This window comes from Herpailurus yagouaroundi, unplaced genomic scaffold (assembly GCF_014898765.1).
Source record: "Herpailurus yagouaroundi ecotype Mexico unplaced genomic scaffold, PumYag 28, whole genome shotgun sequence".
Lineage (NCBI taxonomy): Eukaryota > Metazoa > Chordata > Mammalia > Carnivora > Felidae > Herpailurus > Herpailurus yagouaroundi.
This window is the reverse complement of record NW_024412376.1, coordinates 140,420,861-140,492,949: the sequence shown is the minus strand read 5'-3', so window position 1 is coordinate 140,492,949 and position 72,089 is coordinate 140,420,861. Positions and strand designations below refer to the sequence as shown.

The 72,089-nt window shown below is 35.1% G+C and overlaps 1 long non-coding RNA gene across 1 annotated transcript; it reads left to right on the top strand.

Annotated features, from left to right (window-relative positions):
- Window positions 1-31,979: 31,979 nt before the first annotated feature.
- Window positions 31,980-54,940, top strand: LOC121033114 (uncharacterized). The gene is made up of 3 exons (XR_005791718.1): window positions 31,980-31,990; window positions 43,061-43,064; window positions 54,821-54,940. It is a non-coding gene; the product is annotated as an uncharacterized LOC121033114 (long non-coding RNA).
- Window positions 54,941-72,089: the final 17,149 nt, after the last annotated feature.

The window sequence follows — 72,089 nt, the reverse complement described above, 5'->3', positions numbered from 1 at the left end:
GAGTTTAATTCTGAGCTCTCAATTCTGTTATATTGGTCTGTGCATTTGTTTATATGCCAGTACCATGCTACTGTGTGATTTACCCTAGCTCCATAATATAATTTGAAATCAATGTGATTCATCCGGTTTTGTGCATCTCACTCAAGATGACTATTTGGGGTCTTTTGTAGTTCCATATGAATGTTGGGGTGTTTTTTCTATTTCTGTAAAAAATACCATTATAATTTCAGTAGAGGGGTGCCTGGGTGGCTCAGTGGGTTAAGTGTATGACTTTGGCTCAGGTCATGACCTCACAGTTCGTGGGTACAAGTCCTGCGTTGGGCTCTGTGCTGACAGTGCAGAGCCTAGAGCCTGCTTCAGATTTTGTGTCTTCCTTTCTCTCTGCCCCTCTCCTGCTCGGACTCTGTTTTTTCTCTCTCTCTCTCAAAAATAAATAAACATTTAAAAAAAAATTTCAATAGAGGTCATTTGAATCTGTAAATCACTTTGGTGTTCTCAACATATGAATACTTTAATAACAACATTAATGCATGAACACAGGATAACTTTCCAGTTATCTGTGCCTTCTTTAATTTTCATCATCAGTGCTTTATACTTTTCCATGTATGGATCTTTCACCTCTTTGGTAAAATTTATTTCTTAGTGTTTTTTAATTTTTGATAATATTGTGATAAATGGAATTATTTTCTTAATTTTTTCTTTGGGTAGTTTGTTGTTAGTGTGTAGAAATGCCATCGATTTCTGAATATTAATTTTGTATTAATTTTGTATTTACTGAATTCATTTATTAGTTCTAACAGTTTTTGGTACAGTGCTTACTTGGTATTTTGTATATATATAAAATATCATCTGCAGAGACAATTTTACTTCTTTTCAAATTTGGTTGCCTTTTATTTCTTTTTCTTGCCTAATTGCTCTGATGAACACTTCCAGTGTTAAAATGAAATTGTGAGAGTGTATATCCTTGTCTTGTTCCTGATCTTAGGGGAAAAGCTTTTAGCGTTTCACCATTAGTATGTTATCTGTGACCTTGACATATATGGCCTTTACTGTGTTGAGGTAAAGTCTTTCCATATCCAATTTATTGAGAGTGTTTTTTTTAACATGAAAATATGTTGAAATTCCTCAAATGCAATTTCTATATCTATTGAGATGATCATGATTTTTGTCTTACATTTTGTTAATGTAATTTATCACATTGATTGATTGGTATATGTTGAACCATCCTTGCATCTTAGGGAAAAATCCTACTTGGTCATGGTGTATGACCTTTTATTGTGCTATAGAATTTGATTTGTTAGTATTTTATTGATGATTTTTATATCTATGTTTTCCGGAGATATTAGTCTGCAATTTTTTTTTTTCTTGTAGTGTCCTTATTTGGCTTAGGTATTGGGTAATGCTCCTCTTGTAAATTAGTTTAGAAGTATTCCCTTCTCTTCAATTTTTTAAGAGTTTGAGAAGGATGGTGATAACTCTTCTATAACTGTTTGGGGGTAACCTGGGTGGCTCAGTCGGTTAAGCATCTGACTTCATTTCAGGTAATGATCTCACTGCTCATGAGTTCCAGCCCCACGTCGGTTTTTATGCTGATAGCTCGGAGCCTGAAGCCTGCATCAGATTCTGTCTCTGTCCCTCCCCTGCTCTCTGTCTCTCTCAAATATAAAATAAAACATTAAAAAAAACCTCTAAATGTTTGGAAAATTCACCTGTGAAGCCAACTGGTCCTGGGATTTGTTGTTGTTGTTGTTGTTGCTGTTGTTTTTAGGAAATTTTTAACTATTGATTCAATCTTACTTACTCATTCTCAGTCTATTCAATTTTTTTTTCTTTATTAGTAAGTCTTGGTAAGTTGTATGTTTATGGGAATTTATTTATTTATTTTGGGTTTTCCAATTTATTGACATAAATTTGCATAATAGTCTTTTATGAACCTTTGTATTTCTAAATATCAGTTGTAATGTCTCTTCTTTCATTCATTATTTTATTATTTTAGTCTCTCTCTTTTCTTAGTCTAGCTAAGGTTTCATTAATTTTGTGTATCTTATCAAAAATTGATTTTTAGTTCTGTTTTTTTTTCTAGTTTAAATTTTATTTTATTTCTTCTCTGATCTTTGGTATTTCCTTTCTTCTGCTAATTTGGGGCTTAATTTGTTCTTTTTCTAGTTGTTTGAGGAATCGTGCGAGGTTTTTTGTGACCTTTCCTTTTTATAAAGTAAGCATTTATCTCTATAAACTTCCTTAATAGAACAGTTTACTGCGTACCATAAGTTTTGATATGTTGTGTTTACAGTTTCATTTGTCTCAAGATATTTTGTGATTTCTCTTTTGATGTTTTTGACTCATTGGTTTTTTTCGGAGCATGTTTTTAATATCCATATGCTTTGAGTTTTCCTCCTGTTATTGCTTTTGAGTCATTGTGATCAGAAAAAACTACTTGATATTAACAAATTATTCTAGCTATAGTTATTTTTAATATTTTTTAACACTATACTTATAAAGGTCAATTGTCATCAATTTAACAGTCAATTTTATGCTAGAGTTATATTGGTCAATAGTGATAAAAACTTAACTTTGGGATCTCTGGTTTCTGGTGTTGAATGTAAGGAGCTTGGAAGTTGCCACTCTGACCTAACAAGGCATACAACACTGAACAGACCTGAAAGTATGCAATTCTTCTTAGATCCTTAGAATAGGGAAGACCCAGGGAAAACCACTGCCTGCAAGATTGAAGAAACAAGTGAATACAGAAAGTTGAGGCTTACTGGAGCAGAGACTCATGAGTAGAAACTGCCAGGAGAATAAGTGCCAGGGTAAGAAAATCTGGATTGCAATTGACAGATTGCTAGAGACTCAGTGAGAACAAATCTGAAAGTTAGAAACTCCAAGGGCAGGGCGACTGGGTGGCTCAGTCAGTTAAGTGTCTGACTCTTGATTTTGGCTCAAGTTATGACATCATGGTTGTGCGATCCAACCCTACCTTGAGCTCTGTGCTGGGCTGTGCTAGGCGTGGAGGCTACTTGAGATTCTCTCTCCCTCTTTCTCTGTCCCCTCCCCCACTTGTGCACATACAGCACAAACAAACCAAAAGAAGAGGAAAACTCCAAGGGGATTTGATCATATGAGGTGACTTTTGTGTGATTTACTTCCAGGAGGTCATGCAATTTCTCACAGTAAAATCAGAGGAAAATCTCCCTTGCTTCTGGTAGGAAGAAGAAAAGGAGACATTTTGAACTAAGTCAGAGCACTCTGTTCTTCTTAACAAGGAATGCCCTCAGGAAAAACTAGTTAACCAGAATTTAACTTGCTGGAGTGTTTTCAGAAACTAACTGAGTTGGGGAAGGGAAGTACCCAACTCCAACCAGCTCTAGTCATCCTCTTCCACCGAAGGGGAAAAGAAAAAAAAAAAAAAAAAAAAAAGTAAGAAGCTAGAGATTCTGGGATAATCTCAAACCTTTCCTATGGATATGCCTACCCCACAACTCTTGCTCCTTATTGGGAGACAAGTCATTGGATTGTGTCTATTTTCAATCCTGCAAAGCCAGGCTGGATACTGAGAGAGTGCGACTTACTTTTCCTAGGGCAGTGCCCACAAGTGTCTATGGTTCCATGCTTTCTCCCATTCCAACAGACCTGAGCCTGATGCTGCTACCCATGTGCTTTCTGTGGGAGCTCTGGTGCACTGGCTGTGGAAGCCTGTGTGACCAACTGCAGGGGAGTGTGAGACACTAAGTGAGAAGGTGCAGAGTAGTGGTGTTGGGAGAGGTCATCAAAAAGACATGGCTGACCCTTGAGCAAGACTCAGACATTTGGAAGCCTCTCACCTTCCCTTGGCTTTGGAATGTATGTTCCACTTGTTTCCCAGAAGCTGCCCAAAGGATTCATCTCAGAGATAAGAATGAGGGGTTCAGACCATCTGAATGGTGTATGTGACTGAATCCGGGTCAGGCCTCCACATAAACTTTTAAGATTCTGGTGGGCAGGTGTGGAAATTTACTCTTCTTGTGGCCACCCAAGACAAGACACTTTAAGTCAGTTCTCTTGCTGATTAAAATTGCCACCTACTAATCTGGAGTGGTCTGCCCTTTTCTTTGGTCTCTCCTTGACCTCCACATACAAGGCCCAAGTTCAAATTACACCTGAGAAGCTCCTGAAGAGCTTGTGAACCAACAACTCTAGGTACACATGAGCTAGTAGAGGGGGTGAGCAGTTGAGGCACCCTTAGGGATTCATGGATGGGACTCTTGGTGAAACCTGGAGACAGTTAGTACGGTTTGCAGTCAGTGACTGAGATCCATGCCCCTTTGCTGTGAGCACCTGCTGCTTTTCCCTGCTTCTGGCTGTAGCCAGGCTATTCATTTCTGCCAATGCCCACAGTGTCTGGAATCGGGCAAGACACAATTGGGCCTCTAGGGCAGCATTCTGCAAGTCTCAGGAAGGTGGGAGGTCACTTTGCTCTCCCTTTCCTCCCTAGAAGAAATTGTGTGCTGAGGCATTTCTTTTGGACTAGGCTATGTGCCACCTGGGGAGATAAATAATGCAGGTCAAAACGACACGCTTGTTTTACCTTCTTCAGTGTGTCTATTCTTGGATTTGTGTTTCTACCGGCGTGCTGGAACCTCTCATCTGGACTCTTGTGACTCCTGTAAAAGTGTTCTCTTCTGTGGGTGGTTGTTAAAATTGGTGTCTGTTAGGGTATAAGTGCTGGACCTTCACATGACCCCATCTTGTTGACATCACTCCTCCTAAACTTCCTTTTATTGATTCCACATATACATCAGATGATTTTCTGGCAAGAATTTGGGTCCTCATGTAGCTTTGTCTATATAGAGAGAACACTTTTGTCAATTTCAAGTGACTATTTCAGGTTTCTATGGCAATTATCTTTGTTGAACAGGTTTAAATATCAATCTCAGTGTTAGTTAATGTTAATTTGCCCCCCCCCCCCCAAAACCTAACTGATGCTCAGGTATTTGGGCAGGAAAATCTGACATTCAGGATCCACTACAAGTAAAATAACTAAGAAAATGATTCCCTGGGTTTCTTGATAGTCAGGCATTCAGAGCTTCTGTTCTCCTAAGCATAATCCTAGCTTCCAAGATTTGGAGCAGTGCATCACCATTAAAAGGCTACATTTATGTGCACAAACATTAAATATAAAATATCAACATTTCCAGTCTTTATGTCATGATCACATTTATAGTAAAATGGTATTTACAAATATGAGTGCACACAGTAAAAGCAAATATTTTTTAAAAAGCTAAATTTTCACTCACAGCGTGCTTTCTTTTCATCAAATTAATCTCATGTCATATAACTTTTATTTAAGGTATGTAGTGTTTCTTTGCATTCATCGCATCATCACTCAAGACGTTAATTACTATGGTGGACATTTGTGTCATTAGAATGTCTATGGTTTAACAAATTGTTATAAAATTGGATCTTATCCTTAAGCTCCAATGTCTGTATGGCCCTGATAATTTTGAAAATGCAGTCACCATTGTACCTAACCTGAGGAAATGAATAAATGGCTATCTGCACTTCTGGCTTCACTTGTGCTATTATATTTCTGAGGGCATGGCTTCAGTATAGTTCACAGAATATGTCAAAAACTAATTGTGAAATATTTGGCCGGAAAGTGATTTGGATGTCCCTGATTAAACAGCATTTGCATGTTAGATAAGCAACTATTTTCAATTATAATTTTGTCTAAAAATCCTCATTATTTAGGATTAATTTTTGATGGGAACTATGTCTTTGTGCCGGTGTGATATTATTTTGAGTTATTCTCTTATATTTATTCTGCACATTAGAAAAGGATATTAATTAATTTCAAGTCATTGGGTTTTTTGCATATTTTAAATTTTAAAGAAGTTTACTATGAAATTTTACCTATAAATATGCTAGATAGTTATTACTCAACTTTTAAAGTGTGATACTCTTTCATTTTATTTATGTCTAAAGAGTGGTAAAGATCATTCAGGTATAGATATTTCCTATAAAGTAGCAACACATAGTCATTGAAATGAAATACTTTGGATAAAATTTCAGTGAAAAGCCATACATACATGACTGTATGATTCTGTATATAGACAAGTTTTTTTGTCTTTTCAGAGTAGAGCTGTAGGTGACATGAAGGGATGTCTGCCTTGCTCATCAAAGTCTGCCCTTGAAAATATTACATCTTTGATATCTTCTCATTGGGGAGTTACTCCTTGCTCATTCTACACTGGAGATGCTGATGTCAGAAGATTCTAGTATCTGCCACTATGCGCAGCAATTTCTTATCCAAGTAATGTATCCATGATCTGAGGATAGTCAATCAAAGTGCATCTCTTAGATTTTTTTTCAAAGGAGTTGGAGAGTGTTTAGTTCTGATGATAAAATGAGAAGAATGAGTCCATATCTGTATGAGCCACAGAAATCAACTGGAATGAGGTTGACATGGATTCTTAGGCAAGAGATGGGAGATAAAGATACTATCAACTGCCTTCAAGTACTTGTTTCAGATTTTTCCTGAGGACAAATCTCCAAATGTCTTCTCTGCTATGTGATTTTCTGTACTGATAAAACCTGTCTTTTTTGCTTAGTATAAATTAAGCCTCAGAACTCTCACCTGAAATAAAAGCTACAAAAAATGCTAATCATCAATCAATTAATATAATTAAATATATTGAAAATTCAAAAGTATCTGCTTATCCTCTCAGTTATATTGCTCTGAAGCTAGATTGATATTCATTCATTCATTCACTCATTCTTGATTAGTATTTAGAATACCCCAAGTTGACCCAAAATCATAACCCCTTTACCCATAGCTCCTTTTCTATTATTTCTTCTTGGCTTTTACAAAGAGGGAAAACATTCACAATGGAGATGTTACCTTTTCAAAAAAATTTCAGTGTTGGGCACCTGGGTGGCTCAGTCGGTTAAGTGGCTGACTTCAGCTCAGGTCATGACCTCACAGTTTGTGAGTTCAAGCCCTGCATTGGGCTCTGTGCTGACAGCTCAGAGCCTGAACCTGCTTCGGATTCTGTGTTTCCCTCTCTCTCTGGCCCTCCCCCGCTCACACTCTGTGTCTCTATCTCAAAAATAAGTAAACATTAAAAAATTAAAAAAAAATAAAAAAAATTTTCAGTGTTTCAAATTGACAATTTAATGATATTCTTTGTGTATCCTACATATTAATCTCTTTGTCAGACATTTTTAATAATTTTTCTTAATCTGTTCATTAATTTTGCTTAACCTATCTTCTGTTGAAAATCTATTGTTTGTCTTAAACATTTTATTTTTTATTTTATTTTATTTTTTTCAACGTTTATTTATTTTTGGGACAGAGAGAGACAGAGCATGAACGGGGGAGGGGCAGAGAGAGAGGGAGACACAGAATCAGAAACAGGCTCCAGGCTCTGAGCCATCAGCCCAGAGCCCGACGCGGGGCTCGAACTCCCAGACCGCGAGATCGTGACCTGGCTGAAGTCGGACGCTTAACCGACTGCGCCACCCAGGCGCCCCTGTCTTAAACATTTTAAATAACCTTCCCAGTCTTTCATTGTATCTTTTTTTTGTATTTATGTTATGCTATGTTATTTATTTATTTATTTATTTATTTATTTATTTATTTACAATTTTATTTAGCCAACATACAGTGAATGTTGGTTTCAGGAGTAGAATTCAGTGATTCATCACTTATGTACAATACCCAGTGCCCATCTAGACAAGTGCCCTCCTTAATACCCATCACCCATCTGGAAAGATGTTACCTCTTTAGATTGCTTTTATTCTTGATAGATATCTGGGCTGGGGAGTGAGGAGGAAAGACATTTTGGAAAAACTAACAGTAGTATGGTTCTAGAAAAGTACTTTAATATTTTGAGGGCTAACCTCAGCGTAACCATAATAAACAACAATGAATTGCATTATTTAAGATTACAACAATGACTTAAGAATCACTGCACCAATTACAAAGAGTAGAAAAATTGAGAGGCTTTTTAAGGCCCCATGGAGTTAACTCTCATTAGTGTATAATAAAGGTAAAGTAACATGGTGCAACAAGAAAACCTATAGGAAATCATTGAGGGTTCAACTCTTGCAGGCCCAGCACTACCTTCCCTCCAGGATTTCAGTCTCGCAAGAATTCACAGAACTTTATCTTCAGTTTATTGAACTGGTGAGATTTTAGCCAGATATCATAATTTCAAGAAAGCATAGGCAGGTACATACAGCAAGGTATTTAACACATAGCTCGTCACATAACTCAATTCAAACTGTGCAAACCATCAAATTGAACATCTCCAACAATGTAGAACAAGCTGTCATGAAACTTTAAACACCATATTATGAATCACATGTGACTCTTATTTTGCTCGGGGGGAAGTACATTTGGTCCGGTATATCTCTAGAGATAAGCATTGAACTTTCCAGTCTGGTTATCTGATAACTCTTTTTTCTACAGTCATTAATTTAAAATATGAGAATATTAGATGTGTGGAGGAGGAAATTTAAAATAAATGAGAAATCCATGTAATTTGAGACAGAAATAAGAGAGGACCAGACTATGCTTGATTCCATCATAGACAATTTTCATGGATTGACATTATTTTTCCCTCACTTTACTTTTTCTCTTGACTCTTTCTCTGCATCCAACAGTTTTAATCAGTATTAATAAGTGATAATTTGCATAGAACAAATCTACACATTTTAAATACACAGTTTGATGAAATTTTTTCCGATTCAGTAGTTTTTTTTAATTGAATATGTTTGACATATAACATGTTAGTTTAAGGTAAACAAGTTAATTTATACTTTTATATATTGCAGTATGACTGCCCTTGTAAACTTAGCTAACGCCTCTATGACATCAAATAATTATCAGTTCTTTTTTGTGGTGAGAAAAATTCAGATCTAGTCTCTTAGCATATTTCATGTTTTTAATACAGTATTGGTGTCTATAATCACTATGCTGTGCATTAAAGATCCAGGACTTATTCATATTAGTTGCAAGTTTGCCCCTAAGCGACACCTGTGCCATTTTCCCCACTCTCAACCTCTGGTAACCAGCATTCTACTCTCTGATTTTATGAGCTTAGCTTTTTTTTTTTTTTTTTTTAGCTTTCACATATAAGTGATATCATATAAGATCTGTCTTTCTCTGACTGATTTCACTTAGAATAATGTCCTGAAGGCCCATCTATGTTGTAAATGTCAGGATTTCCTTCTTTTCCCATGCCTGAATAATATTCTATTGTGTCCATTCTTTCATTGACAGGCACTTAGGTTGTTTCTATATCTTGGCTATTGTAAATAATGCTGCAACAAACATGGAAGTGCATATATGCCTTCAATATTCTGTTTTCATTTCCTTTGTATGTATACCCAGAAGTGGAATTGCCGGTGGTCATATGGTAGCTCTATTTTTACATCTTTGAGGAACCGCCATACTGTCTTCCATGGTGGTTTCAACAATTTACATTTCCACCAACAGTGTATAATGGTCTCCTTTTCTTCACATCCTTGCTCCTGTTACCTCTTCTCTTTTTGAGAGTAGTGATTCTAAGACATGTGAGGTGATATCACATTGTGGTTTGGGCTTGTATTTCCATGACTAATGATGGTGAACATATTTTCATGTACCTGTTGGCCATTTCGATGTTTCTTTAAAAAAGTGTCTGTTTATTCCCTGTGGTCATTTTTAATTGGATTTTTCTTGTTGCTGTTGTTGTTATTGAGTTGTATGAGTTTTTAAATATATTTTAGATTTTTAAATCCTTATCAGATATATAATTTGAAAATATTTTCTTCCAAGGTAGGTGGCCTTTCGTTTGGTTGATTATTTTGCTGTACAGAAGCTGTAAGTTTGAGGTAGTCTCATTTGCTGATTTTTGTTTTTATTATTTATGCTTTTGATGTCATATAAAAAAATGTAGCTTCAACCAATGCCAAGGAACTTCTTCCCTGTTTTGTTCTAGGAGTCTTATGTAGGTATTATGCTTAAGTCTTTGATCTATTTTAAGTTAATTAACGTGAGTGGTGTAAAATAGGGTCCAATTTCATTTTTTTGCATGTTGTTATCCAGTTTTCCCATCACCATTTGTTGAAGAGACTATCCTTTCCCCATTAGGTGTTCTTGACTCCCTTGTCAAATATTAGTTGATTGTATATGCAGGAAGTTAATTCTGGGTCCTCTGTTCTATTTCATTGTTCTGTGTGTCTGTTTTTATGTAAGTACCATAATGCTTTGAATGCAATAACTTTGTAGTATAGTTTGAAATCAGGAATTGTAAAGCTTTTGGTTTTTTATCTTCTTTCTTATGATTATTCTGGCTATTTATGGTCTTTTGTAGTTCCATACATATTTTAGGATTGGTTTTCTGTTTCAATGGAAAATGCCATAGGAATTTTGATAGGGGCTGTGTTAAATCTGTAGATGGGCTGGGGTAGTATGGACACGTTAACATCAGTTCTTTCTATCTATACACACAGACATCTTCACATTTGTTTGTGTCTTCTGAAATTTCTTTCAACAAATTTTTGTAGTTTTTGTTATATAAATCTTGTACTTCCTTAGTGAAATTTATTCCAAAGCATTTAATTGTTTTTGATACTATTGAGAATGGGTTAGTTTTCTTAATATTTTTTTCAAATTGTTAGTGTGAAATTGTTGGTATAGAGAAATATAACTGATTTCTGTACATTGATCTTATATCCTGCAACTGTATTGAATTTGTTGATTAATTTCAAAAGCTTTTTGGTTGAATCTTCAGGATTTTCTAAACATAAGATTATATCATCTGCAAATAATGACAATTTTACGTCTTCTTAATGAAGTACTTGACTGCCTTTTATTTCTTCATGTTGCCTAATTGCTCTAGCTTGGACTTTCAGTACCTGTATTGAATAACAGTAGTGAGAGTGTACAACTTTGTCTTCTTCCTGATCTTAGAATAAAAGCTGTAAATTTATCACCATTGAGTTAGCTGTGGGTTTGTCATATCTGGTCTTTATTATGTTCAGGTATATTTCTTCCATACCCAATGTATTGAGGGTTTTTATCATGAAAGAGTGGTGTATTTTGTCAAAGCATTTGTCAAATTCTTTTTCTGTGTGTATTCAGATGATTGTGATTTTTTGTTTTTCTTTTTGTTAATGTGATGTATCCCATTTATGGATTTGCATATGTTGAACCATTCTTGCATCCCAGGGATAAATTTGACTTTTTCATCGTGTATAGCCCTTTCCATAGGTTTGAATCCAATACACTAGTATTTTGTTGAGGATTTTCCATCAGCATTCATAAAAAAATATTGGTCTGTGGGTCTTCTTCTAGTAGTATCTCCTTCTGATTTTGGTATTAGGATTTTCTAACCAATAGAATGAGTTTTGAAGAGTTCACTCTTTGATTTTTTTTGTAAAGTTTGAGAAGGATTGATGTTAGTTTCTCTTTAAATGTTGCATAGAATTCCCAGTGATACCATTAGGTCCAGGACTTTTTATTGTCAGGAGATTTTTGGTTACAGATTAAATTTGCTCACTAGTTATGTATGTATTCAGATTTTCTATTTATTCATGATTCAGTGCTAGTAGGGTTGTGTTTCTAGGAATTTGTCCATTTCATCTTAGTTATCCAATTTCTTGGTATACAATTGTTTATAATAACCTTTTATAATCCTTTTATTTCTATAAAATCAGTGGTTATGTCTCTGTTTTTATTTATGATTGTAGTAATTTAAGTCATCTCTCTGTTTTTTTTAATTCATCTAAATAAAGTTAAAAATGAAGGTAAATAATAACTGTGTTATTACTTTTGAAGACCCAAGTTTTGGTTTTTGGATCCAAGCTTTGGTTTTGTTCATTTTCTCTATTGTTTATCTGTTCTTTACTTTGTTTATTCCTGCTCTATATTTTTGATTTCCACTTATCTGCTAGATTTGGGTTTAGTTTGTTCTTTTTTCTAGTTCCTTAAGTAGTAAAGTCAGGTTTTTGATTTCAATTTTTTCTTGCTTGTTAATGTAAGTATTTATAGCTATAAATTACCTTCTTACCACAACACACACACACACACACACACACACACACACACACACATGCTTACATACACCTTACCAACATTAGTCACAGAATAACAATGTTTAATTTAATAAAAAAGATGTGAATTTTATAATAAAAGCAGGTGATTTTTAAATGTAGTAATGTATAATAGTTTATGTTCATCTTTGCCTGATTTCAAGGTCAAATATTTTAAGAAACCTCTGCAACATTTTATTTTATATATACAATTTTACATTTAAAGTTTTAAATCTATAGGGAATTTACTTAAAAAATATAGAAACCAATATTATTTTGCTTCAGATAGATAGCCAATTGTGTCATTTTCATTACTGCATAGCAAATAATACCACAATCTGAGACATCAAATACAAAGGAAAATGGAAGTCTACAAATACCAAAATGGTTGAATGAATCATCTGTTGATATGCTATAATGTAAAATGACAGGCACCCATGAACTATGTTGACTTGGGGAAGTTGCAAAACATAAGAATAAAATATCTGGGGCACCTGGATGGATCAGTCAGTAAAGCGTCCGAAACTCGATTTTGGCTCAGGTCATGATCTCTTAGTTCGTGGGTTCAAGTCCTGCATTAGGCTCTGCTGACAGCGTGGATCCTACTTGGGATTCTCTCTCTCTCTCTGCCCCTCTCCCCTCCTCTCAAAATAAATAAATAAATTTTAAAGAAATAAAATATGTAACATTATCCAATTTTTCTTATATAAGCAATAGCAATTCTCCCATTCCATACTTGTATTTGCATAAGTATTTTATATGATTTTGTAAGTGTCATGAGTATTATTGGATAAATTGAAGTAATGAATGGATACAATTATATATGGTATACTGGTTAAGATCATTAATATTGACAGCTGTGTCAGTGGGGAAGAAAGAAGGAAAACCATGTATAACCTGACTTTATTGGAGTAAATTTGTATGTGTCTGCATGCATGTATTTGTGCATAATGAAATACATGAACTATACTCATTGAAAACTTATTGTTTGTACTATGGAGTGGGATTTTAAGTCACTTCCACTTTCTTTGTATATATTTTTGGTATATATATATATATTTAGATATTTTTAAAGTTCTTCAATAAATCTATTTATATGATTTTAAAAAACCCGCTGTCATTGGGTAAAAGGAAAGTCAAAATATCACTTACTGACTAGATATAGAAATACAAATCTGGTAAACTATTGCAATAGACAATTCTAAAAAGAGACGAGTTTCTTATTACTTCTATTTCCCTTCATGCACATCAGTAACAACTACTTTACTACTTTCAGCCATCAAGAAATCACACAGAATTTTTAATGTCTAATTGATTTTAATTTTAAAACTTTCAAGATGTAGTATCAACAAGTGTATGAACACATTTGAGGTTGTAAGTCAAATGAGAAAATTATTGGTTAGAATGATTGACAAAACAACAGCCACATAAATCTCCTTATATATGGTCATATCTTTTTCTGAACTGCCCATCAGCAAGAGAATTAGAGACAGAGAGAGAGCTCCCTTGGGTACCATATTATCAAATGAGTAGATTGATTCATTTCCATATATTGTCTCATGTGTTTTTATTGCCTTGGGGTACTGGCATTACTAATGAAACTGTGATGTAAGTACATCTTCAGAACCATCATAAGGCAGTATAGAAAGGTACACATGACATCATAAAATTTTCTGCAGTATATATAATTATTTTTTTCATGAAATACCCAATTATACATGGCACAGTGATTAAGAAATTAAGTTTGCCTATGACGTTGTATAATTTATTCTTTGTCTGGTTGGCCCTTTAAGAAACAAGAAAACAACATATGAAAATAATTGATGGGATACTTTCAGACACTTCATGGAAAATTTCATATATATCGGGAATACAGCAAAAACTGGTTATCAATAATTGTAATTGGAGATCCATGGCCTATTTGCACATAGTCAATGAAAATTTATATTTCCAGTGTCCTATGTAATTTGGAAAAATCAATAATCAGAAATGATTATATATTCCACATTTATGCTAAATTTAAGTAGAATGGCTTAGATGAACTATTAGAGTATAAAATGATGAGTCAAATTTTGTAACTATTTTTCAGTAAATAGATTCTGAATAACCCTTCTATTAACAATAACCTTCATTTTGTAGGTATCTCAAGAACATATCTCCCTTAAAAAAATAAAGCAGTTTTATAAACATGTTTAAAAGCAACTATAGGGGCTCCTAGGTGGCTCGGTCGGTTGAGCGGCTGACTTTGGCTCAGGTCATGGTCTCGCGGTCAGTGAGTTTGAGCCCCGCGTCTGGCTCTGTGCTGACAGCTCGGAGCCTGGAGCCTGTTTCAGATTCTGTGTCTCCCTCTCTCTGACCCTCCCCCATTCATGCTCTGTCTCTCTCTGTCTCAAAAATAAATAAACGTTAAAAAAAATTTAAAAAAATAAAAGCAACTATAAAATTAGGAAGTAATAGCTTCTCCTAACTGATAATGGTTTTCAGTTTATACATGATGGTGCATACTAATATTATTTTCAGATATATTTAACACAATTTATATCAACATTTTAGGAAAGAGCAAATTGGCTCTTATAAGATAATCATAATATGAATAAAATGAATAATTAATAACATATATGTAAAATAAATCTATTATTACTTTATTAAATCAGGAAAATAAACAATTACTAAAGTTATTAAGCATATTAATATATAAGCAATTATAATTAATCTTAGCACCATTAGGGGTTAGGTGCTATTAACCACCCCAATTTGTAGATGAAGAGATAATCATCCAAAATCACACAGTTAAAATTCAAACCTAGGTTCAGTATGACAGGAAAGTTTATTCTTTTACACATGCTGCACTATTTTTTCTTCAATGTTTATTTATTTTTGAGAGAGAGAGAGAGACAGAGAGCACACAGGTTAGAGAGAGAAGACAGAGGATCCAATGAGGGCTCTGTGCTGACAGCAGAGAGCCTGGTGTGGGGCTCAAACTCAGGAACCCGGAGATCATGACCTGAGCCCAAGTAGGATGCTTAACTGACTGATCCACCCAGGTGTCCCATTCTTAGGAGGTTCCTAATGACAAAATAAACAAGTCAAATTGTTGCATATCTCCCTCTGGAATACTCACAATAACCATTAACATATTAGTGTTCTGAGAAGTCCTTGGACAAATTTGGTTCAATCCAGTGTTTCCCATACCCAAGTTGAATACAGCACAACCTCCTTCTCTTTCACACAATGGGGATTTAATAAGTATAATGCAAAGATTTCCAGCAAAAAATATTTCATGTACTAGTCATATTTGTTTATCATCATAAGTAACATAAATGACTCATAGCTGAGTGAATAATGATCTGTCTTCCACACCTTTGTTTACCTTGGACAAAAATGCCACATTTTTTTCATTCTAAATTATAGGACTAGATATTATTGGTGGAAAGTTTTTAAGAAGTCTTAGTCATATCATCAGTGATGGTCTTCTCAAGTACTGAATTGGAAAATGCATTTGTATATGTATTTGTCAATTGATACTCAAAGCAAATTTAACAATTATCTTTGAAATTTAAGCTTTTAAACTTTCTGCCTTACTTTAAGTACTCATTAGAATGTGGGGAGTTGAAAAAATAAGAAAATCTCTGATGTGCTCTCATGTTTATTTATTTTTTGTTTCTTAATAAATTGTACTGAGTCCTATTGTGGAATTAGGACATGCTGAAATGTTTTCTGGCGACTAACACTGATAGACACATTTGCCTCCTTACTGTCTAGCAACAGGTTCTGCAGCCCACATAGCTCCTTATGAAAGTGGTTTTACCTCTGAAATTAATTTAGAGGCAGAACTTTGATATTAGAATTTTGTCAACAGTGCAACTTGTTTTTGAGGCTTGAATAGTAACATTTTTTTTTAACCAGTGAATGGTTTTCTTTTCATTTTAAATTCTCGTTGTTAAAAAAAATTGTTAATGTCTTCTAAACATCTTCATTAGACATGTATGTCTGTATGAAAAGGAACTATTGCACAGTCATGTTTATCAAGAAAATGTGAAAGAGAGAAGCATTGGTGGTCACTGTCTGGTTTTTTCCCCCTAACATTGTTTAGAAGAAATACTGCTTCAAGTTAGCTTTTTCATTTGCACACTTTTCTCTATTTTCTCTATCTTCATAAGCCTTTTAAAACCACTCTCTGATCTATAATGGCAGTTGTAAAGAACACTTATCTGATGTGGACTTAGCATTCAAATCCTTACAAGGTCATTGTTGTTAGGGAATAAGATAAAACTGAACCAATGTGAACAGTTTTTTTTTTTTTTTCTATAGAATCAGTGATGTATTTTCCTTAATCTGTTCATCACCTCTCTTCCAATATTGTACATGGCAAAGGGTGGTATCTTCTGTTGCGCTGGTCAGAGAGAAAGTGTGCAGCTCTCACTGGTAGAAAACCTAAGTCTGTCCCCACTGGTGCCCCCAGCCACCATCGGCTGAGCTATCCAGTCATAATATGCTTCTGTGAACTAGCAGGTGTTTTCAGCTTCTAATTCCTAACTAGATCTAAATTCACTTCAACAATTCCACTACCAAATGTGCTAATTTAATGTCATCCTCTGTCATAAAGGCATCCAAGACATTCCTTTGTTAACTTTATGATCGGTGAATAAATTTTTAAAAAATATTTTGCCAATATCTAACTTAAAGGCATAGTCAATATAATTCGCCCAAAAAATCTTATACTGTGAAATTATTCTTCTTTCCTATTCTTTAAGACTTCAACAAGTTTGATGAGCCAGTATTTATGGAACACCTAATTTTACCCCGACTTGGCTGATCACAGGAGCTTAGGTCATTCTGGTAAAGACAGGAAAGTGAAACAAAGTTTAAAATCAAAGCTGATAGGTCATAATAAAAGTACAAAAGAGTGTAGAAAAATGTTGACTCTACACAGGAATGGGTCAAAACAGGGACGAAGAGGTTTTCAAAATATGATAATACTTTAGCACAGTGTTGAAGGATAATTCTTATTTTTAGGGGGAAGGGTGGAGGCAGGGGGAGCCAGGATTTTCCGCTGAGGTGAATATTCCAGGCTCAAAGAGACAGAAATAGTTGTTAGCTGGATGTTGTTAGATGATAGAGGGACAGAGAAGCAAAGAGATTAAACTAGAGAGGCAAGCTGGGGCAAGAACATGGACATATTGAAGAATTTGAGATTTTTATTTTGGAAAAACAATAATGTTTTTATTTTGGAAAACAATATTTTTTTCATCAATAGAGAACATGAGAAAAGGTCATTCCAAGGGTCTTGAGGAATTACCTGGAACCAGTACAACACAGGAAACGGTGCAAGCATCAACTTCAGGTACAAGAACAGAAGTCACATTAGCATTTACTCTTTGCTCTCAGGAATTAACCCTGGGCCATCAGATTTTTCCATTTTATTTGTTTTGTCTGTGTTTTGTTTGTTTGTTTGTTTGTTTTTGAAAGAAAAAAACACACTGTAACAGCAGAGCCATCCCCAGAGTACTTGAATGATAGCACTCACTGTACAGATTCTCGGTATGTGATTATGCCACGTCAATGACGCATGGCAAGAAATTTTCTTAATAACACCTTCCATGTATTGAGTACTAGCCAGCAGCTAGAACCTCCTGCAAGTGCTTTTATTATGTCAGTGAATTTGAAAAGATATGATATGAATTCTGAAAAAAGAGATATGAATTCTGAAAAAATATGAGAAGGCAGATATTATATCTATGCTTTACAGATGAGGAAACTGAAGCCTAAAACTAAGGATTAAATAACTTGTTCACATTCACAAACTAGTAAGTACATAAATGTGTCAGGATTTAATAGGTCGGCTTTTAACCACTATACACGCTACTTTCCAAATATTCTATTCCACCTAGAGACTTGGTTAAAATCACAGAAACTGGTTCCTTTCAAACTGTGAGGCAGGGACATTCTTTTCCACCTTTGCAAAAACAACCTGTTCACTTTGCATGGCTCAAATCAAGAGCCATCTCTCCTAGGAAGTTTCTTTGACACTGTGTTCTAGAAATCACGATTAATGTCTACTTTATTTCTAGATCACAGTGCTTTCCTTTATTTAATTATGTTTATTTGCTTTGTTGTTCATTGCATGATGATGTTACTTATTTATTAAATAGTCGTTTTCAGCCACTTTTATACATGTATTACTATGGTAGGTTCTAGCATTTGTGGAAGAACTACAATTAGCACTAAATGGGATGTTGGTCTTTTTCTGCCATGAAAATGTGCGTCCCATATTTTACTTTATAATCCTTTAAGTAAGAGAAAATTTTGCGGGGCGCCTGGGTGGCTCAGTTGGTTGAGCGTCGACTTCAGCTCAAGTCACGATCTCACGGTCCTGAGTTCGAGCCCCGCGTCGGGCTCTGGGCTGATGGCTCAGAGCCTGGAGCCTGTTTCCGATTCTGTGTCTCCCTCTCTCTCTGTCCCTCCCCCGTTCATGCTCTGTCTCTCTCTGTCCCAAAAATAAATAAACGTTAAAAAAATTATTTAAAAAAAGGAGAAAATTTTGCATGGTAATAAATATGTATACAACAAATTTTATTGAATAAATAAGTCATTAAAATCTCTTACCCAATGACCTGGTGAAGGAAGATAACCTTAAGATGGCCTTCGATAGACTTGTAATAGGGTGGTGTTGCATCCCCCTCCCAGACTTTTATAGGAGAAACACACAGTAGAGAATTGTAACTACTTGGCTATGTCAACATTCTTATAAAACAGTAATTTGTTTCCTAATTCAATTCCTATTTTATCGATAATATGTATGTACAGGCCTTCAGTCTGTACATATTTCTTCAGTTCCCTTTCATGTGATGGTGAATAATGAGTTACTATCTTGTATCAATACCATGTCCAACAGAAATTTTAAAGCAGGGCCAGGCGTATATGCTCTACAGTTTCCAACCATTGCATCATACTACTATGAGACTATTTAAATTGCTGGAATTTAATATAAAATTTTAGTAGGTCTTCTCTCCTCAAGAAAGCTTGAAGAATATAGAGAAACAACACACGTAAGGTTTGTCTTATTTCTAGTTCCCCACAGGGAAAGTTACCTGGTTAATTTTTCTAATGTGTAAAATTACCACGTTAACTCTACTTGTATGTTGACTCTCAAAGACTAATAGCTTGGAATAATAATCAGATGAGGAGAGTAATTTATTTGACCTAACAATTTTCAATAGTTGGTGAATCAGTCTTGTGAACATTGTGGGGTGAGGAGAAAGAGGTGAACAACTTTATGCTAGTGAAAAGTTTGTCACAGCTGCATTAAAGATTAGGACTATTAATAAAAGAAGTATAAAAATGCCAAGCAGTTTGAAGTCCCAGCTGTTACAAATACCAAATACCCGTGATCTATCCACTGCATGCAATTCATCACACTCTTCTAGTTAAAGACTAGTCGGTCATAAAGATGCCAACTTTCTCTTTCTACTAGGTGTGCTAGGTAAAACAAGAATAGCATCTGGACTTTTATGGTGAAATCAATCTGAAGGAAATAAGGAGGAAAGGAAGTTTGATGCATTGTGATAAAGGATCATAGTCAATGGCTTCATCACAAACAAAAGGAAAAAATATAAGTACACTAAGGTGCTCATGACTATTATTTATTCATCATGAATTTTAAGCAACTGCAATATTATCAAATACTCTGATAAGTCTTGTGATATATAATAAAATAAGACATGGTCATGAAATAATGGAGTGCTTTTATTAGAAGAGAGGTAATATTAATGACTGGGAGTCAGAGCTGAAAGGAATAAATTTTAATCTTCCATTAAATTTTTAAGTCACAATATGTGAGACTTAGATGAGTAGTTACTTGTACATCTTTCAGGAAATATTCCTTGTGTGTTATTCATCCACTTGTTATGCATTTTAAGCATCTTTAATATTACTGAAAAATACTGTGATGGGTTTTGTTGATATATAAATTGTAAAAGTTTGAAGGAGGTAGTGAATTATTTACACTGGAAGAGATGTAAAAAATTCAAGAAGTAGGGCATTTCAGCTCAGCCTTGAAAGATGAGCCTTGAAAGTTCAAGCCGTGTTCAGTGTGATGGAATCAGAGGCTATATGAATGAAAGTAGCTGTAGATGATATTGGAAAAGAAGTCTGGGCCCAAATCATGGAAGGCTTTGTATGACATGGAAATAATTTTGAACTTAATTCTGTAGATAAAAGTAAGCCTAATAAGATTTTCTTGAAATCAATGTAATATTTATTATGTACTTTCTGTGGACCAAGGCAGATAAGGTTAACAAATAAATATAAGGACAGATACCATTGCAAATTATAATAGCCTCGGGAAATTGGTTGTGGTACTATGGGATGCTGTCCTAAATTTCTGTACAAATATGGCAGGCAAGCCTTTCATAGACCTGAATACAACCAAACAAAATACCATGACTTGTTACAGTGGTTGGAAAGCTTTTACATATAAGGGGTCAGTTAGTGTGTATTTTAAGCTTTGAGAACCACAAATCCTCTTAGTTACTACTCTTGTTATTATAGTGCAAAACAACTGTAGTCAATATGTAAATGAACGGGTGTGGTTTGTGTCAATAAGATTTATCAACAAAACAATCAAAAGGTCTTATTTGTCCTGTAGGTCATAATCTTCTGATACATGATTTAGTCCAATGAGATAATCCTCTGGAATTTTTCTTCACCAGATGCTACACAAAGTGTCCATATATTTCAGGAAATCCCCAAAATCACTCTCACTTCTGAAACTACTGCAAGTTTGGGGGTTCCGAAGACCACCCTCTGGTTCAAAAGCTCACTAATAAGATAAACAGAACTCACTAGAAGCTATTCTACTCACATTACATTTTTTTTACAGCAAAATGATGTAGACTTATATCAACTAATAAAAGAGGCAGAGTCCAGAAAAGTCCCAAGTATAAAACTTCCTGTTATTCCCAGTAGAATCATAGCACCAACTCTTCCCAGACCTAATGTTTGATAATATGCATAGGGTATCCCCAATACTTTTAGGAAAGCTCATCTGAATCTTAATACCCAGAGTTTTTACTGGGGAAAAGTAAGTTAACTTAGACATGATTGACTAGTCATATAGCTGATTTTCGTTTCCAGGACTTCCAGAGGTTGAGCTGATATTATAGTCCTCAAATAAATCACATTGCTGGCATAAATTAGCTGGCCATGAGCGAAGTCCCCTAAGTAAATAAAGATACTTTTTATCAGGTAGGATGTTTCAGGAGTTTAGAGATCACTTTCCAGGAGTTGAGAGAATAGGACAGACCTCTCCTTGGACAAGGTTATCTCTTTACTATGCATTACCTTTATTAGCTTTCTAGGGTTACCATAACAAAGTGGTACCATAAATTGGGTGGCTTAGAGCAACAGAAGTTTATTTTTATACAGTTCTGGAGGACAGTTCTGGAGTCTGAGATTATGATGTTGGCAGGGCCATTCTCCCTCTGAAGATACTACAGGAGGACTGGTTATATGTCTCTTTCCTAGATTCTAGCAGCCTCAAGCACCCTCTGGTTTGTAGATGGCTGTGTTCCCCCAGGGTCTCCTCATTTCATTTTCCCTATGTTCATGTCGCTGTGTCCAAATTTGCCCTGTATAAGAACACCAGGTATGTTGGGCTAAGGCCCACCCTGATGACTTCATTTTATCTTGGTAGGCTCTATAAAGACCTTATTTTCAAATAAAATTATACATGGAGGTATTGGGTATAGGGATATCAACATATCTTTTTGAGGGAACACAATTCAACCCACAACAACCTCATAGGTTTGTTGTCAGGATTACATGAATTAGTACACATAGAATGCAGAGCAGAATACCTGGAAAATAGAAAGTAATTTATAATTGAAATCTTAATATTATAACAAATCCAAGAGTACTTAAGGCCTTATATGCTGGTTTGTCAGAGAACTGAGCAGAACACAGATGAGGATAATAGTCTTTGGTATTGGTGTACCTAGCCACTGAGCAGAAAGTCATGATTGATGAAGTAAATTATAAGTGCTTTAATCTTTGAACATAGTATAAGTGCCCTGGAAATCTGTGGATAGTAATAAGGACAAGGACAGTATATCACAGATGGCAGTGACTTAAAAAAAAAAAAAAAGCCAGGGTGTTTTTACTGGGCTCTTACTTATTCAGTTCTATGAATATCTATCCCATTTTGTTGCAATGCTATATTGTTTGTTTACCCAGGATAAACTGCATCTTCATAAGCATCAGGAACCAGGTCTATCTGAGCAAGTGAGGTACCCCCAATGCCTGGCACATGGTTGTCACTCAATCTTCTTTTGTTTTTTTTTTTTGTTTTTTTTTTTTTTTAATTTTTTTTTCCAACGTTTATTTATTTTTGGGACAGAGAGAGACAGAGCATGAACGGGCGAGGGGCAGAGAGAGAGGGAGACACAGAATCGGAAACAGGCTCCAGGCTCTGAGCCATCAGCCCAGAGCCCGACGCGGGGCTCGAACTCCCGGACCGCGAGATCGTGACCTGGCTGAAGTCGGACGCTTAACCGACTGCGCCACCCAGGCGCCCCAACTCAATCTTCTTTTGAATGACTGTTTGAATAAATGATAGTCACCAAGCCAGGGATATGACAGACAACAAAAACGTTAAAAGGTAGTAAATGCTGTAGAAAAAAGTGTTAAACTGTATAAAGTCAAACAGGCTTTAGTAACACATGGAGATAGGCAGATCTTTTGTAGAAAATGTCAGAAAATTGTGAGACATACAAAGAAAAATAATTTTGTCTGTCAGCCAGGTCAAGTTTCAAAATTTTCATGGATGTTGAAATTTAAAAGAGAAAACTTAAAGAATTTTCTCATATGTATGCAACTAGTTGTAGTTCCTAGGATTCTCTGCTTAATTTCAGACAAAAAAAAATATAAATGAGAAAAATGCATGCCCAAATAATTTATTTTTGTTTTGCGGTATCTACCTCCTATTTAATCTTGACCATATGCTTTGTTTACATGGATCATAGTCATCATTTTCATTGAGTAGCTTGCAGCAAGCTTTTCCCACTAACAATTGTCTTTCAGCCTATAATTTTAAATCAAGATCGCTAAAACAAGTTATTCAATATTTATTAAGTGTTGATTATTTGCAAACCAATTATACTAAGCTATTTGTGAGATAATCGGAGGGAAAAATAACTAATCCTCCACTTAAAGAAATTTAAATACAGTTATAAATATCAAATATACCCAAAACAATTTGGCCAGTGTTAATCTAGACAGAATGAACTAGAAAGCAATCATATACTTTGAATGTGTTCCAATGTGCCTGAAGACCTTCCTCTACCATCACGAATGATACAAGGCAAATTTTCAAAACCTAAGTTTGAGAGCCTACAAGCCCTGGCATCTCTGTCTCAGTCTGTGATTACCCACTGGATATTTGAAAAATGAAAAAATGGTTCTACAGAAAAAAAGCAATATGCAAATGATAAAGTCAGATGAGGAGGGTTTCAAGAAGAAAACAACACAAGAACGAGTTTTGCAGGCTGTAAAGGGACACGCAATTTTTGGTGCAGGTAATTCATTGATATTCAGCCTTATTTTCTTACCTAAAAATAGAGGAGTCTGATTACATACTGTCCCAAGCAAGTCTTCAAAGTCAAACTGGGGCGTATATACCCCCGTGAATACTTAGAGTCTCTCTAGGAGATACACAAGCATATATAATTTTGAGGAAATCGTTTTCAGATACCAACTTCCTACCTCAAAAAACCTGGGGTCTCTTGGCTCTCTTTTCCAATATTTCTTTTTACAATCGCCCGTCTGCTCTCATTTCACAACACTAAGGCAAATTTTCCATATTGAATCCCATTACAGAGCCATCCTAGCGATGGAAAAACCTTGAAGAATGAAGAAAAAAAGCACAATTTGAGAGTGTCTTGCATATGATTGAAGGTCTAGGAAGAGCAAACAAGACATATAGCAGGGGTCAGTGCCTTATTTCACCCCAAAAATTATCTCAGCAAATTTCCCCATCAAACCTCTGTAATATTCTATTATAAAAATTCATTCAGAAGATGTGAGATGGTTGTCATGGGAGCATGCATTAATAGGTTCTTTAGAAATAAAAAAAATCAAGTCAGACTTTTTTTTTCTGATATGGCTGATTGACCTTAAGAATTGATTTTTCTAATGAGGTTAGAGTGGTCACTGTTTATAAAAAGAATTAGTGAACTTGTAGTCCTGAGATGTGATAAAAATATATTTAAAACACATAAAAATGTACATTATGCTTTTTGCAAATATCTAAATTTATGATAAAAATTTAGTTCCCACTTAAAATGTGCTATGATTGTATATTTTCCCAGAGTTATTTCAAGAGGTCCAAACAAACCCAAAAAATGTTTGAGAACCACAACATCCCGCTTCTTCTCATAGTAATGAAACTGCTATTGTGTTAAGCAGAGAAGGAATGGATACAAACATACTATAACATCTTTTACATTGAAAAAAGGGGACAGACATGCGGCAAACATTTGAACCCTAAGCCTGTTTTGTCTCTCTCAAGGCACGTGATCTTTTTCAAGTTTCGGAACCACAGTGAAATATATTCATTTCCTAGGTATCTTTATGTTTTATATATTCTATGTTTTTCCCTAACCAAAAGATTAAAACTAGCTTTTGAGGTGAGCATCCCCAGCAAACACAGGCAGACAGCTGTTGTACATTGACAGTGTTCACTCATTGATGTGGGCTTAGAATAACAGTGATTATATAAAATTTATTTTTGAAAGATCTTGAACTCTGCCATGCAGGCTGTGTTAATAATAAAGCTGTAGCTACGGAGGCGAACTCATCTAACTTATATGAGAGCCTTAATGTAAACAGCATACCAAGAGAGATGCACAGACATGCAAATATTTGCAGGAGAATTTATTACATTCTCTATGGGAAAACAGATTAAAGTAGAGGAAAATGTACCTAAGCCTTTCAACAGTGAAAAATATTAACTAAAAAACAAAGCTGTCAAAAACCATATTCCCAAGAACTTGGAGGATGATTTCAGGTTCCCAGAGCTGCAAAGTGAATCAAATAAATTTCATTTTGTTATTTAGGTGCTGAGAATGAAGCCCTTCTAGAAGAGCAGGAAGTATTTCCTTCCCTTCGTAAATGTTACCTTCGTTTATATTTATTTGAAGCAGCTGTTGGGAAACAATGAAATTTGGAGCCTAGTTGAAGATAATAGATGTTATTAACCACAAATTTATTTGCATATACTAGCCTAACAGACCCACAAGGGAAATTAGTGAACTAGAAAAGCTTGAACAAAAGAGTGTGTGTAGACATTTGGCTTTGAGATACTTCATTTCTAGGTATGATACTTAGCTTTGTCATTATTAACTTTCTTGCTAATATAATGATCCAATTTAATTTCGAACCGTCAAGTTAGATGGATAATTGCACTGAGCTGGTTACTCCTCTCATTTCTCTGGAAGACAGTCTTCTGCTTGTGGTGATGAATTCAGCTATTTTTTTTTTTTTAATTCACATTTTCATGTAACATTCAACTCTCAAACATGTCCATACCGCTTTGATCATTCCAAGACAATAGACAATATTTCAATGCCTAAGTAAAACAGATTTAATTGCTAAACAAGATTTCAAGGAACTGAACTTCATTTTAATCACAAACAAGCTGCAAGGCAATTTTCAATTACAGCAAGCTTTTTATTTTTCTCCAGCTGTGTGTCCCTGCTGATTCCTGAAATTACATGTAAGTTGTCCCAGATTTTGAAGTGGTCTACCTACTGAGGTTTTTCTTTTGTCAGTTGATGAAGTATCTGTGATTAGAACCTAAATAAATTGGCATTTATAAGATGCATTACTCCACCCTGTATATTTCAGGACATGATGATTGAGCTTGAAGAAGGTCTAAGATATCCCCTAGTGACAACAGTGTTCCTAATTAGGCTTCTGGTGTTGCCAGTACTCACCTCTTCCGCGGGAACATCAAAAGATAATGTGGGAACTAAGCCCTAGAAAAAGTAATCTGTTGGGTATTAAACAATCAGGTCAATAATGCATTGTATTTTCAAAGTTCTACAAAGTTCCAGTTTTTAAGGAAGTTTGCCATGTGAGGCCCAGTTTGTATCACCTAATAATAGTCTTACTATAAAGACTGAGGATAGAGGAGGTGGAGACAGATGCCTTAACTTTGGAGGGTTCAAAGAAAATCTGGCTCTAAAGAGAAATCAAAAATAGTCCCCTTTAAAGATACAAGGGGGTAATGCTAATGGAACACAGGAAAGAAAATTAAAAAAAAAAAGTTTTATTTCAACTTGCAGGACTGATTTATTTTTCTTACTAACCTAATTCATATTTTTCTGTGGTTTCTTTTTGTTACTTTATTTATTCACTAATTATTAATTAAATACATAATTGGCAACTCTTGTAAGAAAATATCTTCTTACTTTTGGTAAGTACTGATCCACAAAAGCATACTTATGGAGATCTAAAGGGATCTTTATAGAAGGGGAGAAGATCAAGAATTCCTAAACAAGGCAGAACATACCAAAGATTTCAAATGGAAACAGGAAAATGTTAATAGATCACTCTGAGTTAAATTTCTATATTTATAAACATATATTGGGGGGGGGAACGGCTTATCCTAGGAATGAGGGAATTGCAAAAGGCATGAAAGAAAAAGAAAACAGCACCTGGGTTCCAGGATTATAAGCAATAACTTTTGAATTCATTTTAGAATGAGAAGGATAGTTTGATGTACAGTTGTGAAAGCTTTTTTTTTTTTTTTTTTTTTTTAGCAATGAAAGCCACTGGAAAGGTTTACCGAGGCAACTGCACTAAAAAAAAAAAAAAAAAGTTTGAGAAAATTAATGTGGATACAGTATGTGTATCTATTATAGGAGCTAGAAAATGGGAGAAAGGAAGTCACCTGAGGGAAATTTTGCTAACATTCAGAGTAAAATTTCAAAGTGTATATTTATGGGGCACCTAGGTGGCTCCATCAGTTAAACGTCAGACTTCGGCCCAGGTCAGACTTCGGCTCAAGTCATGAATGATCTCCCAGTTTGTGAGTTCCAGGGCCCCATGTGGTGCTCTGTGCTGACAGCTCAGAGCCTGGAATCTGTTTCGGGTTCTGTGTCTCCCTCTCTCTCTTCCCCTCCCCCACTCACACTCTGTCTCTGCCTCTCTTTCGAAAATAAACATAAAAACTTTAAAAATAAATAAATAAATAAATAAATAAATGAATATTTATTTTTGAGAGGAGGTGGGGAGGGGCAGAGAGAGAGAGGGAGAACGAGGATCCAAAGCAGGCTTTGCACTGAGAGCAGAGAGCCCCATGCAGAGCTTGAACTCACTAGCCATGAGATCGTGACCTGAGCGAAAGTCAAACACGTAACCAACCGAGCCACCCAGGCACCCCAGATTCAGAGTAATTTAATGGCTGAGGTGGGCATTGACTTTAAGACTCACTGGCTGCTGTAACGTCTGTGCGTCGTGAGGATGAAGGTTGCAAATTGGAAAGTGTGTAAAGAAAAAATGAACTGGAAAGATATGTTGACAGGTTGGAAAACAAGGCAAATTAAATGAAATCAAATATTAAATTAGATATGGCATTGGCTAAAATTTAAAACTGCAAAAGCCTTAATTATTTTGTTTGAAATAAACTGTTTTGACTGAAGGTTATGAATTTGATGATTAACAAAAATATACAAAAATACATATAACATCTGTTATCTTTCATACTTCATGAATTTGGAGATGCAACAACCAGTAACGATTTTTCCAAAAACTTCACTTTCTATGTCAAGTTTCCCTACTTATTTACACACCATCACCACCACCGCCAAAAACAACTTAAGAGCTACCTGTATCAGAACACTAATAGCAAGATTATTTGAAGATTTACCTGTTCTAAAGAAGATTTCTTAACACTGAAGCCAGCTCAACTAACTTTGCAGAAATGCTTCATATGACTGTGAATTATAATTTTAGCCAATTCCCTGGTCTTCAAAATGACCCTGCATCATGTTGCACGATTACTGTTTAGTTTAACTTCATTCTAATTTCCAGTTGACTATAAATCTTTTTCCTTTTAAATCAAGAATTAGTGACATATGATGTCATATCTCACTATTTATTGAATGTATGTTGCCAAATCATTTCTAACTTCATTTGATAATCTCATTGGGTAGTCAAATTATATAAGAAATTACACTTTTAAAAATGAATAAATGGATGGAATATATACTTATATATATGATAAATGAAAATATTTATATTGTATAAATATATGTATTTATATAAATTCCATGTATTAATATATATATGTATGGATTTAAGCATACAACTATATTACAAATATGTGTGAGTATGTTTGCACTTAAAATCAATATAGGATGGCATAGTAAAGAGTGCCTTAAGAAACTAAAAAAAAAAAAATCACTCATCACTTAGCATACATTTGAATTTTTCAGCTTAATAGAACATCTATGACAAAGCACCTTTTTTCCATATAACCCTAGTTAATTTCTCACTGTCTCCCTAGATCTTTTCAAGTAATCTCAGTTACTATGAATTAATTCAGCTCACAGGCAACTTTAAGCTGCATGTAAAACCTAATAATTAATAAATTGTGATTTGTAAAATAGTGCTCATGGATATTTTATTTTAAAAAACATTGCCCTTTGACATTACTTCATGATTTTCATTTCTTTATTTTATGCTAAATATCACTAAGTGTTTAATTTATATTCCACTTCACTCAGATAGAAATAATGTAAAACTTTAATAGAATAAATGTATTTTAACTAAAGTGCAGGGATTTTTGTTCAAGATGTTTTCTTCTGTCATTAATTTCTGTTCTCTCTGAACCTATCAATTAGGTACCTTACATTTGTGTAATATATATATATATATATATATATATATATATAGAACAGTTAAACTTTGTGTGTCTATGGTAGATATGAAATTAACCTCACAAGAAACAGCTTTGCCTTGAAATGAATATCAATATACTTTATTTTACAAGATCATATTTCACTGATGGATTTATTATGTTAGTGAATATTTTAGCAGCTAATTGTAGTTATAAGTAGTTATAAGTTCCAGTACTTTTAGTAGTAAAAAAACTCTCCTATTAGAGGCAGGGTGAATAATGAATCACCTAATTTGTGAATTAACTTCCACTAAATCATAGTGCTTTGTACTCAGTAAATAGTAGGTTTTAGGTATTTTATTATTCCTATCAGAAAAGTAAAAGGTAAAAAAAGAGAAAACAACTATGATGTCATAATGAAGATATCATTATCATGGGTTCTATGTTTTCAATAGGCAAATATAAAGAAATAATGTTAATGTTTTGAATGGAGGTTTGCTATGTCAGTCAATTTTCAGGGTTGTATGCAAGAAAAGTTAACCCTGATTAGCTTAAGAAGAGAATGAACTTGTTGGAAAGACAAGAGCAAGTTTGAAGATTCACAAACGTCAAAAGTAGTCAAGAGCTAAGGGAAAGTGGCCTGCAACTAAAAAAAAAAAAAAAAAAAAAGAGGTCAACTCAAAGTTACTGTTGGGCCCCTGACTACAGTGCAGATATTAATTATTCTCCACTTTATTCCAAACACAATCTTTCTACAAGGGCCATGCAATTTTTCTGTCCTTCCTGAGTATTTGAATCTTTGCCTCTAGATTCATAATACCTTACAGGAACATCTTATTGGTCACTCCTAGAACATATCTCTGTGACCAGGCTAACCAGGGAAAGGAAATATTTACTATCTTCCTTTTGAGAAATGCGGTCCAAAAGAACACCATATCTGAAAAGTTATACCTACGTAGCATACAAGGATGTTATATAATGGGGCACTGATGAGTACGAAGAAGATGAACATAATTAAGAAAACAGGAAAGACTTCCCACTTCAGCTCTTAACCAGAGTGTTATTAAAAGGGTATGAAAAGACTTCTGGTTTCAGCTCCAAGGTGTGAAATGTGTAGTAGTCATCAGTCCCATCTTTACGATAAGTGCTGAACAAAGTCAAAATCGATGACCTTCTCTAAGCCATCAGAGAAAAAGTCACAGGGCAAAATGCCACCCTGAAATCTGTAGAGAGATGTGAATCCAGAGAGTCACAGATGAGATCTGCTTACCAGAAGAAGCCTCTAGAGCCATAAATTGGTATGGACTATTAAATGGCAATCTGGATGAATTGCTGGAGGCAGAATATGGACCAACAGAAGACTGGGAAACTTCTGGGGCTCAAGTTTCAGAGGACCTCCCACACTTCTGCAGGTTTTACATCCAGAAACCTCACCAAGTCCTGAGAGTGAGGAGCCAAGAAAGATCAAGTCTTGGGATCACAGGGGAAAGGTAGAGTAATAGCTGTCAAGTAAATTCAGAACATTTTTCATAACAAAGGCCCACTCTCATGCCTGGGCAGCTCAGTCAGTTGAGTGTCCGATTTTGGCACAGGTCCGATCTCACATTTCATGAGTTCCAGCCCTGCCTCATGCTCTGTGCTGACAGCTTGGAACCTGAAGCCTGCTTTGGATTCTGCCCCTCCTCCGCTTGTGCTCTGTCTCTCTCTTTCAAAAGAGAATAAACATTAAACAACAACAACAACAACAAAGACCCACTCTCCAGAAACATGTTACTGGAGCTTATCCCACCTGAGGGAAAGCCATTTTTCATACTCTAGCCCTAACTAGTTTTTCTACCTCATCTAAGCAGATGAGGGGGAGAAAGGAAGTTAAAATACCATTGTGCAGTTCACATCTCAGGGACCCAGACTCACTAACTAAAATACGTACTCACATTTAATGGCAAGATTAGAGAAAGTTTCAATTTCTTCAAACTTTAACAATGAAACAACAGGGCTCTAGTACAATAGCAGGAAATACAACAGAAATAGCAGCAAGGTGCAAAAATCTCTCAGTGGAGTAGTGCATAGAGAAGCACAAAGTCAACATAAACAAGGACACTAGAGAAAATTGAAACTTCTGTCACCTATAGCTATAGCAAACAGTAAACACAGTGGAAATCTTCTTCATATCAATATAAAACCTCACAGTAAATGCCTATTTACCTCTAGTGATATTGCAACTTATAAGAAGTATACACACACACACACACACACATACACACACACACACACATTTGGTGATTGCCTTCATTTCTGACACAGAGCTCCTAAAACACTTGGAGTTTCCCAAGTAATAAAAACAATGACAGATCTTGTTTTCTTTACACAGACACATACACACATACACACATACGGTCATCAAATAGCTCCAGAAGAAAGCCCCTCAGAATGGGGGCTGATTCCTCCAGGATTCAATCAAGTTCACCCTGTAACCTCAGTGGAGGGGAGAACGGTTAGAGGTTGAATCAATCACCAACCACCAATGAATTAATCAAGCATGCTTAGCAATGAAGCCTCCTTAAAACTCCAAAAGGAAAGCTTCAGAGAGCTTCTGGGTTGATGAACATGTGGAAATGAGGAGAAGGTGGCATGCCAGAAAAGGATATGTCTTCTCACCCCATAACTTGCCCTATGTATCTCTTCATATGGCTCATCTTTTGAATCCTCTAAAATCTTTTGTAATACACCAAGGATCCAGTAAGTAATAAGTAAATTGTTTTCCGGAGTTCTAGCCACTGTACAAATTAATCAAGTCCAAGGAGAGGGTTGTGGGAAACTCTGGTCAGTCTGAAGCATAGATTACCATCTGCATCCTGTATTCCTGTATTCGTGATTGGCTTCTGCAGTGTGGGGTTGGGAACAGGGAGTGCTGTGGGACTGACGCTATTCCAGATAGTGTCATAATTAAGTTAAGTTGGAGGACATCCCTGTGATGTTGCAGAACTGTTTGGTATTTAGAAAACTTGCACATCTGGTGTCAGAAGTGTGGTATAATAGTATCAAAAGTAGGCAAGACACAGAGGAGCACAGTTTTCTTTAGCTCTCCATTCCCATCGTCCAATACATCATGGGTGATTTTCAACAAAAAATTGTAAGTAATGCTAAAAAGCAAGGAAGAAAAATAGAGTTTGAAGAAGCAAAGTATCAGAAATAGATTAACATATGATAGATTGTGGAATTATCAGATAGGATTTTAAAACAACTATGATCTATGCTAACAGGATCTAAAGGGAAAAAAAATGGCAATGTGCAAGAACAAACTGGCGACGTAAGCAAAGAGCTAGAGATTCTGAGTGAAAATTCAAAAGAAAATGAGATAACTAAAAAAAATACCTCAACAGAAATGAAGAATGCTTTTGATATGTATATCAGTAGACTGGACATAGAGAAGGAAAGAATCAAGGAGCCTAAAGATAAATCAATAGAAACTCCCCCAAACTAAAATGCCAAGAGACAAAAATAAAAATAATACTAAAAAGAATATCCAGGAACTATGGGACAATTTTAAAAAGGGTAACAAACATGTAAGAGAGGCTAGCTTTCTTTTCAACACTGCATCCTTATTGCTTTAGTGAACAGAATACCCACTGCATCATCCCATCAAAAAGAGTAGTTGGATGGGTTTTGTTAGTATATTTATTCTAATAACCCTACTTATCTGATTCTTATGATTCTTTCTTCTACCATCTGCTATGCATTTCTGGCTTATCAATTTTACTGTGGAAATTTGTTTCTCCAAGATTTCAAAAGTCCTCCTAGCAGGATGTTAGTATCGCTCCCCAAACCCTTGTTGGGGTGTTAAATCCTGTGTGATAAGAGAGTGCTGCCATATAAAGAATTTATCCAATTTTATACTATTTCCCAGCATCCGCAAGATCCAATCTGATTTGTGGTCCCCTCGCTTTTGCCAGAACATTTTGGCTAGGTCCTGCTGCTTCTTCAGTGTAGAGCCTCTTTCTTCTTTCATCAGCCTGAACATTTTCTCAGCCAGATTCGATAGTGTCTTGATCCCAGTTCCTTCTTCGGTGCCCAGGAAGGCAGGTGGGACTGAAGTAGTGCAGTTTTGTTTTAAAATAGCGATTTTGTATTGTCTTTAAATTTGGGGCGGGGGTGGTGCACTAATATAGAGGACTTGGCCACTTTGGTAGACCCAAAGTATTTCCAAAGAATCAAAGGATTCATGATTTTTCACTGCATCTATCTGCATGCTCCTATTGCAACTTGGACAGTTTCCACTTTTTCTTATAAAACCTTAATCTTGGCATTAACATTTTGCTGGATTTGAGAATTTAAACTGCTTTGACACTTGCTACCCTTTTAACTAAATCCTAGGACTGCTTCTTATTTTTGTTCTGCCCTCTTGCTGAAGGAGAGGATTATCTCTTTATATGCTACCAGTTACTCCCTCTGTTTTTCACATTTTGTCATGAACTGGTGATTACTTACCTTCCATCTTTCATTTTCTTGAATGAGTCCATCAACAGGCATATAATTGCATAGTCTATACAATCACTAGTTCTCTTGGACCTTTCAATGTCCTGAGATACTACACCTGACAATTCATACACTTACACTGGTGTCTCACCCTATTTTGTCCCCAGTTGCAACTTTAACCTCTGGACCATGACAACATACCTGGAGCTATCCATATTCCACGTGCCATCAAAGACCGTGTCCTCATTGTCAACCTGCTGCAAAATCCCATATTATAACTTGCTTCCTCAAATCATTCCAGATACCAACTCTCTTGGTGTGAGTTTCTCAGGAAACAGATACTCAGGGGTTTGTGTACAGTAAACTTACTTGGAAATACTCTTGGGAACAACATCCCTAAAAGAATGAGAGAAGCAGATACTGACAGGACAAGTAGAATTGTGATGCTTTTGCAACAGAAACTTTAGCCAATGTCATAAGTAGCCGTGGAACAAGGATGACCTTTCAGAGTTAGATGCAAATAAAGCCTTGAAGGCCAAGTTTTATAGGCTTCTGCATTGACCAGTTACCGTGGGGGGAATGTATTCATAATGTTAATGGTCAAAGATACAGTACTTGTTTACTCTCCATTGTTAACACTCACCACTTTTTTAAGTCTACACAATTAAAAAACAATTACACGTCCTGATTTGCAATGTTTGCAGATTTCCTTGGTGTATATATTTCTATTATTGCCAATTTTAAGCTTCCAGTGAGATGTGGGTGACCTAACACAGGGCTGGAAAGAGTTGGGCAGCAACGTACCATTACGGACACACAAGAGGTATAAAGACAAGAGCACAAGTAAGGGAAAAAAATGTAAAATAAATGGGGCGTCACGAGTTTCAAGTATCTAAAACACTTAAAAATCTAATTTACAGAGCTGTGATACATACTTTAATTTTTAAACATAACTATGTCTAAAAACTTGTTTACACATTTTCTGAATATTTACAAATCGGCTCCTGCAAGCTGCTTACTACAAGCTGGCTTGAGCAAACGCCTGCATCCCATCACTGCATTCATATTAAAATTAAAGGCAGCATATTAATTTGCACTTTCCTCAATTGACCACTCATGTTGGAAAATATTAACAAGCTGTAAATCCGTGCTATGGGGACTTTTGAACGCCTCTATGTAACTGAGTGCTTAAGTTTTTTCCTGTAGAATAAAAGTGGCCTGAGAGTCTGCTCTGAACACTAAAACTTCTGTTTAATAATAATATGTTTTATTGCCTCCTCTCCCTATTTAAAGGTGACACTTGTATGATTACCCTACTTTTTTAGCTTTGGACTCTGTCTACTTACATCTTAGCAGTAGAGGAGGACACTTGCAGTGGGTCAGGGAAAAAGGCCACCAGGGTTGAAGCCTGGGAAATGGGCATGAAAAATAAGCGTCATTCCTCTTGTCTGATCTCTTTGATGCTGTAAGAGCTTACAGTAATTAAGGAACCACCAAGAATTGCACAATGCATGTTGCAAACATTATCACAATGAATGTTATTATATTATCCAAATTCACTCATGAGGATGTGGAAGCACCCAAAATGTTAAACAAATTGTCCAAACACACATAGTTTTTTGTTGAGTAGGTGAAACCAAGATTAAACACAAATTTTATGAATTCAGAAGTTTACCAGTTTCATCTATTAATCACCTCAACTAAATATATCTTTTATTTAGGCCTCAATCATGGAAATAAGTATGTTTGTAAAACTTTATTTCACATAATTAAAAACAACACTGAGTTAAGTGGTGATGCTTTACATAGAAGCCATTCTTAGTGTATTATAGCTGACTTAACATTTGGTTGATAGAAATAACAGAAAAGACAGTGATCTTTTGGGCTTCTAAGTATTTACAAATAAAGCAAACAGAACAAATAGCATTTCTACAGATACTATCATGGCAATCAGAGAAGGGACACCAAAGTTAGAACTGGTAAGCTGTTTACTAACCAATGGCTGGGACATTTTAAATAGGTAGCTTAAATAAATTTTGGTTGATTCAGTAGTTTAGGCAATATTCTTGAAAGGTTGGATTAATATCATTGCTGATTTGTTCAATTGCATAAATGGTGTTGATTAATCTTGTTTAAAAAAAAAACTTGTTATGAGGCCGGTAGAAAGAAGGGGCATATTTTTTATGAAGATGAGTAAGACAGACAACTCTTACTTAATAAGCAATTGCTAAGAATTTATTTTGCCCTTGATAGTGTATTTGTGGGAGTATTTTTAGGTACTTGTAGAAATGTATGCTTTAATTTAAAAAGTGATATATTACCCTTTGACACATAAAGCACTACAACATTTCACCATAGTGACTGATCAACGTGGTGATGACTTTTGAAACCAGTTAGTGAATAAATGAAATTAAAGTCACACCCTAAGGAAAAGAAAATAAAAAAACACCTCAAGTTTAGCTTTCCAAGAATTATCTGTTGAAGATAATGAGATGCATGTGAGTATAGAAAACTAAGTAACATTGGGGATTTTTAAGAACACTGCTATTTTATTTTATTCCTTATTCATTCTATCTGTCCAACTATCTGTTTATTGATAAAATACACAGTGTTATCAATGGATCAAGTGCAAATAGATGTCATCAACAATTGTCATCATCTTAAATATATAAATAAATGTTCATAGTATATATGTTTGTATGTATGTTGTATGCACGTTCACATAGATATTTTAAAAGTAACCATTAGTACTTTTCTTATTAAAAAAATAGATTCTGTGTTAGTAGTGTATGATGAATGGTCTTCTACATTCTTGTTGCACCTGTGGCTCCCTCTTGGGTCAAGGGCTCAGATGCAGTTCCTTAAATGTGGGTTTCCATGCCTTGGATTTGATTTCCAGAAGGATTTCCTCAGACTTGATTGTACTATAGATTGTTGCCTGACCAAAAGTCACGTTAAATAAAAGGAAGGCCAGTGGCTTTATGAGAAAGACCGATTTGGAAACTCTGTTAATCTATCCAATCAAATCTCTCGTCTGGGGTTTGATTAACATAAGACATACAAGGAATTTTTTCAGGAAGTTGAGTAGAGCAAAATCCAAGCACTACATAGAAAAAGTATTCAGAGCAAATCATTTCACAGTAGAAACCAAAAATAAAAAGAAGTGTGAGAGGAAAGGAGATAAGGTAAAAACAAAACAAAACCAACATAAGAACATGAGAAACATGCAGTAGATACCATAGCAGCCATATTGCATGAATTGAGTCTTTAGATATTTTGGTGCTGTTAGACCTGACGTAGTATCATAAATGTCTTTGCATTTCATCTTAATGCTTTTATTTTATTTGTGGAAGATTTTTCCTGCATTTTTTTTCTTTCCTGCATAGTTTTAAAATAAAAAGCTCAGACCAGTAGAGGTAAGCTTAACATACTCCTGTTGCTCAATATCTGGGTCAGGGGCGCCTGGGTGGCGCAGTCGGTTAAGCGTCCGACTTCAGCTCAGGTCACGATCTCGCGGTCCGTGAGTTCGAGCCCCGCGTCGGGCTCTGGGCTGATGGCTCAGAGCCTGGAGCCTGTTTCCGATTCTGTGTCTCCCTCTCTCTCTGCCCCTCCCCCGTTCATGCTCTGTCTCTCTCTGTCCCAAAAATAAATAAACGTTGAATATCTGGGTCAAACTAAAATAATATGGATAGACATACTTAAAAAAAAACTTTAAAATGTATACATGTACATAAGAATTTATTAAGCAATTTACATCCCCTTTTTTTCATCTTAAAATGATTATAGAGCACCTATCTTATGTTACTCATTCTTTTTTGTTTCTGGAAACGGCTTTAAGGTTCTTTTGAGAAGTTACAAAGACCACAGTTTTCTTTTTTTTTTTTTTTTTTACACAGTAAAGGGCAAATAATTATGTTTCTCTCCCCCAGATATTTATATTTACAGAAACAATTTTCCACAACCTGCTATTCTTGCTGAAATTCCAGGGCTTTTTCTGTTGGAGAAAGGAAAGCCATTATAAAGGAATATTATTGAACCTCATCTCTTCTCCATGGCAAGGAAGAATGGTTCTTTTGATGAGAGAATTAAAAAGCAATGTGAAAGCAAAGAGCAGAATGAACCTTACCAATGTTAACTGGCCCAGGGAATTCAGATTTATGAATACTCTGAGGAGTTTGCAGGAGACTTAGCATTCTGCTTGTGTTCTAACCTACTCACAAGCTTACAGATTATGTACACTCCTCTTGGATTTGTGGGACCAGCACAATCCTGTGATTGTATCAAGTGACATCATGGGAAAATGATCCAAGAATGATGTTTTATAAAGCCTAGCATTTGGAAAGTGTTTATGCCCTCAGAAACCATCTAGGCCAATCTTCTCATTTTTAAGTTGGGAAACATGAGGCCCAGAAACATTCAGTAGCTTAGTTCAAGGTCACAAAGTTAGCGATCTGATTATAATCAGATCTAGGACCACAACATGATTTTTTGATTCCCGTTTCAGTTTTTATGTCACTTCCCATATTTTTCCCACCATAGCATAGATTCAATCATGTCTGCCTGATGATTGAAATCTTCAAACGATATTCTCAAGGTTTGTGTTTGTACTTGATTTAAAATTCAGGCTACTGAGACTTCATAATTCTAATGATTTTATTTAATAAACACTATTTTGGTAATGAGTACTATGTTATAATGCATTACTTCATGCAATTCTATAAAGACAAACAAGAACTCTAAGAAGCAACTATTACCACTTATCCCATTCTACAGAAGAAATTGAGTTTTAAGGAATTTAAATAAATTACCCTTAGTAACAGAGCTTAACAAGCTGGAAAATTGAAGGCGTCTATCGATCTGCTTCATGAGAACTATCTCAGTTGATATGCAGTTGCTACTTGGTTACATTTCTTCACATAATCCACTTTCACTGGCTTAGACTTAAAATATTGCCTTTTTAGTGGATTGACCATCATTCCTTATTTTGAATGTTTCTTTCCTTTGTACTTTTCTACTGCTTGCATTTGAGGGTGGTTTAGAACAAGAGAACAATAAAAAGTCTCTGCTAAAACTAATCCTTATTAGCACGAAGCTTTAGTATCTCTCAGTGTGGTCTTTCCTCTTTTGTGAAAGATCTGGTACCTCAAAGTGTTGGGGAGGGTTATAGAATCTTTTATGTAATTAATAGTATGCCTGTGAGGAATAAATATAGAGTTTGGAATATAAATTCACACAATATGCTGGAGAAGTGATAACTTGATGTGTTCCAATGCATAAATTCTCCAAAAGGACTGAAAGATAAAATAATGACAAGAAGGAGAAAGAGTTTCTTTTCAGAGTTTATAGTATTGCTTCTCCTTCTCTGCAAATACAATTACATGAATAAATAAATAAAAACAAAAACTCAGTGAAAATATGGCACATTATTTTATTTTGTCAATCATGTATTCAATATTTTCTGAGCTCCAATGTATGAGGAACTTTAGGCTGAATGCTGTGGGATATCTGAGGCAGTGGTGTTCTGTGCAATGAATTTAAGAGATTATAAATGGGAATTGTAGCACAGACAGTGGTGATATGTGTAACAAGAGGGATGTAATATTTACTGCTCCCCACTAGAGAAGCATTACTGTAGATAGAGCAGATAGTTGACCATTATAATCAACCACAATTTGAAGCATCCTTCCGTTGTACATGTAGCCTCTTAAAGTCCGAAGGTAAAGATAATAAAACAAGTAAAACAGAATGAAATTACATATAACCATGATTTGTATAGGTATTTGGAATGATTTTTTTTCTCCATCCGTCTTCTTCTATTCTACTTTCTAAAATGATGCATTTCTCTTCTAAGTGATGTTAAAATGAATAACACCTAATAATAACTTAAGAAGAGTTGGAATACTTTATTCATAATGTAGCTAAACATGCTGGATTTACTAGTTTATTCATGTAACTGATTTGTGTGGCCTGTAACTTTGAGGCGATTCACACAATAACAGTCAAAATAAAATAATTGTCCTCATAAATACTTAAAATGATGCCAGTATTTTGGTAAAAAATTAGATTACTATGCACTGATAATACAATTCTTACTTACCATCCTATAGTATTTTGGATACTCTTGAAATACAGGAAAAAATGTGATTTCTAGAAATGGAAGGAAAAACGTTGCCTGTATTTTTTTAGAATTATTGAAAATTATCATGATTAGTGTAAATTAGTTGGCTGTGTCTACATAGAATACCTACTGCTGCACATATTTTGTTCCAAATATTGTTTGCAGTGATAAACATATTTAAACAAAATTTATGTGGGTGAGCTTTTCTAAATTCAAAAAATCTAATTTTGTATTAATATTATAAAGCATCTCTCCATTGATACTTTTGTATTTTATCTCTCAATTTACATCAACAGGTTATCAAGTAGGATACTCTAAAGCAAAGAAAAATGGTAGTTTATCAATGTGAACATATTAACACTTCAAAGGTGTTCTACATGTTCTATCAAACATTATTCTTTCAATTATTTTTTCCCATTTAGAAATACATGCCAGTTGTCATTTTGTCTCAGATAAAATCTCTTCTTTCAAACAGTGTTCTGTTGTTTGTCATAATTACCCTCAGGGATTCTAATCAAAGGGGGACATCATGAGAAATAAAGCATGCATTAGAACCACACATGTTATTCAGTGTTCAGACTCCTGAATAAGGAACACCAAGCAGCGATATAATTAAGCACAGTAACAGCTGCGTTCATGACATAGGAAGAAAGATGAAAAAATAATCCTCATTATTCATTTAACTTTATTTTTCTTAGACCAAATATAAATGTAATTAGAATTCTGTGATGTATCTTAATTTTAGAAATACCTTGAAATTTGATGTCAGCATAGCACCTAAAAAGATAGAGTTATAGAAATCAGGTGGCTCTGTGGGTCAGTTATGCGTCCATCTTTGACTCAAGTTGTGATCTTATGGTTTGGGGGTTCAAGCCTCGCATCTGGCTCTCTGCTGTCAGTGAAGATCCTGCTTAAGATCCTCTGTCTCTGTCTCTCTCTCTGCCCCTACTGCCCTCTCTGTCTCAAAAATAAATAAGCATTAAAAAATTTTTTAAAAGAGTCATACAAATCAATTACACACCTGAATATATGATAAACTATATAGTTTTGAACATCCATCCATTCATTTATTCATTCATTTTTTCATTTCCTCAATTTTTCAATATTTCCCTGATCTTTTATTGAACAAAAATATACTAGGTATTGTGCTAAATAGGTACAAAAGAGGAACAAGACATGGCCTCTGAAATTAAATAAACCCATTACGGCCAAAAATGCTACAGAGAGAGGCTAAAAAAATGGACATGACTTTCAATATTTGTTTTGTTAATTAATGTTTTATAGTTTGGCCCTGAATTAATTAAATACTTGTATGTTAACATCTTGATTTACTATCTTGTAACATCTTGTATTTGGGGTGCCAGATGAAAATGTATATTTTAGTATTGGCAATAAATATTTTAGTAGAAAATCTGCTTTTGGCCAGCACTACATGAGTAAGTAAGATAATTTCTTTGACTTTCAGTTTACTCTTCTATAAAAAAAAAAAAAAAAGAGTAAAGGCGAGAAAAGTCAACCATGTAGTTTTAAATAATACTCTCACTTTCCCTGAAATAAAACATACAGAAACTTTCCAACTTCTTTTTCCAGAGTATGAAAATAATAGAGAAAGTTGCAGGTGTAAATATTCTCGAATTTACCATGAATGATTTGATGTGTAGTTTTTTGTACCCCTTGAACAATGGCAGAAACCTGACTGGTGTGCTTTAAAGAATTACAGTTTGATATGGATTGGAGGCAGGGTGGGTAAAGAAACCAGAGGGGTTGATCAGCTTTGATAAGGGGTTCATATGAAAGAGTAGGAGATGATTAATTAAAGTGGACGTGAGGCTTGGAAATGAATGTGATTAGCTTTTAGAACACAGCTGAAGAATTTTAGAAGAGGTCTAGAAGAACTATAAGAATGTTAGTGAAGTCAGTGGGAGAGACCAAGAGATGGCAATGGTTTAATTAATAAAACAAATTCAGATACATTATTCAGTTCAAATTCAATAACTTTTACAAAATACACAAGTCATACTTACTCATCTAAGAAAACTCTGAAATAAAAAGCATGAAAACAAGAATAAAAGAAACAGTTGTAATCCTATCCCTGAAATATGACCTCCATTATTTTTCTCATATTTCCTATTCCATAGATATTTGTATTCAGTAGAAACACATGAGCACTTTCCCCCTATGTTTTATAAAAAAAAATGGCATCAGTCTTTAGCTACAGTTTGAATTCAGATTGTTTCACTTATTTTTCTCCAACCATTGTGTGTGTGTGTGTGTGTGTGTGTGTGTGTGTGTGTGCGTGTGTATGTGTGCGTGCGTGGCTTAACTTTGCTGTAACTGTCCCTTAAATTCTTTATTGGAAGACAGCAATACATAGCTTTGTGATTTCTGTCAGTGTGTATAATGGAAGTTCTGATATAAATTCTTCCATAAAAAAAAACAACTCTACATTTTAGTATTCAAATATTAACTCAGTCTGTTAACAATATGATTTGTTTGTTAGTTTGCACTCCAAACTGACCTAAACTAATTTGATTTTCAGATTTATGAGACTATTTGAATAACCTTTGGTAGCTCCCCATGAGTTGGAGCTGAATGTTTTCTCTTCAAAAAAACTTACTACCACAAGGTATGTTATAATAAAAAGCCTCAAATCAAATTTTGTCAGATTTTTAAGCAAGCATGTGTGCATACATGAAGACCTAGACATATCCATACAACCTTTACTGCAAACCTGGTGAAACCTCTATTCTCTGCCTTTTAGACAATCAGCTAAGTGCTTTGCCTAGAAGGTCCGTTTCAGGATTTAGTTATCTTTTGGAGAGTATCAGAGGACAGAATTATCTATTATTTGAACAAAGGAGGGGTGGGGTCATAAGCCTTGGACTCCATTCTGAAGTCCACTGTTAGGTACACTAGATTCTTTTCACTTTTCTTATCAGAATGGAAATTTCTACTAGTATTTCTCTATTATCTGAATAATATTATTACTGCTTATTTTGCAAATGAAAAATCATTTCTAATTATCATTGTGTTAATTTACAAGCTCTTTAATGTTGACTGTTTATAAAGGGAGTTCCAGTATTTACATCTTGAGTAGAATTTGTAACTAGGTCCTTTAAAATATCAGATCAGACCAGTATGGCAATGATTTGTATCTGTATCCATTTATCATTATTTATGTCTTTATATCTATATGAATACTGGGCATATACATATGCCCTTTATAGTGAAATATTTCACATGGAGTTATAGATAAAATAAGACTTATGGTTTATTTTTGGTCCTTTAGGACCTTCACTTAAAAAAGTCATTGTTGTCATTCACGTAGTCATACTCTTCCTATGATTTCCTAAGAAGATTTTAATTTGTACTATGGGAAATTCCACTCCATATGATTTTCATAAAGAATTAGCATCTTGGGGCACCTAGGTGGCTTATTTGTTTAAGCATCCGATTTCGGCTCAGGTAAAGATCTCACCATTCGTGAGCCCAAGCCCCACATTGAGCTCTGTGCTAACAGCTCAGATCCTGGAGCCTGTTTCAGATTCTGTGTGTCTCTCTCTGCCCCTCACAGACTTGCTCTCTCTCTCTCTCTCTCAAAACTAAATAAACATTGAAAAAAAAGAATTAACATCTTATAGCCAACCCGTCATGAACATTGTACAGCAAACCAAGATTCTTATTTAGAAGAACTCTTCTCTAGCTTCTGGACCTGCTCTTGGTGAACACCCCTCAGCTGTTAGCTATTTCAAGAATTGGCTCAGTGAGGAGAGCCACCTTAGTCAAAGGCACACTGCCTTCCTGGAGGTATCCACAACTAATAAACATTAAAAGTTAAAGTCTGTCCCTCTTGCTTCTACTCAGGATAACTCTGAAGATCCATTCTAACCATAGAGCTCCTAGGGGTTGGCTGACTGTCATTGGACCTTATTGTTCAGTTTCTCCACCTGAAAAAATTCTGCCTCTTCTCTTTCCTACAGGTGTTGATCCCATGGGCAATCCATACCTTATCTTTTCTTTTTTCTTTCTTTCTTTCCTTCTTTCTTTCTTTCTTTCTTTCTTTCTTTCTTTCTTTCTTTCTTTCTTCTTTCTTTTTCTTTCTTTCTTCTTTTTTTTAAATTTCTTTTACTGTTTACTTACTTGTGTGTGTGTGTGTGTGTGTGTGTGTGAGAGAGAGAGAGAGAAAGAGAGAGTATGAGTGGGGGAGGGGTAGACACACACACACACACACACACACACACACAGAATCCAAAGCAGGCTCCAGGCTCTGAGCTGTCAATACAGAGCCTGACATGGGGCTCGAACTCACAAACTGTGAGATCATGACTTGAGCCCAAGTCAGAGCTCAACTGACCAAGCCACTCAGGCGCCCCCTACTTAATCTTTTCAAGTAACCCAACATGTGATCTACTCCTTTGCCATCATTACATGTTCATAAACTAATGCATGAGGTTAAAACACTCACATCACTTACAGTATATTGGTATCTGGCTTCTCTGTAGTGCTCTATATCCTTCCCCTGTACGTTACATATTTTTTCCTGAGATCAACACAGAACTTTTAGATGCTTATTTATTTATTTTGATGGGGTGGGAGGTACAGAGAAAGAATCCCAATAGGCTCCACACTGCCAGCACAGAGCCCAATGTGGGACTTAAACTCACCAACTGCAAGATCATGACCTGAGCCTAAAAAAGAGTCAGATGCTTAACCGACTGAACCACCCAGGTACCCTAACACAGAGTTGTTTTTTTTTTTAAAGGTTTTTTCTTTTAATGTTTTTTATTTATATTTGAGACACAGAGAGACAGAGCATGAGCAGGGGAGCGGCAGAGAGAGAGGGAGACACAGAATCTGAAGCAGGCTCGAAGCTCCGAGCTGTCAGCCGACGCAGGGCTTGAACTCATGGAGTGTGAGATCATGACCTGAGCTGAAGTCGGACGCTTAACCGACTGAGCCACCCAGGCGCCCCCTAACACAGAGTTTTTTAAAAGCTGGGGTAAAATGATTTTTACAGCCCCTGGTGGCTTAATATAAGCTTATTTATTGCTTATACCCAGACATGAATTTTTAATTGCATGCTAATATTAGTATTATTATTTCTATTTTGGACATATGCAGAGAGGTTAAAAATTTCTTACAGGTCATCCAGTAAGTTAATATCCGGGCTGGAATAAACAGTATGAAATGCTGTGGAATCAAGGTGGAATTGGAGTAAACTTAGGAATATTTTTCACACTAGCAATATCACATAAATGCCCAAATTTTTGTTAAATTATTACAAATTAAATACAAATTCCCCAAATGTTTAAAGCACACCTTTCTTGGAAATATCACATAAACCTACAGATCTTGAAGGGTATAAAATTTTCCACTTAAACATTAAAATTTCATCTGTGTTATCATTCTCTTTGCATTTGCCATCCTTAACAGGATTATTAATTTTATTTCATTTTACTTTATTTTTTAAGGACTTTGATATTTTAACTAAACAAGCAGAAAGTCCTTTTAGCTGAGGATACAACTTTATGTTACTTAGTTAGACAGTGTTATCTGCACAAATACTACTTTTGTTCAGTTTTTTGCTCTTGCAACAAACCTATTTTGCTAGATTTTATGTCTGTCTGGAAGAGAATCTTAGTTGGTATGTCTAATCTACTGTAGAGAACAATGAATTTTTATAATGCAATATTAATATTAATAATGTATCAAAAACAAGAGATGTACCGGGAAAGAATAAGTAAAGCAGAATCTGCTCAAGCAGCATAGACCATAGAACAAATTGAAAGTTCATCTGGGGTCCATCAAGGAGAATAGCACCAGTCCGAGAGCATGTTCAGGAAGAAAAACCAAAATGGGTACCCTGCCAGAGCAACCACCAATGTGCCACTAGGACCCTAGGTTTTGCTTTCTTTTCTCCTGTTTTAGAAAATTAAGGTTTGGGGCGCCTGGGTGGCACGGTCAGTTAAACGTCCGACTTCGGCCAGGTCACGATCTCGCGGTCCGTGAGTTCGAGCCCCGCGTCGGGCTCTGGGCTGATGGCTCAGAGCCTGGAGCCTGTTTCCGATTCTGTGTCTCCCTCTCTCTCTGCCCCTCGCCCGTTCATGCTCTGTCTCTCTCTGTCCCAAAAATAAACGTTGAAAAAAAAATTAAAAAAAAAAAAGAAAATTAAGGTATACGATATTTCTGAAAAACTTTGAAATAAAACAACTTAATTGAAATCATAGTAGAATTCAGCATAAAATACTGCAGAATATGAAATACACACACGCGCCCGCGCGCGCACACATGCATACACACACCACAGGACTGCAAGCTTTGAAGCTTTGAGTACACAGTATAAATTATAAACCAAAGAAAAACATTTTAGTTTGGTGTAGAATACCTTAATAATTAAGAAATAATAAAATCAATTCAATAGAAGTATTTGTGTGCATAGGCACACACACACATACACCACACAACCACAATATACAATATATAATATACATGAATATATGTATGTGTATGTGTGTGTGTACATTTGTATGTGTTTAAGATACTAAAAGTTTTCAAAAAGCATGAATTTTTTCACATAATTTTGGAATTAACTAATAGATACGAAGCATTGGTAGAGATTATTATCTTTATTAGTGATACATATTAGTTTGAAATATATGGCTCAACAGACACTAAATAAATTTTCTAACCCATTAAAAAACTGGTGGACAGCAGACCAGGCCGTCTATTGCATACAGGTTGATTTTCTGAAAGAAAATGAGAACGGAGCTGATTGATCTGAGCATGCTTACTCTCACAGAGTTTGAGTCTAAGGAAGTTTCTTTAAATGGAACATAAGGAGTCAAGTAGAATTGTTTGTGTTTGTGTGTAGGAATCTGCACCTATTTTTTAGACATAAAACTCCTCCTAATGTTTTCAGCATTCTCCTTTCTGTTTCAAAATTTCTTATTAATGTGGTTTGGTATAGCCTAATATGAAGGCTTTGTCAGAAACCATATGCTTGTATATATATTATTTTATGAACCATCTAATATCTTGTGGTCTCTTTTTAGTGTTAATGATGTGAATTCACAGTATTCTTCAATGATGTTACAAACCACTCTTCTCACTTATAAGCAGATTAAAAGTTAAAAGAATTTCAGTGAGCCACATAACAGTCTTTGTTCATTACCACAGATTTTAAAATGCAAAATAATTTTTGAACAAAAGAAATTGAAAAGATAAAACCTGATTAATTTACACAGCAGGTTCCAGCAAACTGTGACTATTTCAACATCAATATATTTATTTATTCCTCAACAATTATTGATTCTCTGCTCTAGGCCAGATACTTTAGTAATTACTAAGACATAAGAATAAAGTATATAGTGAGATATGTTATAGAAATAAAGGATTATAATATAACCTGGTAAATATTGAGAAGAATGCTTATTTTCCTCCTATGTTATAAAAAAAACCACCTGGGTGGCTCAGTCAGTTGACCATTCGACTCTTGATTTCAAGTCAGGTCATGATCCCAAGGTCATGGGATTGAGCCCTAGGTCAGGCTCCATGCTGAGTGTGAAACCTCCTTAAGCTTCTCTCTCTTCCTTTGCCCCTATCTCCCACTTACACTTTCTCTCTCTCTAAAGATAACAAGAAATAAGAAAAATAAAAGGAATGTAATCTACTTCATTCTGAACAAGGAGAATTTTGAAAAGAACATAATCATAGTCTTTTCAGCCCTCACTCTTCCACAAAGTAAGAGCAATGTAATCTGAATGGTTAGAATCTAGGGTGTTAACTGGGACGCGTGTTTATCAGCAGATAGGATCACTGACTTGTAAGGTCATGGGTTCTATTACATTAACTCTCCTGCCAGAAACTGGATGCTAATCAAATGTTCAATACTCCAAGGCACTGAATAGTGGCTAACTGGATTGAATCTACCATGCAGATCAACTTTGCCCCACTTCTCATGGTCTACATTTTATGCGTAGAGAAAGAGGCTTTAACACTCTGTGGTCTTTGACCTGTTTTATTAAGAAGCACTGTAGGTTAGGGGATATTGGAAATTTGCCTGTGCAATAACAGAGCCAGTAGTTTGGATTATCGGATTTCATCTTTTTTTTCCTCTTTATATTTTATTAGTGGGAAGAAAGCATGATTCACAAGGAAAAAAAATGTGTGGTAAAGGATGCTAACTAGACTTATTGTGATGATCATTTTGTGATATGTAAAAATGTTGAATTATGTTGTACATCTGAAACTAATAAAACTACTAAGATGTTATAGGTCAGTTATATCTCAAAAGAAAAAGAAAGGAGCAGGAGTGATTTGGATCTCAAATTATAATATACTATGAGACGAACTTGAGAGGGTAAGGGTAATATTTCAACGTGTGTGTCTGTTACTTTAAATAAGGAGATTATTTTTAATGAAGAATCTCAGATTTGAGAGCCAGAGGTATCTGGAAATGGTTGCAGACCTTGAATGGTAGGCAAAGTATTTTTAATTGTAATAATAGGAATTAATATTCATAAAGTACTTATAATGGGCCAGTTTTTATGCTAAATGTTTTACATGGAATATCTCATTTACTCCTCACAGCACCTGAATAAGGATAGTAATATTAGCAGTGACATTTTAGTGAATGTTTCAAATGTCTTGACTATTCCAAGTGATATACATAAACTATCACATTTATTTCCCAGAAGAACCCTGTGAAGTATGCACATACTATTATTATCTCCATCTAACATATGAGTCACTGGAGGCATAAGATATTAAATAAATTGCCAAACATCATGCATATATTACTTCTAATATGTTCTGGTATTGAAGGTTCTATTGTAGAATACGATTATTTACAACCTCTCATGAACAGAAAATTGTAGCACGATAGATACTTAGCTTTAGAAATGTCAGTGAGAAAACCAGAAAGTATCAGCAAATGAAGAAAAGCAGGAAACTACTTGGAGAACTTGAAGGCCAAACTAGTCTTATGTGAAAGGAAACAGAAATGGAACCAGAATAATATATCTGGAACTAACAGCTTTCAAATGTGGAACAAGGAAAGAGGAAGATATTTTATTCATGACAAAATCAGTGAGGATTTCTTGGGCTCAGAGAAATCTAACAGAGGGAAAAAGGAAGATCTCAGAGGGTAAACAAAAATGTTTCCCTAGAGGGAAATTCTCTCCAAAAATTTACTGAGAGACTATTTCTTAAAGTTAAGATAGGAAGTCAATAGCAGAGAAGCAACTAAAGAAATTCTCTGACGTGACTGGGATAGTTACATTTGGTATTTATATCAGATCTGAATGGATCTGTGTAGAGAAGACTGGGAATTCTGGTTAGCATCTCTAAGACAACAATCAGTAATTACAGAAGTTGTTGACAAAACTCAGATTTAAAGAGCACAGGGTGAACCAGCAACTATATAACAAGTTCCAAAACTAAGTTAAAATTTGGATTGACTGAAGTGTTCCCACTGTAGACATATACTGCAAAGTCAGTTTATAGCAATAAGATTTGACTAACAGACATTTTGTGTTGCTTTGATTTCATATTTTACATTACATAAGAATTTATCAGGCGCTTTTTGACTTCATGTGTTATTGCAGCTTGTGTTTTTCTTCTCCTAAAAAAATAAGAAAGATATTTTTTTTAATTTTTTTTAATGTTTTATTTATTTTTGAGACACAGAGAGACAGAGCATGAACAGGGGAGGGTAAGCGAGAGGGAGACACAGAATCTGAAACAGGCTCCAGGCTCCGAGCTGTCAGCACAGAGCCCGACGCGGGGCTTGAACTCACTGACCATGAGATCATGACCTGAGTCGAAGTCAGCCGCTTAACCGACTGAGCCACCCAGGCGCCCCAAGAAAGATATTTTCTTATTTAAGAGTTCTGTATAATGGACAAATACATAGATTAATGTGGGTCTAAGGGGAAGAGAGGCCAGTACTCAAAGAGGAAAGGTTGAACAAATGAATCTGATAAAAGAATATAGATAATAGAGGCCTCAAAACTATCAGATATAACTGTCCTACATCTGTACAGATGTTACCCAGAGAAATAGAATCAGCAGGTATATCAGTAGGTGTATACCTACCTATTTATATATATAATATATATAATATAATATATATTATTATAACATTATAATATATATTATATATAATATTATATAATACAATATATAATATATAATACATGTGTACTTGTATTAAAATATGATAAATATTTTATTTATAATATATTTACATACATATTTATAACAATACATATTAAAGGAGATTTATTACAACAAATTAGCTCATGCAATTATGGAGGCTGAGAAGTCCCACAGCCTGCTGAGCAAGCTAGAGACCCAGGAAAGCTAGTGATATAATTCAGTCCAAGTCCAAAGTCCTGAAGACCAGGGGAGACAATGGTTCAATCTCAGTCTAAAAGCCAAGAAGATGAGATGAAAAGTGCAAACTTAAGCAGGAGGGCAGGAAGTTTCCTCTGCTTTTTGTTCTATTGAGACTCTCAAAACAATGGGGGACACCCACCCAATTGGAGAGGGACATCTATTTTACTAAGTCACCAATTCAAATGCCTATATCCAGAAACATCCTCACAAACACACTCAGAAATGTTTGATCAGGAGCACCTCATGTGTAGTCAAGTTGCTACCTAAAATTATCCAGTATTAGTTATTAGTATTAGTGTTATTACTGTTAGTTGCTGCTGTAGTAATAACAGCAATAATTGACTAACAAGCTATTCCAAATCTCAGTCGTTTTCAATATAATCCTTCATTCTGCTGATGTGGTTCAGTTGACCTAGGACTGGTTTGACTGGGTTATGCTGCTTTGCACTGTAATCCATTGTCTCCCAGTAGGCTGCAACTGGTTTTGCTCTGGGCTCCAGACTGAAGGGGATGTGGCTATCTTGGGCATATGCTTCTCATAGCGGAAAACAAAATCACAAACTTATTCAAGAGCTTTGTTTGGAAAACCTGTATTAACATTGCATTAATCAAAGCAAGTCAAATATTCAAGCCCCAAATCAACAGTACAGGGATGTACTCTGTACTCTGAGTGGGAGACGGAGACAAATGGATTATTTGCCAAGCAACAATCCCAACTGTTTTGGGACAATAATTGTCCTGCTCAGACTAGAGATTAAATTTCAAGGATTCTAAGACCATGACTTATTTATTTATTTATTTATTTATTTATTTATTTATTTTAGATTGAATAAACTTTCTGATTAGAGGAACCCATCTCTCAGAAGACAGTCCATGGAGCTAGAATGAATCATACACTTGAAAAGAGTTGCAGACAGAAGCAATAGAAGACTCACTGATAATACTAACCAATGAATGTGTTCAAGACTAGTTAATTCTTGGATCTCTTAGTTCTAGTAAATCCCAGATCCATGAACATCATACCGTACTTTGAGTGTGATAATAGGCTAGTTCTGTGGACTTTAAAATTTCCTCATGTGCTTCAGTTAGCTTAACAGAGCTTATCCTGCTGACAAAGAGGATATAGCTTGAGTGAAAGAGAGGGAGACACAGGGAGTAATGAAAATATACAATTAAGAGAAAACAGTGTAGATGAGAAATGAGGCATCGTTGGGATGGCATGGACTAAGTTTCTGGGAACCTATACTTTTTAAAGATCTGAAGAAACTCAGTACAAACATATATCTACTTAATAGGAACTTATTTATATACTTGCTTATATTAAAAATAACTTTCACTCATTAAATACACATGTGAAGAGTGGAGAGAGAATCCAAAGAGAGGAATAAAATGGTATTTGTAGCATTTTTTATCAAAAAAAAAAAAAAAAAAAAAAAAAGAAACAAACAAAAGAAAGAAAGAAAGAAAATAAGCAAGAAATAAAATAAAGAAAAATAGAAGGAAAGAAAGAATTAATACCTAGAATATATTGGAATATCACCTTTATGGGAAAAAAAAAAAAGAAACTAAACAACCAAAGAGAAAGATAAAAAAAGAAAAAAAAGAACATCCAACCTGTGTTTTATACACACACATGAGTATGCATACACTTAAGAAAGTAAATAACAATTGAAAACATATCAGTTCATTAGCAATTCTAAAAATGAAAACTAAGTCTCAGTGAAATACCATGTTACACTGATCAGATTGAGAAAAATATAAATGGCTGACAAAGCCAAATTCTGGCAAAATGTTAACTAATTGGAAATTTGCTACATTATTGTGAGAATTTTTGCAACCATTTTGGAAAATTATGTGGCATTATCTAGGAAATTTGAAAATGAACATAATACGTAGCCTGGAAATTCCATTCCTAGGTATATGCCATAGAGCTGTACTGTCCTACAACATCCAGTAGCCACATGTGGTGATTTAAATTTAAATTTAAATAAAATCAAGCTAAAAATTCAGTTATATTAACCACATTTCAAGTATTAGATGTTCCTATATGACATATGATGAATGGATACCATTTTGGACTGCACGGACAAGGACATTTTCATCATTCATATCACTAAGAGACATAAAAATAACCTTTACAATATTATTTGTGATATCCATAAACTGAAATGTCCAACAATTTTAGAATGGATAAGATAGTTGTGCTATATGCATGCAATTCTATACTGCAAGGAAAATGAAAAATTAGAGCTATTCCCAACAGACCGGTTAAATATTAAATGAATACACTTGATAATGATTCCATTTATGTAAAAGTCAACCAAAACCGAAAACTAAGAACAAAAATTGCATTATATCAATTGCAGTGGCACACATAGATAGAAAATGTTAATGAAAATCAAGGAAATCACACACCTAGGTATGTGGACACATACACACATATGCATACACAGAGGGTGGGGGGCAGAGAATGAATGAATATGAGAAGGGTCCTATTATCCTAAATTTTCCAAACTCAGAACTATTAGACAACCATCTGGGATAAGGATGGAGGAAAAATGAGAAGTTTTCATCAGATGTATAATATTTAAGGAAAGAAAAGGATATTCAAATGAAAACATCCATCAGGAAGTTTTGAAATCACAAAGACTGGTCTGGGCTGAAATCGTAGACTTAAGAATCAGCCACATAGGGATAACAGTTGAAGCTGAGAGATTAGGTAAAAGTCTTAAGAACCAGGCTACATGGGGAACCAAATGGAAAAGAAGAGAAAAGGAGAAGAAAAGAAGGAAAGATAAATCTTCTTTAATGGACTTGTAGCAGTTTGCCCAAAGCAATTTACCCTGTGTGTATTCTGTGCACAAATGCTGTAGATTTCCCATATTGCAGCAGAATAAATTCATCTGAATTTCCCCTGATTCTGAAAAGAAATCCTGGCATTAAACCTCTGCATGTTCAACTTTTACCTATTTTAGAGACAAGAAAATAAAACAAAATAAAACCTCCTTGTTTCTGAAATGTCAGCTAAAACTTCATTTCTTGCGGTAAGACTTTGTTGCCCAGGCCCCCCTGACCTAAATCAGGTACATTGATAAACTCACTGTCTACTTTCTCTTTGTACCAATGAGCACAGACTGAAATCTTAAATCTATAGTTTGCATATGGCTGCTTTATTATAATTACCTTCTCCATTAAATTCTACCAAAGTGAGAAACATGTCATTTTAATTCACCATTTTATTTCTAGTTCATATGCATAAGAGTTGAGAACATGTATTTATGGAACACCTGACTGAATAAATGAATGAATGAATGAATCAGTCAATCAATTAGAACCTTGTTCATTTGCACTAGCCTTGCATCTCTGTGCATCATGTGTATAAATTAAGGGCAGGGATGGGATGAAGTAGACATTTCCTTTATTGTGAGGTCTTTTAGACATTTTCCATAATCATATACATGAAACGTAAAACTCCCCCTTTTACAGGACAGATCACAGGATCGTAAATAAACAAATATCAAAAAGAAGAAAACTAAGTTTAGCTGAACTTGTAAGCTATCAACAAATTGAAGTCAACAACCCTGTCTCTTGTTTCTTTGCCCCCTTCTCCACATTTCAAGGGTGAAATATTCAGTCTCCAGGTTTCTTGAATACTTTTCCACCCATTGGTTTTCGTAAAATATTGCATAGTGCTTTCAAGTAAATTTATTTCAAAGTGCTATCAGTCCTAAAGACATTTTATCTTGTATCTTTAATTGTGTAATGGATATGCTAAAACTATCAAGCATCCAAGATAAGCAGGCTTTAAGTTCACACAAAGAATTCTTTCTCTACAAAGTGGGAAAGGTGATATAGATACATTTGAATTCATTCATTATTTTGTCTAAATGGATTCCGAAAAGAATAGACACTGGTCTTAGAATTTTGGAAATGTTCTTCATTTTTTTTCTTCCCTTTGTATTTTCAGGGTAACTGTTGTTAAATGGTTTGCTAAGCCCTAATCATTAAAGACTTTACACAGTTAAATTTGAGGATTAGGTATTTACCAGTTCCCAGATTTAGATATTAATCCAGGAGGTACATGAGTTGAAATTGGCATATACGTGCTTTCTACTCTACCAGATGTTCTGAGAAATCTTTGGAAACTTAGGGATTACTACCAGCATATTGATTTGGTGGAACTCATTTGGCTAGATCTTTCAGAATGAATGGATTCACTCAGCAATACTTGACACAAAGAAATATAGAAACATTCATATAGATGTACCCTGCCTGTCTTTTAAGGCATTTTGACTTCAATTCTTCTAAGATGAGATGATTTTGAGTAGGACATTTCTGACTTTAATTTTGGGATAAAAAGTGCTCAGAATAAGCTTTTTTCTTTGAGATTATATAAATTCAACTTAAAAAGTTTCATAACTCTATCACCAATTTGATGGAAAAACATTTAAACTTTTGTAAAAGTCTGAGTAAGATTACATCTGGATGGGTAGGCTTTTTTTTTTTTTTTTTTTTTTTTTTGCAGGAACATTCCAGGTTTCTACAAATTCTAATAAACCTTGAACTGTCAAATAAAGTTGACTAATAAAAGAGTCAATTAGGTTATGGAAATAAAAATAACATTTAAGACAGAATAATCAGTTGTTGTATTTGTTGTGAGGATTCAGAAAGATTTGTGGACATTTTCTTAGATACTGGCTAAGACAATGAAGCTAAATAAGACATTGCAATTTTACATCCTCAAGAGGAATCATATCACTCAATGACGTTTTCCTAGTTGTTGGCCGACTAGATGGGGCGTCCTGAGCCAGAGGTCCTGTGCTGAGATGCTTCAAAGCTTTGTTAAAAATGTTTGAGTCTTCATGAAGTCCTATTATACCCAAATTTACCAGGAGATTTGGATAGGAATGGGGTTGATGGGCTTCATCATTTATAAAATCAGGAGTGATGATAAAAGAAGTAAAAACTTCGAGTCCTGCACCTGTTCATGGTCATCATTAGCCAGTTTTACTTTGGAGTACACATCGGCTGGAACATCAGTCTGGCTGTAAACCTCAGCAAGCTGTGTTAGATAGGAACATGGAGCATCGCTGTGCCCTTGTAGATGTATTGCTTTCATTTTGGCATGTATAAACATACCCAGGAAGTGAAAAGAAGAAAGGAAAGAAAGAAAGAAAGAAAGAAAGAAAGAAAGAAAGAAAGAAAGAAAGAAAAAAAGAAAGAAAGAGGAAGGAAGGAAGGAAGGAAGGAAGGAAGGAAGGAAGGAAGGAAGAAAAGGAATCATATCAAAATTGTGGGCAATAGCCTGGAGAGTTTGCTTCTAGAAGTCCTATTTAAACTATCGGATCCAGGGGCGCCTGGGTGGCACAGTCGGTTAAGCGTCCGACTTTAGCCAGGTCACGATCTCGTGGTCTGTGAGTTCGAGCCCCGCGTTGGGCTCTGGGCTGATGGCTCAGAGCCTGGAGCCTGTTTCCGATTCTGTGTCTCCCTCTCTCTTTGCCCCTCCCCCGTTCATGCTCTGTCTCTCTCTGTCCCAAAAATAAATAAAAAACGTTGAAAAAAAAATTTAAACTATTGGATCCAGTTTTAGGTCATTTTAATACTGAAATCTCTCATTGCATGGTTTCCAGTGGCAACAGGAAATTTCAAGAGAACAGGAGACCTGTTTCTGTACTTATTTGGACATGTTCCTAAGCGCAGATAACTTTGTCCGACCTGAAGTGTTATGCCAGAACCAGAAGTGAATGTAATACAGGGTTTATTTAGTAATCCTGCTGTTTGATAATTCTTTATGCATTTTGCTTGTATATTTATTTCTAACTTATCTATTTCTAAAAATCGCTTGAGCCAAGAAAAACTTAAAAAACAACTTTATAAAAAAGAAGCCTGGAGGACAGCCTAAGAAACTGAGGTAAAAGGTTTATTCTGAGCTTGCTGGTATAAAAGTTAAGATAAAAAAATATATATACATATATATATATATATATATATATAGGTTTATATAACAAAAGGAAGTCTATTAGCTACTCAGATGAGATCATTATTTTCCAGAGATGTCAAGGAAAAAGTCTCAAATAAATGTTTACATACAAATTTTATTAGTGTGTTTAATAATGTTGTTATGTAAGTTCATCAATATGTTAGGTTCAATGAAACTGATTTGCAATTTATTGTGGAGGTCTCTATGCTTTTTCATTATAAAGTTCATTGGATGAAAGGAAAACAGGCATTATACTCCGTTATTCTGTCTCCAGACCACAAAACATGTTGGCGAATATTAAGTACATACCTAGAGCCTAAAATTATAGAGTGAAAGAGATGATTAAAGGCCATAAGTGTTCATTTCCTTGTTATACTAGGTGTCGAAAACACTTCACATAATACTTGGGATTATTCCTTATGGATATGTTAAATTATTGGCTATGTAGGAAATTTCCATTGGGTCTACTAGGAGATACCTATTAACAGAAAGTAAATCATGGTTGCAGTAATAGTAAGTTTTCTAAATTTTACTTATAAGAAGTAATAAAAAAAAAAAAGAAAGAAAGATCAGTTTGGAATTGTTAACAGAAAACCCCATAGTAGCCTTTTGAAAATTTCAAGGAATTTTCCTTTTAATGTTAGTAACTGAACTGGAACACTCATCAGTTTAGTTTCTTTAGGTACTTGTCATATAGTTTTTAGTACTATAGGATTGTCAATGATACAGTTGTTTTTTTTTTTTTTTATGAATAAAGTTTATTTTTTAGATAAGTTTTAGATTTACAGAAAAAACCGAGCAGATAGTGAAGGCTGTCCATAAACTTCCCCACCTCCCCGAGTATAACATCTACTATCATTCACATATTAGTGTGGCATATTTATGACAATTAATGAACTAATGTTGATATATTATTAACAAAAATACATAGTCTGTTCAGAATCCCTTAGGTTTTATCTAATGTCCTTTTTGCTCCAGGAACCCATCCATGCTACCATATTTTGATTCATAAACTGGTGCTCTTTGGGGAAAATAAACTGTTGCTCTTTCATTAGCTTTTCATTTAAGGGATTATCTGATATATTTATTCATTTTTGTATTACTCATTACTCTTCATTTCTGTTTGGGAAAAAAATATGTAATTCTTATTCAATTTACATGACTTTGTGGGAATGCCCTAAGTATGTTTCACTTATATACCTGCTATTTTTTCCTATCTTTTATCGTTTTATTAAGTACCATTAATTGTGGTGAAATAGTAGGTAATGGTTTTAATATGTTACGTGCATTTGTCTTTCTGATGTGCTTTCATTGTGTGTTGGGAAGCTCTTCTGTTCCTTTCTTTCTGCAGTATTTTTATGTTATCTGACATCGTGTGTGTGTGTGTGTGTGTGTGTGTGTGTGTGTATTTATTTATTTATTTATTTATTTATTTATTTATTTATTATGTGAAAGTAGTTTTCCCAAACTTATGAAGGTTGCACAAATTCAGAATAGCTAACTCCTTCCTCCTTCATTTCCTCCTCCGGCTTCTGTTCCTCCTCATTTGTCTTTTCAAAGCTTCCTCTTTTGCGGTTTTCATATATATGGCAATTTTCTTTTCTTTCTAAGGTTTCTTGGTTATGTATCCTTCTCCTACTTTTCTTCCTTCCTTTTTTCCTCTTTTATTTGGACCTTAAAATTTCTCCATTCCTATCATCTTTATCCTGATTAGTATTTATTCCCTTACCAGAAATTTCTCTTCAGTGCAAGGCCTTGTTAGGAAAGAGAATATAGTTGGTTGATTTTAAGGATTCACGGCGGTTAGACTCAACATTTTGGGGAGGTTCTTATGAAGGCAAAATGATAATAATAATAATATTAATAGCAATAACAACAATGTATTTCAAGTCTGGAAGTGGATCCTAAATAGAAACTCATTCTTCTGACTCTATGAATTAATAATAAGAGATTTTAGCAAGTTGTGTACTAGATAAGATTAAAAAGTAAGTAAGATTTGGAGCACCTGGGTGTCTCAGTGGGTTAAGCATCCTACTTCGGCTCAAGTCATGTTCTCACAGTTTATGAGTTTGAGCTCCCCATCAGGTTCTGTGCTGACAGCTCAGCGCCTGAAGCCTACTTCGGATTCTCTCTCCCTCTCTCTCAAACAGGATAGTTACAGACATTTGTATATGTGATTCAGACATTTCCAGTGAAACAAAGTCTGTCACATAAGAGAGATGCTCTCTCTCTAAAAAGTAAATAAACATAAAAAAAAAAAAACTTAAAAAAAAGAAGTAAGATTTACTTAAAATCCTCTACTCATGAAGATAGGATAAAGAATTCTATTAATGTCAACACAGGGGCGCCTGGGTGGCTCAGTCGGTTAAACGTCCGACTTCAGCTCAGGTCACGATCTCGTGGTCCATTTCCAGCCCCGCTTTGGGCTCTGGGCTGATGGCTCAGAGCCTGGAGCCTGATTCCGATTCTGTGTCTCTCTCTCTCTCTCTGCCCCTCCCCCGTTCATGCTCTGACTCTCTCTGTCTCAAAATTAAATAAACTTAAAAAAAAAAAGCTGCTGAGGATTCAACTCAGTTAAAAAAAAATGTCAACACAATATATTAAATTCGTAGTAACAAATTTAATTTAAGGTCACCACAGCTAAGTGATAAAACATAATCTTACCATAGAATATTAAGTTATCTGAACTAATGGAATGAAGACATTTCTTATTGAATGGATAGGATATAGCATTTATTTTTTTAAATGTAAATTTAGTATAACTGCAATCAAATTAAATATACCATAATTAAATAAAATATCCTAGTTTTTTCATACAAAAAATAAATCAGAGTTTACAGAATAGCCATTAAAAGTATTAAAACAAATAGACTAGTCAGAGTATAAGATTTACCACATATTAAAATATAAAGTCATTGAAAAGAAAACAATGCAATCTTATTATAGAAATGGACAAATATGGGGTGCCTGAGCGGCTCAGTTGATTAAGCATCTGACTTCAGCTCAGGTCACAATCTCGCAGTCTGTGAGTTTGAGCCCCGTTTCGGGCTCTGTGCTGACAGCTCAGAGCCTGGAACCTGCTTCTGATACTGTGTCTCCCTCTCTCTCTCTGCCCCTCCCTCATTTGCTCACTCTCTCTCTCAAAAAATAAATTTCTCTTAAAAAAGAAATGGACAAATATACTTGCAGAACAGGAAAGACACACACACACACACACACACACACACACACACACACGGGGGGAGGGAGTGAGAGAATTTATATAAATATATATAAATAGAATTAATTATTTTTTTAAATCATGAAACTGTCACAATCACATTTTAATATGCCACATTTTTTTTACAGAATTTCTGCAAAAGAATAAAATATATTAAGTTGTTGTTTTCAGCTATTACCAAAAAAAATCTCTTTGAAAAGTTTTCATTTTAGAGAGAAGGACAATTCAAATTAGAGGGACAATTCTTTTCATTTTTATATTAAATAGTAAGAAAACAAGGAAAAATTTAGCAAAGTTAAGTTTTAATTTCAAATATCAATCAGCTTAACTGTCAAACTTTTTTTATAGTTCCTGGGCTACTAAAACTCTTGCACTTTCTAGATAGATTTCCGTAAGTTTCAAAGGAATCTAGGAAAATCAATATTGTTAATTGAATCCAATGTTGCTTCCCAAAATATTATAGTACTATTGTAAAGATTGGAAGGGATAAGGAATATTTCTTTGTCAAAAAAACATTGTCCGCCTCCTTATATTATTTTAAGATTACCAACTTTGGCCATATACTTTCCATAAGGAAGTTCTAGTTCTTACATAGTACATTTCAAGCTAGGCAATAACCATTTCACATTCTATGGCAAAATTTCAAACAGGATGGTTACAAACATTTGTATATGTGGTTCAGACATTTCCAGTGAAATGAAGTCTATCACATAATTTAAGGAAGATGGGAGTCATCCATTGTAATACTGGAGAGGAAGATGAATTAACATTGTTAGATAATTTATTCAGTGAATGGCAACACTTAAAAATGCAATTTTGGAGAAACAAAGATACATTTTGCTTTTTTTTTAGTATAAGCTTAACATGCATAAATATTGCATATTTGGAAAGCAGCAAAATACCATGTTCAGAAAATTGTAAGTCTTTTCTATTATTTTAATCATGGTAGTACTCAGTCTGTGTCTGGTCTGAAACAATGCTATCATTCTTAGCAATAATTAGGTAAAGGTTGATCAATTAAATGGACATAATACTTTTTGGAGAAAGTAATGTGAAAAACAGGAAGAAAAAGGTATTTCTCTAATGATTTAGCAGAATATAGCTATAGGCTAAACAGTAACTTGTGTTCTATTGGAATGGCTAAAAACATAGATTCACATATACAGAAGCTGAAGGTGACTGTGATTCGCCCTGTCTTTTACTCTTCATGTCAAATACTCATTTGCTAGAAGTGCATTTGGTATTGTCGTGCAGAGTCTTGCACCGAATTCTAAAGGAGGCGATCTTGTTCTTGAGACATACCCACTGCATTGTTTCCTCTGTTTTCACTCACAGGCACTATAACAGAAAGTAGAGATAAAAACTGTGTCACACTTATATGGCAATTTATCAGAACCCTTCATTTCTCCATTTTTTTATTACCAAGTCCAGAAGTGAAATCACCTTAAATGGCATTAACTCAGGTCAATTCATTAACTTGGGAGGCTTAACAAACAGCAACATGTTCTTAACGTACAGAAAGAGGAATGCCCACTTTAGCCATTCCAGATTATATAGTCTTTACACCCCATAGGTATGAAACGATATATACAAACAACAAGCTAGAACATATTGCAGACGGTGGCTTTCTTCAGAGCACGGAAAAATAACAAAGACCTTTCCTGTTCCCATATTTCCACTTGCAGAATAATAGGTAAGGGAAGCTTTTGTGTAATAATCTATGACTCTGGGATAGCTGGGATTGTATTTACGCTTCTTTCCTCTCTTTACTCTTATTCAAAGGCCAATAGTTAGCAGATTTGATTTGAGCTGTAGGGCCTTAGTAATAAAATGTCTTTGGCTGGTGCCCCTTTTGACATTTATGACGTGCCAAATCAAACTAGAGTTTATTAAAGCCTTCATGCTCACTGCTTTTATTTTATTCATTTTCTCCATTTTTATAATTTCAGTATTTACAAAAGGCACTTATTTAGTAGAGAGTCTTGATCCATATCTCAGCTGCTCAATTTCGTTTTTAACTTCTGACTCGATGTGTTTTTATGGTGTAGATACAGGTGACACATCACAAGAAGTTTGCCACCCCCACTAGGATTTTCAATTTTATGTGATTTTGATAATCCAGAATTACTTTCTGTTATTCTGAAACTGCCCAGCCATTCAACCTCCCAGGGATTTTGCCAAAGAAAAGAGTCACTCTGCAGCTTTCTGCTCTTGTAACCAGGGAGAATGATTCTAACACAACAGGAATATATGCTGCTATTGTGCTTTTGACCAAATCAGCCCTCTCTCTCCTCCTTCCCTCCCTCCCTCTTTCACTCTTTCATTCCATGAATTATGGTTTCACATTTCCCATTGTATGTTAGAATTTTTTCACAGGATGCCCTACAAACCTGACACAATCTTCTCCAAGCAATCTAAATTGAAACCCGTTTTGAAACATTCCAGGGTGCCTGGGTGGCTCGGTTGGCTGGGCATCTGACTTTGGCTCAGGTCATGATCTCAGGGTTTGTGAGTTCGAACCCTGTGTGGGGCTCTGTGCTGACAGCTCAGAACCTGGAGCCTTTTTGGATTCTGTGTCTCCTTCTCGCTCTGCCCCTCCCCTGCTCTCACTCTGCCTGTCTCTCTCTCTCTCTCAAAATAAATAAACATTAAAAAAAATTCAAAAACATTCCTTAGTCTTTTCCTAATCCTGTGGATTTTTGTTTTTGTTGACGGAAAACATGCCCATAGATCAAAATCTCAATGCTAACCTTGACTCTCTCTATTACACAGACTTTGAAAAATCATCTCTGACCTTATCTTCCAACCTCTCCATCCCAATACCTTCTCACAGCATGAATTTTACCCAATGAAACTTTACTACATATGATATAGTTATATGGGCACAAAGACAAATAGGGAATTTTTAATAAGATAGGAGGCTTGAATACAAATTATGTTTTTTGTTCCCATTGTATTAAGTACATTTACTTTATTTTATGTGGAAGGATTTCCACATTTCTTTTATTAATTCATGTAACAAATAGCTATTTAGTAGATTGCTATTTACTAAACTTACGGTTTACTCTGAGACAATCAACGAAGAGCAAATTGGCCAGATTACTGCCTTCATGGATCTTACAGATAATGGGAAGAAAGACATTAAATAATATTACAAAATTACAAAAGAATAGTAATTGCTGGAAAGTTACAGTATAGGATGTAGCACATGTGACATTAACATTGGTTCTCATTTTGGAAGAAATGGCTAAATTAAGGCCTGTGTGATTACACTGCAGTGTTAACCAGGCAAAATCATTTATATGAAGGCCTCAAGGCAAGAAAATTCTTGGTATCAATCGTCACTGATCACTGATGGCTGCAAATGGAATGAGGGTTGGAAGTTTTGTTTCGGTTTCATTTTGTGTCCTTGGAGTTTTGAACATTCTTGTGAGTACAGATCCTTTTAGATGATCTTATCCGAAAAAAGAAACTGTAGTCCATCACAAAAAAAGCAAAACAACAACAACAACAACAACAAAACAAACAGCCCCCCCAAAACAATTCATTAATCTAAGGAAAAATATCTTACTTAAAAATACAGTGGTAATGGTACTTTAAAATTTTATATCCTATTGAATAATTCAATGTAAATTTACAAAGATTTTGCTAAATATATACCTATCTGAATCCTGACACTATTGCAGAGAATCTTTTGGAGTACCTAAACGTATGTACGATGAGACTAGTTTGCAGTACGTGAAGACACTTTACAAACATAAATTTGGAAAACAGACTTCATGGACCTGTGCTTTCAAAATAACTAGTTTTATGTGTCTACCTCCATAAAACAACTGATGGCTCAGTGCTAAATATAAATCTCAAGTTTCTTGAATTTCTTTTGTCAGAATAGCTAGCGTAAATGACCCACTAAATACAACCCCTGGAAAAAAAATTATAGATTGCATACTCACACTGGTAAGTGCAGTGTTTGTTTAGTAATGGAGCCATGTTGATTAACTATTATGACTAATATTTTTGGGAATCAAATTGTTTAAGTGGATCATTGGGTTCTCTGCAATGTGAAATTCTAACCAAGACATGAAATGCCTACTCTGCCCTTAGGTTTTGTTATTGCCTTAAAAATGATTGTTGTGATAGATGATGACTCTCAAACTTCTGTAAATTCGATGTGATTTTATGTATTGATGATTCCTTTTGACATCCCTAATTCTGCTGAGTCTCAGGATCGTTTATATCTGTTTTCTAAAAATCTTGGGGCGCCTGGGTGGCTCAGTCGGTTGAGCGTCCGACTTCAGCTCAGGTCACGATCTCGCGGTCCGCGAGTTCGAGCCCCGCGTCGGGCTCTGGGCTGATGGCTCAGAGCCTGGAGCCTGCTTCCGATTCTGTGTCTCCCTCTCTCTCTGCCCCTCCCCCGTTCATGCTGTGTCTCTCTCTGTCTCAAAAATAAATAAAACGTTAAAAAAAAAAAAATTTAAAAAAAAATAAAAAAAATAAAAAAAATAAAAAAAAAAAATAAAAATCTGTAAATTATTTTTAGTTACATATATTTCATCTACAATTCCATACTTTTTAATAAACCTTTTTATGCATATCAAAAATTTCAGATTTCTGTCTCTACTTATAAATATTTTTAACTCCTTAAATGTGAGTGCGTTATACAAACACTGTATGTATAAAAATAAACAGATATGGCATTTATCAACACTTTATTTCCAAACACTAGGCTTAGTATACTTTAGGGGCATGTACATTCCCATTAGATGTCAGAAGCAATTGAATCCAAATCACAATAAAAATACATAGAATAAGTTCCAGATCTTGTGTGTGTGTAGTTGGATGTTTTTATTGGAGCTGAATATTTAAGGACTTAAATGGAATCAGTTTGCAATTTTTTAAATGCAACAATTTAATAATGTGTTTGTCTTAATGTGTAATTCCAGTTATAAGATTAATGTATACAAATAAAGAAATTCTGGCCTTTAGTTCTAGCTTCAGTTTTATTTATCAAAAGATTGGAATTCTTTTGTGCTTTTTTTTTTTTTGATGTTTAAGGAGAGACTGAGGAGGAAGCTATGTCTTAGCTATGTCCTTTTTTTCTTTGCTCATGCAATTATCCAGAAGGATACAATGCCCACAGATCTGTGGAGTGCTGAACCATCAGTATTTTTGTCTTTTATGCATGATCAATTACATAAGCTAGCATAACATAAGCTCCCACGGAATTAGCAGGTTCTGCAAAAGTGCATGATTCACTATACAGAGTAGTGTATTAAGTTTGAAGCCGCTCTGCCCTTCATCCTGGATTTGTCCTTCTGGTTCTTTGTATAATCTAGGACAGCTCGTAACATGCATTTGCTGGAACATTCACAGTTATGGGAAGGAACTGCTTTTGTGGATGCTTTATATACTATATGAACGTTTTATAGCATAAATCTTCTAGATTTGCAAGATTAAACTAACTCATCATTTAGTAATTATGTGTATTTTCACTGTTGCTATTAATTTCATTTTTATGATCATGAATATGCATTTAAATAGCATAGCCTAAATTCTCAGAATTTCTTCTAATATAGTGCCTATGGATTCTCATCCTTATCACAAGGCCTACGGGTTACCAAAACTACCTTTCAGTATCAAATTAAAGCTGTATACTGCTATCACATTTGTTAGTATAAAGTGTAAACAAGACCATAGTTAAGGAAGATTGTTACTACTCCCCCCCCCTCCCGCACCGCATTCGCCTTTTATGTGCTTCCCAAGATTCCCATTGATTGCAGCATAGAAATCTCACCTCCTCATGTGACAAAGCCATTCATTATCTGGTCTTTATCTTCCTATCTTATCTTTGGCACCTTCTGCCTTATATCAGAATCTAAATAGGCCTAAACTACATATGTTTTCCCAAAGATTCCATCATATTTCCTGTTTGCTGATGCATTTTTATCTCACTGGAATGTCTTTTGCTTCCGCTTTATTTTCTGCCTCAATTGTCAGATGTCATCTCCAAGATTTCTACTTGACCGCTTTGCCTGAGTCAAATGTCCTTTCTCTATTCTCTTTTATAGGAGCTTTTGCCACAGTATGTTAAATTCATCTTCTTAAGTGAAAATCCAGAGATAACATTATTATTCCATTTACCAAAATCAATTTTGAAACAAATATTCCCTACAGGGATCTACTATATAGACTTCCTGTAGACGGGGATGATTCTTTATTTATTCTGGTATAATCCTACATTGAGTAGCTACCTAATAAATGACTCTGAATTGAAATGAATTGACTGATTGTGAGACATTAGTCAACTAATGCCTTTGAGCATGTGGAAGAAATAAATATACTGTTACAAACCCATAATTAATTAAAATGTTCTACTAATTGAATTGTCTGGTAAACTGAGGTTAACTAAACAACTCATTGCTTTGGTCTTCCTAATGAAATTTTTCTAAAATATACACAATTCTTTTGGATGCTTTAGTGTATGTGTATTACGGACCTAATAATACCTTTCTGATGACTTATTGTTGATGTTCTGTCATTCATGTCTACACAACTTTGATTACATGCTGACTTGAGTTGTTTGTTTTGTTCTTAATTTTATTGGTCCAACGGATTGAAGATATTGAAGGGAATGAAAATTTTCCTATATTAATCCTTCATTTAGTCAGCAATCTTAGTCAAGAATGGCTCACTACAATGTCCATATTTTAAAGAAGAGAAGTAAGAGAGTAAAAAGAGGGCATGTCCTGTGAGCAAATGATTAGGGACAAAAATCAGAAGAGTCATATTTTATCATAATTACTGCTCTGCCCATATTTAACAGGAAGGGATTATACAGGATGCATTCGCCAGGAGGGTGGGAATCGTGGCAACCATGGAGAATACTGCCTACCTCACTTTTCATAAAGCTTTACCATAATTATAGACTATAAAGGAGATTAAACTAAGTGTTTATTCCACTTAGGGCAAAAAAATTAGCGATTCATTTTAACATATGCCTACCCAACTACATTTTTGTGATGGTCATTTTTCTCTTAAATTTTATATCTCACACGTAAATTCAAGTATTTATTTATTTATTTTTAAAGTTTAAAGAGTTTTTGCAATTCCAATTACTTCGATTTTCTGAAAAGAAACTAAAGGTACTAGTGACTTTGGTGACATTTAATTTAATATTGAAAGGGAGGTAGATTTTCTTCAACTCACTATTTCTTTCAAAAGGGCAAAATCACCTGAGACATATCTAATTTTCAATTTAAAATATCATTCTTACCAAACAGCTCTGAGCTTTCAGTGGATAGGATGTTTTATAAATCACTTGAGTCATTAAAAAAATTTCACCAAGTCCTGACAGTCCTTTTTTATGTCCTATTCTCAAATAATGCAATTCTTTTCAAGTATTTTAAATGGCTCTGAAGCTAATAATCATGTAGAATGCCCTCCTTTTTTTTTTAAACCTAAAGAATTATTTTAAAAGGAATAACACAGGTCAGTTGTATTTAAATATTTTGCCGTGTATATATGTTTTCTAACTCTAAAGCAGATGGTACCATTTTATTTATTTTGTTATATCAACTGAGTATTTGTAGAGTGCCAATGTCTGATTTCAAAGTCAAATGGAAACTTAGTGAACATTTCAGATTAGAACTTCTATATTTGTTAATTCTATAAGTAGTTTTATTTTTATCTCCTTTCCCCAGAAATCTTCAAAAGATGTGGGAATGATAACATATAAAATACAAGCCATTACTCAAGTGTTCACCTAAGCAGAAAAGAATCCTTTTGAAATTTGAATTACAATAATTTTAGCTCCAATACTGCAAAGAGTATATACACAAACACTACCATTCAGAAAGAGCAGTCAGTGATGTCTGCATGGGATGAGGAACACTATATTTTACTGGATAATGCCCTCTAAAAAAAATTAAAAAAAAAAAGAGGAAGCTGGATGGTCATAAGGGCATTTTCTAAGACAACACACATAGCTGGCCTGCATCCTACGGATTTTTAATGCAAGCATCAGTCATTTTAGACCTACCTGGAATTTGATGGTGCTACATGTATTAAATTTAGCCCATTAACTATGACTTATGGACTAAATAGTCTGAGCACATGGACTGGGTATTCTTAACATTAACTTAATGCTAAATTATGTCTGTTTAGCCAAACTTTGTGGGGAAGATTTAGATTATCTAAGCACGTGACTAGAAAAATTGAGTAAGCCCACAATTATTGACACCTATAAGCCAGCACTGTATTAATGCCTTTCATGCATTGTCTCATTAATGCACAAAACTCCATGAGGGAAATAGTGTTATTATTCTCATTTTGTAGATAAGGACTATAGTAACAAAAAAGCATTTAGCTACTGTTATAGGTGGAATTTGAACTCTGAACCATCTGCTTTTTTTTATTTTTATTTTTATTTTTTTATTTAATTTTTTTTCAACATTTATTTATTTTTGGGACAGAGAGAGACAGAGCATGAACGGGGGAGGGGCAGAGAGAGAGGGAGACACAGAATCGGAAACAGGCTCCAGGCTCTGAGCCATCAGCCCAGAGCCTGACGCGGGGCTCGAACTCACTGACCGCGAGATCGTGACCTGCTGAAGTCGGACGCTTAACCGACTGCGCCACCCAGGCGCCCCAGAACCATCTGCTTTTTAAGAACGTTCCTGGATCTACTACAATTAGCACATTTGTGAGAAGCAACAAATAAGTGAAAATCCAGAGACAACATTATTTACTCCCTTTGAGTCACTGTGTGTTCTATAATTCTTCAAATACAGGGAAATTATAAATACTTTTATGCAAATGAATTCAACAAATTTGATGAAATAGTCAAATTTCTTGAAAGATACAAACTATAAAAACTCAAGAGAGAATAATCTTAATAGTCTAATATCAATTTATTAGATATTAGATATTGAATATGTAGGGGAAAAAACCTAAACAGAAAGAAAATTCTAGGCTCTGATGGCTTCACTGTTAAATTTTACCAAACACATAAGAAAGAAAAAATTTCAATTCTGCACAAATTCTTCCAAATAAATTCAAAAATAGAGAATATTTCCAATCGATTCTGTGAGGCCAGCATTATCTTCATAATAAAAGCAGGGGAAAAAGACTTTGCCAAAAAAAGAAAACTACAGATCAACATCTATTGTTAGTAGAGATGCAAAAACTGTGAATAATATTTCCTCCAATGGTATCCAATAATATAGAAAAGTTGGTTTAGCATTTGAAAATTAATGGGCACTTGGGTGGCTTAGTCGTTTAAGCATCCGACTTTGGCTCAGGTCATGGTCTCATGGTTCCTGTGTTTGAGTCCTGTGTCGGGCTCTTTGCGGACAGTTCAGAGCCTGCAGCCTGCTTCAGATTCTGTGTCTTCCTCTATCTTTGCTCCTCCCTTGCTTGCTCTCTGTCTGTCTCTCACTCTCTCTAAAATAAATAAACATTAAAAATTTTTTTGAAAATTGGGGCGCCTGGGTGGCGCAGTCGGTTAAGCGTCCGACTTCATCCAGGTCACGATCTCACGGTCCGTGAGTTCGAGCCCCGCGTCAGGCTCTGGGCTGATGGCTCAGAGCCTGGAGCCTGTTTCCGATTCTGAGTCTCCCTCTCTCTCTGCCCCTCTCCCGTTCATGCTCTGTCTCTCTCTGTCCCAAAAATAAATAAACGTTGAAAAAAAAAAAAACTTTTAAAAAATAAAAAAAAAATTTTTTGAAAATTAAAAAGTGGCACAAAAAACATCAAAAGTAAAAGTTCTGTTTTCTTTTTTTTCCAAAATTGTATTTTAATTCTATTTAGTTAACATATGGTATGATATTGATTTCAGGAGAAGAATTTAGTGATTCATCCCTTATATATCATACACAGGGCTCATCTCAATGAGTGGATCTGTTTTCTTAATTTCAATGATGTTTTCACAGGATATACATATGTCAAAACATATCAAATTGCATGTTTTAAATGTTATATAGTTTATTACATGTCAATCAAATCTCAGTAAGTCTGTTAAAAAGTAAAATGATTGCATTAAGTTAATGAGTTTGGGAGTAGTTTTATTAAACAACAATGGGCAGTTAGAACGGTCTAGTACTTATGTTCCCCTTCCTTTGAGTTGGGTACTTTGAGTCTACGCTCTACAATGACTCTTGGAATTTCTCTAAATGGTAGCTTATTTAATATAAACCCTGTTGCCCATTTATAAGTGGGTCAGTTAGGCTTTAGTAAAGCCCCAGTCAGTTAAGTTTTGATAAAATAGATTCTCTTTAGGACATGTTTTGTTAATGAAAAATGTAGGTGTATTTCAAAATGGTTACTTGTCCCAACTCCTGCTGGAAACACACAGGGATCTTCACAGTGAGAATCTGCTAGAGTTCCTAGAAGTAAAACCCAAGAACCTATTTGATATTTCCTAAGACTGGGTCCTTTTACAATTATTAGTGCTCAAATTGGTACACATTGAACCTTCTGCAATTCATCAATTGCAGTTTAAAATGTTCATTCTAATATTGGCTCCAGCTACATGCTTTGCTTCTGTGCTTCTGTTCCCAGTAAATTGGAATGTTTTGTTTCTGCCTTTCTCTTCAGTTTTCAGGGAAGACAGTAGTTTGTCTTGGGTACTCAATTCTTCGATGTATGTACTAAGAGTTGTTGATTTTTAGTGTGTTCATCTTTTCACTTGTTGCAATGACAAGAATGACAACATCTAAGCTCTTACAATCAAAAAGAAAATCAAGTCTAATGTATTTTACAAAATACTCCATCCAAAAAACAGATTACATGAACTTCTCACACTCACATGGAACCTTCCCTAAGATAGACCCCATCTGAGCCACAAAACATACCTTTACAAATTTAAAATAATCTCTTCATCCCCTCTGCAATTTGTTTACTTGTTTTGCATAGATGTGGGCCTGGATCCTCTCAACATTGCCTTCTACTTGGGGGCTAATAGCTGATCTCCCAGCTCCCACCCAGCCTGTGGTGGGAAGGAGGCCTACGGACACTAGGGAGCTGAATTCTACAATAATAATAAAGAAATCACGCAAACTTAATCCCCAGATTATGATGGAAATAAGGGGGTTCATAACCATTAGACTTGCCTTACAAGAAATGCTAAAGGAAATTGTTCAAGTTGACATGAAAGGATGTCAAGTAATAACATGAATGTATAAGTGTAAAACCTACTGGTGAAGAGAAATATACCATGAAGGGAGCTAAAATGGCAGCATAGTCAGAAGACCTTAGGTTTTCCTCATCCTGTGAAGCCAGCTAGATAACTATCAAATCATTCTGAATACCTAAGAAATTGACCTGAGGATTGACAGAACAAACTGCACAATTAGAAGGAGAGAAGAGGCCACATCGAAGATGGTAGGAAGTATGGAGATGTGATTTGGGGGAGAAACAGGTCACAGATCATGGGTGCTACAGAGGGTAGGCACCTCTGGCTACAGAGCAAAGCAAAAGAAAGTAGAGCTTAGAGGGATACCAACAAGGAGAACTTTTCCCCAAAGTCACTGGCTGGGAAAATGAGAGGGGCTGATTTTCACGAGTTTTTGCAACCAGCAGGGTTCAAAGACTAGAGTTTTAGAGGTCAGCAGGCATGGCTGAAATAGAGGCCTGAGGTCATTGTCTACTCCTAGAGAGAAAGCAAGCAAGCCATCCTGGGGCAGATGGCATGATCTGAGATCACCTAAGGTTTGCAGGGAGAAACTGTTCCCTCTTCTTGGAGCACATCTGTGAGAGGTGGTGTTTTAAGAGATGCCTCTTCAGGGACACAAGAGCTAGTAGGCATTTCCCTTCCCCACCCCTCTGCATAGGCACAGAGGCACCTGCTGAGGGTGGCTAACCCAGACACTGGCTGTTTAGCCTACTTGCTCCAAATCCCACACCCATGAGCTCTGGCACAACTGCCCTTCCCATCAAACCTGTATCTGTTCTAGTGCAGAGAGAACCTCCACCAGAAGACCAGAACAGGTCCCCACCATAGCAGGTCCCTAAAGTTTGGAGTTTTAAAAGTCACAAGTTTTGGCTGGCACTGCCCACTGCAGGCAAGAAGAACCTCTGCAGATGACTGACCTGAGGGACAGAGCAACAGACACAACAGCATAGTGCACACCGCACACACCAGAGACACTTCCTGAAGCATCAGGCCCTGGAAACTATATGATCTCTTTTTCATAAAGCCATTACTCTCAGGATCAGGAGAAATAACAGGCTTTTCTAATACAGAGAATAAAATAGAGACTTAAACAAAATGCCAAAAAAGAGGAATTCATCCCAAAAGAAAGAACAATAAAAGGTCCTAGATAGGTATCTAATTGAAACAAATATTCTCCGTCACCTGATAGAGAATTTAAGACAACAATCGTAAGGATACTCATTGAGTTGAGAAAGCATGAAAGACATCAGAGAGACCCTTACTGAAGAGATAAAAGAGTTAAAAAAAAATCAGTGAGAAATGAAAAATACAACAACTAAGATTCAAACCTGACTGATTATAATGACCACAAGGATGAAAGAACCAGAGAAACAAATAAGTGATAAAGAAGATAGAATTGTGGAAAATGATGAAGCTGAACAAAAGAGAAAGAAGAATTATGGATCACGAAAGTAGACTTAGGTAACTCAGTGACTCCATCAAATGTAATGACATTAATATCATAAGAGTCCCAGAAGAAGGAGAGAGAGAACAGGGGGCAGAGGTTTATTTGAGGAAATAATACCTGAAAACAGCTGTGGATTGAAAATGAGGGGATGGAGAAACATCTATCATGCAAATGGAGGTCAAAAGAAAGCTGCAATAGCAATACTTTTATCAGGAAAACTAGATTTTAGACCAAAGACTGTAACAGGAGATGAAAGACACTATATCATAATAAGAGGGCCTATCTTATAAGAAGATCTAACAACTGTAAATAGGTATGCC